We start from the raw sequence: 72,089 nt of genomic DNA, 5'->3' as shown, positions 1-72,089 counted from the left end.
GGTAAACAGAATTAGCCCTAGATGTCTGAACACCTTTTTTTGAAAAAATCCCTAAGCCGCGCGGTTACAATTTCAGCAAAAATCTGACGTTCTGCAATTCACTCAGAAATGGTGCCAAACATGTGCAAACGAGCCCCTGAAAGCTTTTTCGGTGGAAACAGATGGGTTTCTATCATGGGAAAGAGAATTAGCCCTCGACGTGTGAGCAACTTTTTTTGAAAAAATCCCTAAACCGCGCGGTCACAATTTCAGCAAAAATCTGACGTTCTACAATTCACTCAGAAATGGTGCCAAACTGTTGCAAACGAGCCCCTGAAAGCTTTTTCGGTGGAAACAGATGGGTTTCTAACATGGGAAACAGAATTAGCCCTCAACGTCGGAACCACTTTTTTTGAAAAAATCCCTAAGCCGCGCGGTCACAATTTCAGGAAAAATCTGACGTTCTGCAATTCACTCAGAAATGGTGCAAAACTGTTGCAAACGAGCCCCTGAAAGCTTTTTCGGTGGAAACAGATGGGTTTCTATCATGGGAAACAGAATTAGCCCTCAAAGTCGGAACCACTTTTTTTGAAAAAATCCCTAAGCCGCGCGGTCACAATTTCAGCAAAAATCTGACGTTCTGCAATTCACTCAGAAATCGTGCCAAACTCTTGCAAACGATCCCCTGAAAGCTTTTTCGGTGAAAACAGATGGGTTTTTATCATGGGAAACAGAATTAGTCCTAGATGTCTGAACACCTTTTTTTGAAAAAATCCCTAAGCCGCGCGGTCACAAATTCAGCAAAAACTGACGTTCTGCAATTCACTCAGAAATGGTGCCAAACTGTTGCAAACGATCCCCTGAAAGCTTTTTCGGTGGAAACAGATGGGTTTTTATCATGGGAAACAGAATTAGCCCTAGATGTCTGAACACCTTTTTTTGAAAAAATCCCTAAGCCGCGCGGTCACAATTTCAGCAAAAATCTGACGTTCTGCAATTCACTCAGAAATGTTGCCAAACATGTGCAAACGAGCCCCTGAAAGCTTCTTCGGTGGAAACAGATGGGTTTCTATCATGGGAAACAGAATTAGCCCTCAACGTCGGAACCACTTTTTTTGAAAAAATCCCTAAGCCGCGCGGTCACAATTTCAGCAAAAATCTGACGTTCTGCAATTCACTCAGAAATCGTGCCAAACTCTTGCAAACGATCCCCTGAAAGCTTTTTCGGTGAAAACAGATGGGTTTTTATCATGGGAAACAGAATTAGCCCTAGATGTCTGAACACCTTTTTTTGAAAAAATCCCTAAGCCGCGCGGTCACAATTTCAGCAAAAACTGACGTTCTGCAATTCACTCAGAAATGGTGCCAAACTGTTGCAAACGATTGACTGAAAGCTTTTTCGGTGAAAACAGATGGGTTTTTATCATGGGAAACAGAATTAGCCCTCGATGTCTGAACCACTTTTTTTGAAAAAATCCCTAAGCCGCACGGTCACAATATCAGCAAAAATCTGACGTTCTGCAATTCACTCAGAAATGGTGCCAAACATGTGCAAACGAGCCCCTGAAAGCTTTTTCGGTGGAAACAGATGGGTTTCTGTCATGGGAAACAGAATTAGCCCTCGACGTCTGAGCAACTTTTTTTGAAAAAATCCCTAAGCCGCGCGGTCACAATTTCAGCAAAAATCTGACGTTCTGCAATTCACTCAGAAATGGGGCCAAACTGTTGCAAACGATCCCCTGAAAGCTTTTTCGGTGGAAACAGATGGGTTTTTATCATGGTAAACAGAATTCGCCCTAGACGTCTGAACACCTTTTTTTGAAAAAATCCCTAAGCCGCGCGGTCACAATTTCAGCAAAAATCTGACGTTCTGCAATTCACTCAGAAATGTTGCCAAACTGTTGCAAACGATCCCCTGAAAGCTTTTTCGGTGAAAACAGATGGGTTTTTATCATGGTAAACAGAATTCGCCCTAGACGTCTGAACACCTTTTTTTGAAAAAATCCCTAAGCCGCGCGGTCACAAATTCAGCAAAAATCTGACGTTCTGCAATTCACTCAGAAATGTTGCCAAACTGTTGCAAACGATCCCCTGAAAGCTTTTTCGGTGAAAACAGATGGGTTTTTATCATGGGAAACAGAATTAGCCCTAGATGTCTGAACACCTTTTTTTGAAAAAATCCCTAAGCCGCGCGGTCACAATTTCAGCAAAAATCTGACGTTCTGCAATTCACTCAGAAATGTTGCCAAACATCTGCAAACGAGCCCCTGAAAGCTTTTTCGGTGGAAACAGATGGGTTTCTATCATGGGAAACAGAATTAGCCCTCAACGTCGGAACCACTTTTTTTGAAAAAATCCCTAAGCCGCGCGGTCACAATTTCAGCAAAAATCTGACGTTCTGCAATTCACTCAGAAATCGTGCCAAACTCTTGCAAACGATCCCCTGAAAGCTTTTTCGGTGAAAACAGATGGGTTTTTATCATGGGAAACAGAATTAGCCCTAGATGTCTGAACACCTTTTTTTGAAAAAATCCCTAAGCCGCGCGGTCACAATTTCAGCAAAAACTGACGTTCTGCAATTCACTCAGAAATCGTGCCAAACTGTTGCAAACGATTGACTGAAAGCTTTTTCGGTGAAAACAGATGGGTTTTTATCATGGGAAACAGAATTAGCCCTCGATGTCTGAACCACTTTTTTTGAAAAAATCCCTAAGCCGCGCGGTCACAATATCAGCAAAAATCTGACGTTCTCCAATTCACTCAGAAATGGTGCCAAACATGTGCAAACGATCCCCTGAAAGCTTTTTCGGTGGAAACAGATGGGTTTTTATCATGGGAAACAGAATTAGCCCTCGACGTCTGAGCAACTTTTTTTGAAAAAATCCCTAAGCCGCGCGGTCACAATTTCAGCAAAAATCTGACGTTCTGCAATTCACTCAGAAATGGTGCCAAACTGTTGCAAACGATCCTCTGAAAGCTTTTTCGGTGGAAACAGATGGGTTTCTGTCATGGGAAACAGAATTAGCCGTCGACGTCTGAACACCTTTTTTTGAAAAAATCCCTAAGCCGCGCGGTCACAATTTCAGCAAAAATCTGACGTTCTGCAATGCACTCAGAAATCGTGCCAAACTGTTGCAAACGATCCCCTGAAAGCTTTTTCGGTGGAAACAGATGGGTTTTTAACATGGTAAACAGAATTCGCCCTAGACGTCTGAACACCTTTTTTTGAAAAAATCCCTAAGCCGCGCGGTCACAATTTCAGCAAAAATCTGACGTTCTGCAATTCACTCAGAAATGTTGCCAAACTGTTGCAAACGATCCCCTGAAAGCTTTTTCGGTGAAAACAGATGGGTTTTTATCATGGGAAACAGAATTAGCCCTAGATGTCTGAACACCTTTTTTTGAAAAAATCCCTAAGCCGCGCGGTCACAATTTCAGCAAAAATCTGACGTTCTGCAATTCACTCAGAAATGTTGCCAAACATGTGCAAACGAGCCCCTGAAAGCTTCTTCGGTGGAAACAGATGGGTTTCTATCATGGGAAACAGAATTAGCCCTCAACGTCGGAACCACTTTTTTTGAAAAAATCCCTAAGCCGCGCGGTCACAATTTCAGCAAAAATCTGACGTTCTGCAATTCACTCAGAAATCGTGCCAAACTCTTGCAAACGATCCCCTGAAAGCTTTTTCGGTGAAAACAGATGGGTTTTTATCATGGGAAACAGAATTAGCCCTAGATGTCTGAACACCTTTTTTTGAAAAAATCCCTAAGCCGCGCGGTCACAATTTCAGCAAAAACTGACGTTCTGCAATTCACTCAGAAATGGTGCCAAACTGTTGCAAACGATTGACTGAAAGCTTTTTCGGTGAAAACAGATGGGTTTTTATCATGGGAAACAGAATTAGCCCTCGATGTCTGAACCACTTTTTTTGAAAAAATCCCTAAGCCGCGCGGTCACAATATCAGTAAAAATCTGACGTTCTGCAATTCACTCAGAAATGGTGCCAAACATGTGCAAACGATCCCCTGAAAGCTTTTTCGGTGGAAACAGATGGGTTTTTATCATGGGAAACAGAATTAGCCCTCGACGTCTGAGCAACTTTTTTTGAAAAAATCCCTAAGCCGCGCGGTCACAATATCAGCAAAAATCTGACGTTCTGCAATTCACTCAGAAATGGGGCCAAACATGTGCAAACGAGCCCCTGAAAGCTTTTTCGGTGGAAACAGATGGGTTTCTGTCATGGGAAACAGAATTAGCCCTCGACGTCGGAACCACTTTTTTTGAAAAAATCCCTAAGCCGCGCGGTCACAATTTCAGCAAAAATCTGACGTTCTGCAATTCACTCAGAAATGTTGCCAAACTGTTGCAAATGATCCCCTGAAAGCTTTTTCGGTGAAAACAGATGGGTTTTTATCATGGGAAACAGAATTAGCCCTAGATGTCTGAACACCTTTTTTTGAAAAAATCCCTAAGCCGCGCGGTCACAATTTCAGCAAAAATCTGACGTTCTGCAATTCACTCAGAAATGTTGCCAAACATGTGCAAACGAGCCCCTGAAAGCTTCTTCGGTGGAAACAGATGGGTTTCTATCATGGGAAACAGAATTAGCCCTCAACGTCGGAACCACTTTTTTTGAAAAAATCCCTAAGCCGCGCGGTCACAATTTCAGCAAAAATCTGACGTTCTGCAATTCACTCAGAAATCGTGCCAAACTCTTGCAAACGATCCCCTGAAAGCTTTTTCGGTGAAAACAGATGGGTTTTTATCATGGGAAACAGAATTAGCCCTAGATGTCTGAACACCTTTTTTTGAAAAAATCCCTAAGCCGCGCGGTCACAATTTCAGCAAAAACTGACGTTCTGCAATTCACTCAGAAATGGTGCCAAACTGTTGCAAACGATTGACTGAAAGCTTTTTCGGTGAAAACAGATGGGTTTTTATCATGGGAAACAGAATTAGCCCTCGATGTCTGAACCCCTTTTTTTGAAAAAATCCCTAAGCCGCGCGGTCACAATATCAGCAAAAATCTGACGTTCTGCAATTCACTCAGAAATGGTGCCAAACATGTGCAAACGATCCCCTGAAAGCTTTTTCGGTGGAAACAGATGGGTTTTTATCATGGGAAACAGAATTAGCCCTCGACGTCTGAGCAACTTTTTTTGAAAAAATCCCTAAGCCGCGCGGTCACAATATCAGCAAAAATCTGACGTTCTGCAATTCACTCAGAAATGGGGCCAAACATGTGCAAACGAGCCCCTGAAAGCTTTTTCGGTGGAAACAGATGGGTTTCTATCATGGGAAACAGAATTAGCCCTCAACGTCGGAACCACTTTTTTTGAAAAAATCCCTAAGCCGCGCGGTCACAATTTCAGCAAAAATCTGACGTTCTGCAATTCACTCAGAAATCGTGCCAAACTCTTGCAAACGATCCCCTGAAAGCTTTTTCGGTGAAAACAGATGGGTTTTTATCATGGGAAACAGAATTAGCCCTAGATGTCTGAACACCTTTTTTTGAAAAAATCCCTAAGCCGCGCGGTCACAATTTCAGCAAAAACTGACGTTCTGCAATTCACTCAGAAATGGTGCCAAACTGTTGCAAACGATTGACTGAAAGCTTTTTCGGTGAAAACAGATGGGTTTTTATCATGGGAAACAGAATTAGCCCTCGATGTCTGAACCACTTTTTTTGAAAAAATCCCTAAGCCGCGCGGTCACAATATCAGCAAAAATCTGACGTTCTCCAATTCACTCAGAAATGGTGCCAAACATGTGCAAACGATCCCCTGAAAGCTTTTTCGGTGGAAACAGATGGGTTTTTATCATGGGAAACAGAATTAGCCCTCGACGTCTGAGCAACTTTTTTTGAAAAAATCCCTAAGCCGCGCGGTCACAATTTCAGCAAAAATCTGACGTTCTGCAATTCACTCAGAAATGGTGCCAAACAGTTGCAAACGATCCTCTGAAAGCTTTTTCGGTGGAAACAGATGGGTTTCTGTCATGGGAAACAGAATTAGCCGTCGACGTCTGAACACCTTTTTTTGAAAAAATCCCTAAGCCGCGCGGTCACAATTTCAGCAAAAATCTGACGTTCTGCAATGCACTCAGAAATCGTGCCAAACTGTTGCAAACGATCCCCTGAAAGCTTTTTCGGTGGAAACAGATGGGTTTTTAACATGGTAAACAGAATTCGCCCTAGACGTCTGAACACCTTTTTTTGAAAAAATCCCTAAGCCGCGCGGTCACAATTTCAGCAAAAATCTGACGTTCTGCAATTCACTCAGAAATGTTGCCAAACTGTTGCAAACGATCCCCTGAAAGCTTTTTCGGTGAAAACAGATGGGTTTTTATCATGGGAAACAGAATTAGCCCTAGATGTCTGAACACCTTTTTTTGAAAAAATCCCTAAGCCGCGCGGTCACAATTTCAGCAAAAATCTGACGTTCTGCAATTCACTCAGAAATAGTGCCAAACTGTTGCAAACGATCGACTGAAAGCTTTTTCGGTTAAAACAGATGGGTTTTTATCATGGGAAACAGAATTAGCCCTCGATGTCTGAACACCTTTTTTTGAAAAAATCCCTAAGCCGCGCGGTCACAATTTCAGCAAAAATCTGATGTTCTGTAATTCACTCAGAAATGGTGCCAAACTGTTGCAAACGATCCCCTGAAAGCTTTTTCGGTGGAAACTGATGGGTTTTTATCATGGGAAATAGAATTAGCCCTCGACGTCTGAACACCTTTTTTTGAAAAAATCCCTAAGCCGCGCGGTCACAATTTCAGCAAAAATCTGACGTTCTGCAATTCACTCAGAAATGGAGCCAAACATGTGCAAACTATCCCCTGAAAGCTTTTTCGGTGAAAACAGATGGGTTTTTATTATGGGAAACAGAATTAGCCCTCGACGTCTGAGCAACTTTTTTTGAAAAAATCCCTAAGCCGCGCGGTCACAATATCAGCAAAAATCTGACGTTCTGCAATTCACTCAGAAATGGGGCCAAACATGTGCAAACGAGCCCCTGAAAGCTTTTTCGGTGGAAACAGATGGGTTTCTGTCATGGGAAACAGAATTAGCCCTCGACGTCGGAACCACTTTTTTTGAAAAAATCCCTAAGCCGCGCGGTCACAATTTCAGCAAAAATCTGACGTTCTGCAATTCACTCAGAAATCGTGCCAAACTCTTGCAAACGATCCCCTGAAAGCTTTTTCGGTGAAAACAGATGGGTTTTTATCATGGGAAACAGAATTAGCCCTAGATGTCTGAACACCTTTTTTTGAAAAAATCCCTAAGCCGCGCGGTCACAATTTCAGCAAAAACTGACGTTCTGCAATTCACTCAGAAATGGTGCCAAACTGTTGCAAATGATTGACTGAAAGCTTTTTCGGTGAAAACAGATGGGTTTTTATCATGGGAAACAGAATTAGCCCTCGATGTCTGAACCACTTTTTTTGAAAAAATCCCTAAGCCGCGCGGTCACAATATCAGCAAGAATCTGACGTTCTCCAATTCACTCAGAAATGGTGCCAAACATGTGCAAACGATCCCCTGAAAGCTTTTTCGGTGGAAACAGATGGGTTTTTATCATGGGAAACAGAATTAGCCCTCGACGTCTGAGCAACTTTTTTTGAAAAAATCCCTAAGCCGCGCGGTCACAATTTCAGCAAAAATCTGACGTTCTGCAATTCACTCAGAAATGGTGCCAAACTGTTGCAAACGATCCTCTGAAAGCTTTTTCGGTGGAAACAGATGGGTTTCTGTCATGGGAAACAGAATTAGCCGTCGACGTCTGAACACCTTTTTTTGAAAAAATCCCTAAGCCGCGCGGTCACAATTTCAGCAAAAATCTGACGTTCTGCAATGCACTCAGAAATCGTGCCAAACTGTTGCAAACGATCCCCTGAAAGCTTTTTCGGTGGAAACAGATGGGTTTTTAACATGGTAAACAGAATTCGCCCTAGACGTCTGAACACCTTTTTTTGAAAAAATCCCTAAGCCGCGCGGTCACAATTTCAGCAAAAATCTGACGTTCTGCAATTCACTCAGAAATGTTGCCAAACTGTTGCAAACGATCCCCTGAAAGCTTTTTCGGTGAAAACAGATGGGTTTTTATCATGGGAAACAGAATTAGCCCTAGATGTCTGAACACCTTTTTTTGAAAAAATCCCTAAGCCGCGCGGTCACAATTTCAGCAAAAATCTGACGTTCTGCAATTCACTCAGAAATAGTGCCAAACTGTTGCAAACGATCGACTGAAAGCTTTTTCGGTGAAAACAGATGGGTTTTTATCATGGGAAACAGAATTAGCCCTCGATGTCTGAACACCTTTTTTTGAAAAAATCCCTAAGCCGCGCGGTCACAATTTCAGCAAAAATCTGATGTTCTGTAATTCACTCAGAAATGGTGCCAAACTGTTGCAAACGATCCCCTGAAAGCTTTTTCGGTGGAAACTGATGGGTTTTTATCATGGGAAATAGAATTAGCCCTCGACGTCTGAACACCTTTTTTTGAAAAAATCCCTAAGCCGCGCGGTCACAATTTCAGCAAAAATCTGACGTTCTGCAATTCACTCAGAAATGGAGCCAAACATGTGCAAACGATCCCCTGAAAGCTTTTTCGGTGGAAACAGATGGGTTTTTATTATGGGAAACAGAATTAGCCCTCGACGTCTGAGCAACTTTTTTTGAAAAAATCCCTAAGCCGCGCGGTCACAATATCAGCAAAAATCTGACGTTCTGCAATTCACTCAGAAATGGGGCCAAACATGTGCAAACGAGCCCCTGAAAGCTTTTTCGGTGGAAACAGATGGGTTTCTGTCATGGGAAACAGAATTAGCCCTCGACGTCGGAACCACTTTTTTTGAAAAAATCCCTAAGCCGCGCGGTCACAATTTCAGCAAAAATCTGACGTTCTGCAATTCACTCAGAAATGGTGCCAAACTGTTGCAAACGATCCCCTGAAAGCTTTTTCGGTGGAAACAGATGGGTTTTTATCATGGTAAACAGAATTCGCCCTAGACGTCTGAACACCTTTTTTTGAAAAAATCCCTAAGCCGCGCGGTCACAATTTCAGCAAAAATCTGACGTTCTGCAATTCACTCAGAAATGTTGCCAAACTGTTGCAAACGATCCCCTGAAAGCTTTTTCGGTGAAAACAGATGGGTTTTTATCATGGGAAACAGAATTAGCCCTAGATGTCTGAACACCTTTTTTTGAAAAAATCCCTAAGCCGCGCGGTTACAATTTCAGCAAAAATCTGACGTTCTGCAATTCACTCAGAAATGGTGCCAAACATGTGCAAACGAGCCCCTGAAAGCTTTTTCGGTGGAAACAGATGGGTTTCTATCATGGGAAAGAGAATTAGCCCTCGACGTGTGAGCAACTTTTTTTGAAAAAATCCCTAAACCGCGCGGTCACAATTTCAGCAAAAATCTGACGTTCTACAATTCACTCAGAAATGGTGCCAAACTGTTGCAAACGAGCCCCTGAAAGCTTTTTCGGTGGAAACAGATGGGTTTCTATCATGGGAAACAGAATTAGCCCTCAAAGTCGGAACCACTTTTTTTGAAAAAATCCCTAAGCCGCGCGGTCACAATTTCAGCAAAAATCTGACGTTCTGCAATTCACTCAGAAATCGTGCCAAACTCTTGCAAACGATCCCCTGAAAGCTTTTTCGGTGAAAACAGATGGGTTTTTATCATGGGAAACAGAATTAGTCCTAGATGTCTGAACACCTTTTTTTGAAAAAATCCCTAAGCCGCGCGGTCACAAATTCAGCAAAAACTGACGTTCTGCAATTCACTCAGAAATGGTGCCAAACTGTTGCAAACGATCCCCTGAAAGCTTTTTCGGTGGAAACAGATGGGTTTTTATCATGGGAAACAGAATTAGCCCTAGATGTCTGAACACCTTTTTTTGAAAAAATCCCTAAGCCGCGCGGTCACAATTTCAGCAAAAATCTGACGTTCTGCAATTCACTCAGAAATGTTGCCAAACATGTGCAAACGAGCCCCTGAAAGCTTCTTCGGTGGAAACAGATGGGTTTCTATCATGGGAAACAGAATTAGCCCTCAACGTCGGAACCACTTTTTTTGAAAAAATCCCTAAGCCGCGCGGTCACAATTTCAGCAAAAATCTGACGTTCTGCAATTCACTCAGAAATCGTGCCAAACTCTTGCAAACGATCCCCTGAAAGCTTTTTCGGTGAAAACAGATGGGTTTTTATCATGGGAAACAGAATTAGCCCTAGATGTCTGAACACCTTTTTTTGAAAAAATCCCTAAGCCGCGCGGTCACAATTTCAGCAAAAACTGACGTTCTGCAATTCACTCAGAAATGGTGCCAAACTGTTGCAAACGATTGACTGAAAGCTTTTTCGGTGAAAACAGATCGGTTTTTATCATGGGAAACAGAATTAGCCCTCGATGTCTGAACCACTTTTTTTGAAAAAATCCCTAAGCCGCGCGGTCACAATATCAGCAAAAATCTGACGTTCTGCAATTCACTCAGAAATGGGGCCAAACATGTGCAAACGAGCCCCTGAAAGCTTTTTCGGTGGAAACAGATGGGTTTCTGTCATGGGAAACAGAATTAGCCCTCGACGTCGGAACCACTTTTTTTGAAAAAATCCCTAAGCCGCGCGGTCACAATTTCAGCAAAAATCTGACGTTCTGCAATTCACTCAGAAATCGTGCCAAACTGTTGCAAACGATCCCCTGAAAGCTTTTTCGGTGGAAACAGATGGGTTTTTAACATGGTAAACAGAATTCGCCCTAGACGTCTGAACACCTTTTTTTGAAAAAATCCCTAAGCCGCGCGGTCACAATTTCAGCAAAAATCTGACGTTCTGCAATTCACTCAGAAATGTTGCCAAACTGTTGCAAACGATCCCCTGAAAGCTTTTTCGGTGAAAACAGATGGGTTTTTATCATGGGAAACAGAATTAGCCCTAGATGTCTGAACACCTTTTTTTGAAAAAATCCCTAAGCCGCGCGGTCACAATTTCAGCAAAAATCTGACGTTCTGCAATTCACTCAGAAATAGTGCCAAACTGTTGCAAACGATCGACTGAAAGCTTTTTCGGTGAAAACAGATGGGTTTTTATCATGGGAAACAGAATTAGCCCTCGATGTCTGAACACCTTTTTTTGAAAAAATCCCAAAGCCGCGCGGTCACAATTTCAGCAAAAATCTGATGTTCTGTAATTCACTCAGAAATGGTGCCAAACATGTGCAAACGATCCCCTGAAAGCTTTTTCGGTGGAAACTGATGGGTTTTTATCATGGGAAATAGAATTAGCCCTCGACGTCTGAACACCTTTTTTTGAAAAAATCCCTAAGCCGCGCGGTCACAATTTCAGCAAAAATCTGTCGTTCTGCAATTCACTCAGAAATGGAGCCAAACATGTGCAAACGATCCCCTGAAAGCTTTTTCGGTGGAAACAGATGGGTTTTTATTATGGGAAACAGAATTAGCCCTCGACGTCTGAGCAACTTTTTTTGAAAAAATCCCTAAGCCGCGCGGTCACAATATCAGCAAAAATCTGACGTTCTGCAATTCACTCAGAAATGGGGCCAAACATGTGCAAACGAGCCCCTGAAAGCTTTTTCGGTGGAAACAGATGGGTTTCTGTCATGGGAAACAGAATTAGCCCTCGACGTCGGAACCACTTTTATTGAAAAAATCCCTAAGCCGCGCGGTCACAATTTCAGCAAAAATCTGACGTTCTGCAATTCACTCAGAAATGGTGCCAAACTGTTGCAAACGATCCCCTGAAAGCTTTTTCGGTGGAAACAGATGGGTTTTTATCATGGTAAACAGAATTCGCCCTAGACGTCTGAACACCTTTTTTTGAAAAAATCCCTAAGCCGCGCGGTCACAATTTCAGCAAAAATCTGACATTCTGCAATTCACTCAGAAATGTTGCCAAACTGTTGCAAACGATCCCCTGAAAGCTTTTTCGGTGAAAACAGATGGGTTTTTATCATGGTAAACAGAATTAGCCCTAGATGTCTGAACACCTTTTTTTGAAAAAATCCCTAAGCCGCGCGGTTACAATTTCAGCAAAAATCTGACGTTCTGCAATTCACTCAGAAATGGTGCCAAACATGTGCAAACGAGCCCCTGAAAGCTTTTTCGGTGGAAACAGATGGGTTTCTATCATGGGAAAGAGAATTAGCCCTCGACGTGTGAGCAACTTTTTTTGAAAAAATCCCTAAACCGCGCGGTCACAATTTCAGCAAAAATCTGACGTTCTACAATTCACTCAGAAATGGTGCCAAACTGTTGCAAACGAGCCCCTGAAAGCTTTTTCGGTGGAAACAGATGGGTTTCTATCATGGGAAACAGAATTAGCCCTCAACGTCGGAACCACTTTTTTTGAAAAAATCCCTAAGCTGCGCGGTCACAATTTCAGGAAAAATCTGACGTTCTGCAATTCACTCAGAAATGGTGCAAAACTGTTGCAAACGAGCCCCTGAAAGCTTTTTCGGTGGAAACAGATGGGTTTCTATCATGGGAAACAGAATTAGCCCTCAACGTCGGAACCACTTTTTTTGAAAAAATCCCTAAGCCGCGCGGTCACAATTTCAGCAAAAATCTGACGTTCTGCAATTCACTCAGAAATCGTGCCAAACTCTTGCAAACGATCCCCTGAAAGCTTTTTCGGTGAAAACAGATGGGTTTTTATCATGGGAAACAGAATTAGTCTTAGATGTCTGAACACCTTTTTTTGAAAAAATCCCTAAGCCGCGCGGTCACAAATTCAGCAAAAACTGACGTTCTGCAATTCACTCAGAAATGGTGCCAAACTGTTGCAAACGATCCCCTGAAAGCTTTTTCGGTGGAAACAGATGGGTTTTTATCATGGGAAACAGAATTAGCCCTCGACGTCTGAGCAACTTTTTTTGAAAAAATCCCTAAGCCGCGCGGTCACAATATCAGCAAAAATCTGACGTTCTGCAATTCACTCAGAAATGGGGCCAAACATGTGCAAACGAGCCCCTGAAAGCTTTTTCGGTGGAAACAGATGGGTTTCTGTCATGGGAAACAGAATTAGCCCTCGACGTCGGAACCACTTTTTTTGAAAAAATCCCTAAGCCGCGCGGTCACAATTTCAGCAAAAATCTGACGTTCTGCAATTCACTCAGAAATCGTGCCAAACTGTTGCAAACGATCCCCTGAAAGCTTTTTCGGTGGAAACAGATGGGTTTTTAACATGGTAAACAGAATTCGCCCTAGACGTCTGAACACCTTTTTTTGAAAAAATCCCTAAGCCGCGCGGTCACAATTTCAGCAAAAATCTGACGTTCTGCAATTCACTCAGAAATGGTGCCAAACTGTTGCAAACGATTGACTGAAAGCTTTTTCGGTGAAAACAGATGGGTTTTTATCATGGGAAACAGAATTAGCCCTCGATGTCTGAACCACTTTTTTTGAAAAAATCCCTAAGCCGCGCGGTCACAATATCAGCAAAAATCTGACGTTCTGCAATTCACTCAGAAATGGTGCCAAACATGTGCAAACGATCCCCTGAAAGCTTTTTCGGTGGAAACAGATGGGTTTTTATCATGGGAAACAGAATTAGCCCTCGACGTCTGAGCAACTTTTTTTGAAAAAATCCCTAAGCCGCGCGGTCACAATATCAGCAAAAATCTGACGTTCTGCAATTCACTCAGAAATGGGGCCAAACATGTGCAAACGAGCCCCTGAAAGCTTTTTCGGTGGAAACAGATGGGTTTCTGTCATGGGAAACAGAATTAGCCCTCGACGTCGGAACCACTTTTTTTGAAAAAATCCCTAAGCCGCGCGGTCACAATTTCAGCAAAAATCTGACGTTCTGCAATTCACTCAGAAATCGTGCCAAACTGTTGCAAACGATCCCCTGAAAGCTTTTTCGGTGGAAACAGATGGGTTTTTAACATGGTAAACAGAATTCGCCCTAGACGTCTGAACACCTTTTTTTGAAAAAATCCCTAAGCTGCGCGGTCACAATTTCAGCAAAAATCTGACGTTCTGCAATTCACTCAGAAATAGTGCCAAACTGTTGCAAACGATCGACTGAAAGCTTTTTCGGTGAAAACAGATGGGTTTTTATCATGGGAAACAGAATTAGCCCTCGATGTCTGAACACCTTTTTTTGAAAAAATCCCTAAGCCGCGCGGTCACAATATCAGCAAAAATCTGACGTTCTGCAATTCACTCAGAAATGGTGCCAAACATGTGCAAACGATCCCCTGAAAGCTTTTTCGGTGGAAACAGATGGGTTTTTATCATGGGAAACAGAATTAGCCCTCGACGTCTGAGCAACTTTTTTTGAAAAAATCCCTAAGCCGCGCGGTCACAATATCAGCAAAAATCTGACGTTCTGCAATTCACTCAGAAATGGGGCCAAACATGTGCAAACGAGCCCCTGAAAGCTTTTTCGGTTGAAACAGATGGGTTTCTGTCATGGGAAACAGAATTAGCCCTCGACGTCGGAACCACTTTTTTTGAAAAAATCCCTAAGCCGCGCGGTCACAATTTCAGCAAAAATCTGACGTTCTGCAATTCACTCAGAAATCGTGCCAAACTGTTGCAAACGATCCCCTGAAAGCTTTTTCGGTGGAAACAGATGGGTTTTTAACATGGTAAACAGAATTCGCCCTAGACGTCTGAACACCTTTTTTTGAAAAAATCCCTAAGCTGCGCGGTCACAATTTCAGCAAAAATCTGACGTTCTGCAATTCACTCAGAAATAGTGCCAAACTGTTGCAAACGATCGACTGAAAGCTTTTTCGGTGAAAACAGATGGGTTTTTATCATGGGAAACAGAATTAGCCCTCGATGTCTGAACACCTTTTTTTGAAAAAATCCCTAAGCCGCGCGGTCACAATTTCAGCAAAAATCTGATGTTCTGTAATTCACTCAGAAATGGTGCCAAACTGTTGCAAACGATCCCCTGAAAGCTTTTTCGGTGGAAACTGATGGGTTTTTATCATGGGAAATAGAATTAGCCCTCGACGTCTGAACACCTTTTTTTGAAAAAATCCCTAAGCCGCGCGGTCACAATTTCAGGAAAAATCTGACGTTCTGCAATTCACTCAGAAATGGAGCCAAACATGTGCAAACGAGCCCCTGAAAGCTTCTTCGGTGAAAACAGATGGGTTTTTATTATGGGAAACAGAATTAGCCCTCGACGTCTGAGCAACTTTTTTTGAAAAAATCCCTAAGCCGCGCGGTCACAATATCAGCAAAAATCTGACGTTCTGCAATTCACTCAGAAATGGGGCCAAACATGTGCAAACGAGCCCCTGAAAGCTTTTTCGGTGGAAACAGATGGGTTTCTGTCATGGGAAACAGAATTAGCCCTCGACGTCGGAACCACTTTTTTTGAAAAAATCCCTAAGCCGCGCGGTCACAATTTCAGCAAAAATCTGACGTTCTGCAATTCACTCAGAAATGGTGCCAAACTGTTGCAAACGATCCCCTGAAAGCTTTTTCGGTGGAAACAGATGGGTTTTTATCATGGTAAACAGAATTCGCCCTAGACGTCTGAACACCTTTTTTTGAAAAAATCCCTAAGCCGCGCGGTCACAATTTCAGCAAAAATCTGACATTCTGCAATTCACTCAGAAATGTTGCCAAACTGTTGCAAACGATCCCCTGAAAGCTTTTTCGGTGAAAACAGATGGGTTTTTATCATGGTAAACAGAATTAGCCCTAGATGTCTGAACACCTTTTTTTGAAAAAATCCCTAAGCCGCGCGGTTACAATTTCAGCAAAAATCTGACGTTCTGCAATTCACTCAGAAATGGTGCCAAACATGTGCAAACGAGCCCCTGAAAGCTTTTTCGGTGGAAACAGATGGGTTTCTATCATGGGAAAGAGAATTAGCCCTCGACGTGTGAGCAACTTTTTTTGAAAAAATCCCTAAACCGCGCGGTCACAATTTCAGCAAAAATCTGACGTTCTACAATTCACTCAGAAATGGTGCCAAACTGTTGCAAACGAGCCCCTGAAAGCTTTTTCGGTGGAAACAGATGGGTTTCTAACATGGGAAACAGAATTAGCCCTCAACGTCGGAACCACTTTTTTTGAAAAAATCCCTAAGCCGCGCGGTCACAATTTCAGGAAAAATCTGACGTTCTGCAATTCACTCAGAAATGGTGCAAAACTGTTGCAAACGAGCCCCTGAAAGCTTTTTCGGTGGAAACAGGTGGGTTTCTATCATGGGAAACAGAATTAGCCCTCAAAGTCGGAACCACTTTTTTTGAAAAAATCCCTAAGCCGCGCGGTCACAATTTCAGCAAAAATCTGACGTTCTGCAATTCACTCAGAAATCGTGCCAAACTCTTGCAAACGATCCCCTGAAAGCTTTTTCGGTGAAAACAGATGGGTTTTTATCATGGGAAACAGAATTAGTCCTAGATGTCTGAACACCTTTTTTTGAAAAAATCCCTAAGCCGCGCGGTCACAAATTCAGCAAAAACTGACGTTCTGCAATTCACTCAGAAATGGTGCCAAACTGTTGCAAACGATCCCCTGAAAGCTTTTTCGGTGGAAACAGATGGGTTTTTATCATGGGAAACAGAATTAGCCCTAGATGTCTGAACACCTTTTTTTGAAAAAATCCCTAAGCCGCGCGGTCACAATTTCAGCAAAAATCTGACGTTCTGCAATTCACTCAGAAATGTTGCCAAACATGTGCAAACGAGCCCCTGAAAGCTTCTTCGGTGGAAACAGATGGGTTTCTATCATGGGAAACAGAATTAGCCCTCAACGTCGGAACCACTTTTTTTGAAAAAATCCCTAAGCCGCGCGGTCACAATTTCAGCAAAAATCTGACGTTCTGCAATTCACTCAGAAATCGTGCCAAACTCTTGCAAACGATCCCCTGAAAGCTTTTTCGGTGAAAACAGATGGGTTTTTATCATGGGAAACAGAATTAGCCCTTAGATGTCTGAACACCTTTTTTTGAAAAAATCCCTAAGCCGCGCGGTCACAAATTCAGCAAAAACTGACGTTCTGCAATTCACTCAGAAATGGTGCCAAACTGTTGCAAACGATCCCCTGAAAGCTTTTTCGGTGGAAACAGATGGGTTTTTATCATGGGAAACAGAATTAGCCCTCGACGTCTGAGCAACTTTTTTTGAAAAAATCCCTAAGCCGCGCGGTCACAATATCAGCAAAAATCTGACGTTCTGCAATTCACTCAGAAATGGGGCCAAACATGTGCAAACGAGCCCCTGAAAGCTTTTTCGGTGGAAACAGATGGGTTTCTGTCATGGGAAACAGAATTAGCCCTCGACGTCGGAACCACTTTTTTTGAAAAAATCCCTAAGCCGCGCGGTCACAATTTCAGCAAAAATCTGACGTTCTGCAATTCACTCAGAAATCGTGCCAAACTGTTGCAAACGATCCCCTGAAAGCTTTTTCGGTGGAAACAGATGGGTTTTTAACATGGTAAACAGAATTCGCCCTAGACGTCTGAACACCTTTTTTTGAAAAAATCCCTAAGCCGCGCGGTCACAATTTCAGCAAAAATCTGACGTTCTGCAATTCACTCAGAAATGTTGCCAAACTGTTGCAAATGATCCCCTGAAAGCTTTTTCGGTGAAAACAGATGGGTTTTTATCATGGGAAACAGAATTAGCCCTAGATGTCTGAACACCTTTTTTTGAAAAAATCCCTAAGCCGCGCGGTCACAATTTCAGCAAAAATCTGACGTTCTGCAATTCACTCAGAAATGTTGCCAAACATGTGCAAACGATCCCCTGAAAGCTTCTTCGGTGGAAACAGATGGGTTTCTATCATGGGAAACAGAATTAGCCCTCAACGTCGGAACCACTTTTTTTGAAAAAATCCCTAAGCCGCGCGGTCACAATTTCAGCAAAAATCTGACGTTCTGCAATTCACTCAGAAATCGTGCCAAACTCTTGCAAACGATCCCCTGAAAGCTTTTTCGGTGAAAACAGATGGGTTTTTATCATGGGAAACAGAATTAGCCCTAGATGTCTGAACACCTTTTTTTGAAAAAATCCCTAAGCCGCGCGGTCACAATTTCAGCAAAAACTGACGTTCTGCAATTCACTCAGAAATGGTGCCAAACTGTTGCAAACGATTGACTGAAAGCTTTTTCGGTGAAAACAGATGGGTTTTTATCATGGGAAACAGAATTAGCCCTCGATGTCTGAACCACTTTTTTTGAAAAAATCCCTAAGCCGCGCGGTCACAATATCAGCAAAAATCTGACGTTCTGCAATTCACTCAGAAATGGTGCCAAACATGTGCAAACGATCCCCTGAAAGCTTTTTCGGTGGAAACAGATGGGTTTTTATCATGGGAAACAGAATTAGCCCTCGACGTCTGAGCAACTTTTTTTGAAAAAATCCCTAAGCCGCGCGGTCACAATATCAGCAAAAATCTGACGTTCTGCAATTCACTCAGAAATGGGGCCAAACATGTGCAAACGAGCCCCTGAAAGCTTTTTCGGTGGAAACAGATGGGTTTCTGTCATGGGAAACAGAATTAGCCCTCGACGTCGGAACCACTTTTTTTGAAAAAATCCCTAAGCCGCGCGGTCACAATTTCAGCAAAAATCTGACGTTCTGCAATTCACTCAGAAATCGTGCCAAACTGTTGCAAACGATCCCCTGAAAGCTTTTTCGGTGGAAACAGATGGGTTTTTAACATGGTAAACAGAATTCGCCCTAGACGTCTGAACACCTTTTTTTGAAAAAATCCCTAAGCTGCGCGGTCACAATTTCAGCAAAAATCTGACGTTCTGCAATTCACTCAGAAATGTTGCCAAACTGTTGCAAATCATCCCCTGAAAGCTTTTTCGGTGAAAACAGATGGGTTTTTATCATGGGAAACCGAATTAGCCCTAGATGTCTGAACACCTTTTTTTGAAAAAATCCCTAAGCCGCGCGGTCACAATTTCAGCAAAAATCTGACGTTCTGCAATTCACTCAGAAATGTTGCCAAACATGTGCAAACGAGCCCCTGAAAGCTTCTTCGGTGGAAACAGATGGGTTTCTATCATGGGAAACAGAATTAGCCCTCAACGTCGGAACCACTTTTTTTGAAAAAATCCCTAAGCCGCGCGGTCACAATTTCAGCAAAAATCTGACGTTCTGCAATTCACTCAGAAATCGTGCCAAACTCTTGCAAACGATCCCCTGAAAGCTTTTTCGGTGAAAACAGATGGGTTTTTATCATGGGAAACAGAATTAGCCCTAGATGTCTGAACACCTTTTTTTGAAAAAATCCCTAAGCCGCGCGGTCACAATTTCAGCAAAAACTGACGTTCTGCAATTCACTCAGAAATGGTGCCAAACTGTTGCAAACGATTGACTGAAAGCTTTTTCGGTGAAAACAGATGGGTTTTTATCATGGGAAACAGAATTAGCCCTCGATGTCTGAACCACTTTTTTTGAAAAAATCCCTAAGCCGCGCGGTCACAATATCAGCAAAAATCTGACGTTCTGCAATTCACTCAGAAATGGTGCCAAACATGTGCAAACGATCCCCTGAAAGCTTTTTCGGTGGAAACAGATGGGTTTTTATCATGGGAAACAGAATTAGCCCTCGACGTCTGAGCAACTTTTTTTGAAAAAATCCCTAAGCCGCGCGGTCACAATATCAGCAAAAATCTGACGTTCTGCAATTCACTCAGAAATGGGGCCAAACATGTGCAAACGAGCCCCTGAAAGCTTTTTCGGTGGAAACAGATGGGTTTCTGTCATGGGAAACAGAATTAGCCCTCGACGTCGGAACCACTTTTTTTGAAAAAATCCCTAAGCCGCGCGGTCACAATTTCAGCAAAAATCTGACGTTCTGCAATTCACTCAGAAATCGTGCCAAACTGTTGCAAACGATCCCCTGAAAGCTTTTTCGGTGGAAACAGATGGGTTTTTAACATGGTAAACAGAATTCGCCCTAGACGTCTGAACACCTTTTTTTGAAAAAATCCCTAAGCCGCGCGGTCACAATTTCAGCAAAAATCTGACGTTCTGCAATTCACTCAGAAATAGTGCCAAACTGTTGCAAACGATCCCCTGAAAGCTTTTTCGGTGAAAACAGATGGGTTTTTATCATGGGAAACAGAATTAGCCCTAGATGTCTGAACACCTTTTTTTGAAAAAATCCCTAAGCCGCGCGGTCACAATTTCAGCAAAAATCTGACGTTCTGCAATTCACTCAGAAATAGTGCCAAACTGTTGCAAACGATCGACTGAAAGCTTTTTCGGTGAAAACAGATGGGTTTTTATCATGGGAAACAGAATTAGCCCTCGATGTCTGAACACCTTTTTTTGAAAAAATCCCTAAGCCGCGCGGTCACAATTTCAGCAAAAATCTGATGTTCTGTAATTCACTCAGAAATGGTGCCAAACATGTGCAAACGATCCCCTGAAAGCTTTTTCGGTGGAAACTGATGGGTTTTTATCATGGGAAATAGAATTAACCCTCGACGTCTGAACACCTTTTTTTGAAAAAATCCCTAAGCCGCGCGGTCACAATTTCAGCAAAAATCTGACGTTCTGCAATTCACTCAGAAATGGAGCCAAACATGTGCAAACGATCCCCTGAAAGCTTTTTCGGTGGAAACAGATGGGTTTTTACTATGGGAAACAGAATTAGCCCTCGACGTCTGAGCAACTTTTTTTGAAAAAATCCCTAAGCCGCGCGGTCACAATATCAGCAAAAATCTGACGTTCTGCAATTCACTCAGAAATGGGGCCAAACATGTGCAAACGAGCCCCTGAAAGCTTTTTCGGTGGAAACAGATGGGTTTCTGTCATGGGAAACAGAATTAGCCCTCGACGTCGGAACCACTTTTATTGAAAAAATCCCTAAGCCGCGCGGTCACAATTTCAGCAAAAATCTGACGTTCTGCAATTCACTCAGAAATGGTGCCAAACTGTTGCAAACGATCCCCTGAAAGCTTTTTCGGTGGAAACAGATGGGTTTTTATCATGGTAAACAGAATTCGCCCTAGACGTCTGAACACCTTTTTTTGAAAAAATCCCTAAGCCGCGCGGTCACAATTTCAGCAAAAATCTGACGTTCTGCAATTCACTCAGAAATGGTGCCAAACTGTTGCAAACGATCCCCTGAAAGCTTTTTCGGTGGAAACAGATGGGTTTTTATCATGGTAAACAGAATTCGCCCTAGACGTCTGAACACCTTTTTTTGAAAAAATCCCTAAGCCGCGCGGTCACAATTTCAGCAAAAATCTGACGTTCTGCAATTCACTCAGAAATCGTGCCAAACTGTTGCAAACGATCCCCTGAAAGCTTTTTCGGTGAAAACAGATGGGTTTTTATCATGGGAAACAGAATTAGCCCTAGATGTCTGAACACCTTTTTTTGAAAAAATCCCTAAGCCGCGCGGTCACAATTTCAGCAAAAATCTGACGTTCTGCAATTCACTCAGAAATGTTGCCAAACATCTGCAAACGAGCCCCTGAAAGCTTTTTCGGTGGAAACAGATGGGTTTCTATCATGGGAAACAGAATTAGCCCTCAACGTCGGAACCACTTTTTTTGAAAAAATCCCTAAGCCGCGCGGTCACAATTTCAGCAAAAATCTGACGTTCTGCAATTCACTCAGAAATCATGCCAAACTCTTGCAAACGATCCCCTGAAAGCTTTTTCGGTGAAAACAGATGGGTTTTTATCATGGGAAACAGAATTAGCCCTAGACGTCTGAACACCTTTTTTTGAAAAAATCCCTAAGCCGCGCGGTCACAATTTCAGCAAAAATCTGACGTTCTGCAATTCACTCAGAAATAGTGCCAAACTGTTGCAAACGATCCCCTGAAAGCTTTTTCGGTGAAAACAGATGGGTTTCTAACATGGGAAACAGAATTAGCCCTCGACGTCAGAACCACTTTTTTTGAAAAAATCCCTAAGCCGCGCGGTCACAATTTCAGCAAAAATCTGACGTTCTGCAATTCACTCAGAAATAGTGCCAAACTGTTGCAAACGATCCCCTGAAAGCTTTTTCGGTGAAAACAGATGGGTTTTTATCATGGGAAACAGAATTAGCCCTAGATGTCTGAACACCTTTTTTTGAAAAAATCCCTAAGCCGCGCGGTCACAATTTCAGCAAAAATCTGACGTTCTGCAATTCACTCAGAAATAGTGCCAAACTGTTGCAAACGATCGACTGAAAGCTTTTTCGGTGAAAACAGATGGGTTTTTATCATGGGAAACAGAATTAGCCCTCGATGTCTGAACACCTTTTTTTGAAAAAATCCCTAAGCCGCGCGGTCACAATTTCAGCAAAAATCTGATGTTCTGTAATTCACTCAGAAATGGTGCCAAACATGTGCAAACGATCCCCTGAAAGCTTTTTCGGTGGAAACTGATGGGTTTTTATCATGGGAAATAGAATTAACCCTCGACGTCTGAACACCTTTTTTTGAAAAAATCCCTAAGCCGCGCGGTCACAATTTCAGCAAAAATCTGACGTTCTGCAATTCACTCAGAAATGGAGCCAAACATGTGCAAACGATCCCCTGAAAGCTTTTTCGGTGGAAACAGATGGGTTTTTATTATGGGAAACAGAATTAGCCCTCGACGTCTGAGCAACTTTTTTTGAAAAAATCCCTAAGCCGCGCGGTCACAATATCAGCAAAAATCTGACGTTCTGCAATTCACTCAGAAATGGGGCCAAACATGTGCAAACGAGCCCCTGAAAGCTTTTTCGGTGGAAACAGATGGGTTTCTGTCATGGGAAACAGAATTAGCCCTCGACGTCGGAACCACTTTTATTGAAAAAATCCCTAAGCCGCGCGGTCACAATTTCAGCAAAAATCTGACGTTCTGCAATTCACTCAGAAATGGTGCCAAACTGTTGCAAACGATCCCCTGAAAGCTTTTTCGGTGGAAACAGATGGGTTTTTATCATGGTAAACAGAATTCGCCCTAGACGTCTGAACACCTTTTTTTGAAAAAATCCCTAAGCCGCGCGGTCACAATTTCAGCAAAAATCTGACGTTCTGCAATTCACTCAGAAATGGTGCCAAACTGTTGCAAACGATCCCCTGAAAGCTTTTTCGGTGGAAACAGATGGGTTTTTATCATGGTAAACAGAATTCGCCCTAGACGTCTGAACACCTTTTTTTGAAAAAATCCCTAAGCCGCGCGGTCACAATTTCAGCAAAAATCTGACGTTCTGCAATTCACTCAGAAATCGTGCCAAACTGTTGCAAACGATCCCCTGAAAGCTTTTTCGGTGAAAACAGATGGGTTTTTATCATGGGAAACAGAATTAGCCCTAGATGTCTGAACACCTTTTTTTGAAAAAATCCCTAAGCCGCGCGGTCACAATTTCAGCAAAAATCTGACGTTCTGCAATTCACTCAGAAATGTTGCCAAACATCTGCAAACGAGCCCCTGAAAGCTTTTTCGGTGGAAACAGATGGGTTTCTATCATGGGAAACAGAATTAGCCCTCAACGTCGGAACCACTTTTTTTGAAAAAATCCCTAAGCCGCGCGGTCACAATTTCAGCAAAAATCTGACGTTCTGCAATTCACTCAGAAATCATGCCAAACTCTTGCAAACGATCCCCTGAAAGCTTTTTCGGTGAAAACAGATGGGTTTTTATCATGGGAAACAGAATTAGCCCTAGACGTCTGAACACCTTTTTTTGAAAAAATCCCTAAGCCGCGCGGTCACAATTTCAGCAAAAATCTGACGTTCTGCAATTCACTCAGAAATAGTGCCAAACTGTTGCAAACGATCCCCTGAAAGCTTTTTCGGTGAAAACAGATGGGTTTCTAACATGGGAAACAGAATTAGCCCTCGACGTCAGAACCACTTTTTTTGAAAAAATCCCTAAGCCGCGCGGTCACAATTTCAGCAAAAATCTGACGTTCTGCAATTCACTCAGAAATAGTGCCAAACTGTTGCAAACGATCCCCTGAAAGCTTTTTCGGTGAAAACAGATGGGTTTTTATCATGGGAAACAGAATTAGCCCTAGATGTCTGAACACCTTTTTTTGAAAAAATCCCTAAGCCGCGCGGTCACAATTTCAGCAAAAATCTGACGTTCTGCAATTCACTCAGAAATAGTGCCAAACTGTTGCAAACGATCGACTGAAAGCTTTTTCGGTGAAAACAGATGGGTTTTTATCATGGGAAACAGAATTAGCCCTCGATGTCTGAACACCTTTTTTTGAAAAAATCCCTAAGCCGCGCGGTCACAATTTCAGCAAAAATCTGATGTTCTGTAATTCACTCAGAAATGGTGCCAAACATGTGCAAACGATCCCCTGAAAGCTTTTTCGGTGGAAACTGATGGGTTTTTATCATGGGAAATAGAATTAACCCTCGACGTCTGAACACCTTTTTTTGAAAAAATCCCTAAGCCGCGCGGTCACAATTTCAGCAAAAATCTGACGTTCTGCAATTCACTCAGAAATGGAGCCAAACATGTGCAAACGATCCCCTGAAAGCTTTTTCGGTGGAAACAGATGGGTTTTTATTATGGGAAACAGAATTAGCCCTCGACGTCTGAGCAACTTTTTTTGAAAAAATCCCTAAGCCGCGCGGTCACAATATCAGCAAAAATCTGACGTTCTGCAATTCACTCAGAAATGGGGCCAAACATGTGCAAACGAGCCCCTGAAAGCTTTTTCGGTGGAAACAGATGGGTTTCTGTCATGGGAAACAGAATTAGCCCTCGACGTCGGAACCACTTTTATTGAAAAAATCCCTAAGCCGCGCGGTCACAATTTCAGCAAAAATCTGACGTTCTGCAATTCACTCAGAAATGGTGCCAAACTGTTGCAAACGATCCCCTGAAAGCTTTTTCGGTGGAAACAGATGGGTTTTTATCATGGTAAACAGAATTCGCCCTAGACGTCTGAACACCTTTTTTTGAAAAAATCCCTAAGCCGCGCGGTCACAATTTCAGCAAAAATCTGACGTTCTGCAATTCACTCAGAAATGGTGCCAAACTGTTGCAAACGATCCCCTGAAAGCTTTTTCGGTGGAAACAGATGGGTTTTTATCATGGTAAACAGAATTCGCCCTAGACGTCTGAACACCTTTTTTTGAAAAAATCCCTAAGCCGCGCGGTCACAATTTCAGCAAAAATCTGACGTTCTGCAATTCACTCAGAAATCGTGCCAAACTGTTGCAAACGATCCCCTGAAAGCTTTTTCGGTGAAAACAGATGGGTTTTTATCATGGGAAACAGAATTAGCCCTAGATGTCTGAACACCTTTTTTTGAAAAAATCCCTAAGCCGCGCGGTCACAATTTCAGCAAAAATCTGACGTTCTGCAATTCACTCAGAAATGTTGCCAAACATCTGCAAACGAGCCCCTGAAAGCTTTTTCGGTGGAAACAGATGGGTTTCTATCATGGGAAACAGAATTAGCCCTCAACGTCGGAACCACTTTTTTTGAAAAAATCCCTAAGCCGCGCGGTCACAATTTCAGCAAAAATCTGACGTTCTGCAATTCACTCAGAAATCATGCCAAACTCTTGCAAACGATCCCCTGAAAGCTTTTTCGGTGAAAACAGATGGGTTTTTATCATGGGAAACAGAATTAGCCCTAGACGTCTGAACACCTTTTTTTGAAAAAATCCCTAAGCCGCGCGGTCACAATTTCAGCAAAAATCTGACGTTCTGCAATTCACTCAGAAATAGTGCCAAACTGTTGCAAACGATCCCCTGAAAGCTTTTTCGGTGAAAACAGATGGGTTTTTATCATGGGAAACAGAATTAGCCCTAGATGTCTGAACACCTTTTTTTGAAAAAATCCCTAAGCCGCGCGGTCACAATTTCAGCAAAAATCTGACGTTCTGCAATTCACTCAGAAATAGTGCCAAACTGTTGCAAACGATCGACTGAAAGCGTTTTCGGTGAAAACAGATGGGTTTTTATCATGGGAAACAGAATTAGCCCTCGATGTCTGAACACCTTTTTTTGAAAAAATCCCTAAGCCGCGCGGTCACAATTTCAGCAAAAATCTGATGTTCTGTAATTCACTCAGAAATGGTGCCAAACATGTGCAAACGATCCCCTGAAAGCTTTTTCGGTGGAAACTGATGGGTTTTTATCATGGGAAATAGAATTAACCCTCGACGTCTGAACACCTTTTTTTGAAAAAATCCCTAAGCCGCGCGGTCACAATTTCAGCAAAAATCTGACGTTCTGCAATTCACTCAGAAATGGAGCCAAACATGTGCAAACGATCCCCTGAAAGCTTTTTCGGTGGAAACAGATGGGTTTTTATTATGGGAAACAGAATTAGCCCTCGACGTCTGAGCAACTTTTTTTGAAAAAATCCCTAAGCCGCGCGGTCACAATATCAGCAAAAATCTGACGTTCTGCAATTCACTCAGAAATGGGGCCAAACATGTGCAAACGAGCCCCTGAAAGCTTTTTCGGTGGAAACAGATGGGTTTCTGTCATGGGAAACAGAATTAGCCCTCGACGTCGGAACCACTTTTATTGAAAAAATCCCTAAGCCGCGCGGTCACAATTTCAGCAAAAATCTGACGTTCTGCAATTCACTCAGAAATGGTGCCAAACTGTTGCAAACGATCCCCTGAAAGCTTTTTCGGTGGAAACAGATGGGTTTTTATCATGGTAAACAGAATTCGCCCTAGACGTCTGAACACCTTTTTTTGAAAAAATCCCTAAGCCGCGCGGTCACAATTTCAGCAAAAATCTGACGTTCTGCAATTCACTCAGAAATGGTGCCAAACTGTTGCAAACGATCCCCTGAAAGCTTTTTCGGTGGAAACAGATGGGTTTTTATCATGGTAAACAGAATTCGCCCTAGACGTCTGAACACCTTTTTTTGAAAAAATCCCTAAGCCGCGCGGTCACAATTTCAGCAAAAATCTGACGTTCTGCAATTCACTCAGAAATCGTGCCAAACTGTTGCAAACGATCCCCTGAAAGCTTTTTCGGTGAAAACAGATGGGTTTTTATCATGGGAAACAGAATTAGCCCTAGATGTCTGAACACCTTTTTTTGAAAAAATCCCTAAGCCGCGCGGTCACAATTTCAGCAAAAATCTGACGTTCTGCAATTCACTCAGAAATGTTGCCAAACATCTGCAAACGAGCCCCTGAAAGCTTTTTCGGTGGAAACAGATGGGTTTCTATCATGGGAAACAGAATTAGCCCTCAACGTCGGAACCACTTTTTTTGAAAAAATCCCTAAGCCGCGCGGTCACAATTTCAGCAAAAATCTGACGTTCTGCAATTCACTCAGAAATCATGCCAAACTCTTGCAAACGATCCCCTGAAAGCTTTTTCGGTGAAAACAGATGGGTTTTTATCATGGGAAACAGAATTAGCCCTAGATGTCTGAACACCTTTTTTTGAAAAAATCCCTAAGCCGCGCGGTCACAATTTCAGCAAAAACTGACGTTCTGCAATTCACTCAGAAATGGTGCCAAACTGTTGCAAACGATTGACTGAAAGCTTTTTCGGTGAAAACAGATGGGTTTTTATCATGGGAAACAGAATTAGCCCTCGATGTCTGAACCACTTTTTTTGAAAAAATCCCTAAGCCGCGCGGTCACAATATCAGCAAAAATCTGACGTTCTGCAATTCACTCAGAAATGGTGCCAAACATGTGCAAACGATCCCCTGAAAGCTTTTTCGGTGGAAACAGATGAGTTTTTAACATGGTAAACAGAATTCGCCCTAGACGTCTGAACACCTTTTTTTGAAAAAATCCCTAAGCCGCGCGGTCACAATTTCAGCAAAAATCTGACGTTCTGCAATTCACTCAGAAATGTTGCCAAACTGTTGCAAACGATCCCCTGAAAGCTTTTTCGGTGAAAACAGATGGGTTTTTATCATGGGAAACAGAATTAGCCCTAGATGTCTGAACACCTTTTTTTGAAAAAATCCCTAAGCCGCGCGGTCACAATTTCAGCAAAAATCTGACGTTCTGCAATTCACTCAGAAATAGTGCCAAACTGTTGCAAACGATCGACTGAAAGCTTTTTCGGTGAAAACAGATGGGTTTTTATCATGGGAAACAGAATTAGCCCTCGATGTCTGAACACCTTTTTTTGAAAAAATCCCTAAGCCGCGCGGTCACAATTTCAGCAAAAATCTGATGTTCTGTAATTCACTCAGAAATGGTGCCAAACTGTTGCAAACGATCCCCTGAAAGCTTTTTCGGTGAAAACAGATGGGTTTTTATCATGGGAAACAGAATTAGCCCTCGACGTCTGAACACCTTTTTTTGAAAAAATCCCTAAGCCGCGCGGTCACAATTTCAGCAAAAATCTGACGTTCTGCAATTCACTCAGAAATGGAGCCAAACATGTGCAAACGATCCCCTGAAAGCTTTTTCGGTGAAAACAGATGGGTTTTTATTATGGGAAACAGAATTAGCCCTCGACGTCTGAGCAACTTTTTTTGAAAAAATCCCTAAGCCGCGCGGTCACAAGATCAGCAAAAATCTGACGTTCTGCAATTCACTCAGAAATGGGGCCAAACATGTGCAAACGAGCCCCTGAAAGCTTTTTCGGTGGAAACAGATGGGTTTCTGTCATGGGAAACAGAATTAGCCCTCGACGTCGGAACCACTTTTTTTGAAAAAATCCCTAAGCCGCGCGGTCACAATTTCAGCAAAAATCTGACGTTCTGCAATTCACTCAGAAATGGTGCCAAACATGTGCAAACGATCCCCTGTAAGCTTTTTCGGTGGAAACAGATGGGTTTGTATCATGGGAAACAGAATTAGCCCTCGACGTCTGAGCACCTTTTTTTGAAAAAATCCCTAAGCCGCGCGGTCAGAATTTCAGCAAAAATCTGATGTTCTGCAATTCACTCAGAAATGGTGCCAAACATGTGCAAACGAGCCCCTGAAAGCTTTTTCGATGAAAACAGATGGGTTTCTATCATGGGAAACAGAATTAGCCCTCGACGTCGGAACCACTTTTTTTGAAAAAATCCCTAAGCCGCGCGGTCACAATTTCAGCAAAAATCTGACGTTCTGCAATTTACTCAGAAATGGTGCCAAACTGTTGCAAACGATCCCCTGAAAGCTTTTTCGATGAAAACTGATGGGTTTTTATCAAGGGAAATAGAATTAGCCCTCGACGTCTGAACACCTTTTTTTGAAAAAATCCCTAAGCCGCGCGGTCACAATTTCAGCAAAAATCTGACGTTCTGCAATTCACTCAGAAATGGTGCCAAACTGTTGCAAACGATCCCCTGAAAGCTTTTTCAGTGGAAACTGATGGGTTTTTATCATGGTAAACAGAATTAGCCCTAGATGTCTGAACACCTTTTTTTGAAAAAATCCCTAAGCCGCGCGGTCAGAATTTCAGCAAAAATCTGACATTCTGCAATTCACTCAGAAATGGGGCCAAACTCTTGCAAACGATCCCCTGAAAGCTTTTTTGGTGAAAACAGATGGGTTTGTATCATGGGAAACAGAATTCGCCCTAGATGTCTGAACACCTTTTTTTGAAAAAATCCCTAAGCCGCGCGGTCAGAATTTCAGCAAAAATCTGACGTTCTGCAATTTACTCAGAAATGGTGCCAAACATGTGCAAACGAGCCCCTGAAAGCTTTTTCGATGAAAACAGATGGGTTTCTATCATGGGAAACAGAATTAGCCCTCGACGTCGGAACCACTTTTTTTGAAAAAATCCCTAAGCCGCGCGGTCACAATTTCAGCAAAAATCTGACGTTCTGCAATTTACTCAGAAATGGTGCCAAACTGTTGCAAACGATCCCCTGAAAGCTTTTTCGATGAAAACTGATGGGTTTTTATCAAGGGAAATAGAATTAGCCCTCGACGTCTGAACACCTTTTTTTGAAAAAATCCCTAAGCCGCGCGGTCACAATTTCAGCAAAAATCTGACGTTCTGCAATTCATGCAGAAATCGTGCCAAACTGTTGCAAACGATCCCCTGAAAGCTTTTTCGGTGAAAACAGATGGGTTTTTATCATGGGAAACAGAATTAGCCCTAGATGTCTGAACACCTTTTTTTGAAAAAATCCCTAAGCCGCGCGGTCACAATTTCAGCAAAAACTGACGTTCTGCAATTCACTCAGAAATGGTGCCAAACTGTTGGAAACGATTGACTGAAAGCTTTTTCGGTGAAAACAGATGGGTTTTTATCATGGGAAACAGAATTAGCCCTCGATGTCTGAACCACTTTTTTTGAAAAAATCCCTAAGCCGCGCGGTCACAATATCAGCAAAAATCTGACGTTCTGCAATTCACTCAGAAATGGTGCCAAACATGTGCAAACGATCCCCTGAAAGCTTTTTCGGTGGAAACAGATGGGTTTGTATCATGGGAAACAGAATTAGCCCTCGACGTCTGAGCACCTTTTTTTGAAAAAATCCCTAAGCCGCGCGGTCAGAATTTCAGCAAAAATCTGATGTTCTGCAATTCACTCAGAAATGGTGCCAAACATGTGCAAACGAGCCCCTGAAAGCTTTTTCGATGAAAACAGATGGGTTTCTATCATGGGAAACAGAATTAGCCCTCGACGTCGGAACCACTTTTTTTGAAAAAATCCCTAAGCCGCGCGGTCACAATTTCAGCAAAAATCTGACGTTCTGCAATTTACTCAGAAATGGTGCCAAACTGTTGCAAACGATCCCCTGAAAGCTTTTTCAGTGGAAACTGATGGGTTTTTATCATGGTAAACAGAATTAGCCCTAGATGTCTGAACACCTTTTTTTGAAAAAATCCCTAAGCCGCGCGGTCAGAATTTCAGCAAAAATCTGACATTCTGCAATTCACTCAGAAATGGGGCCAAACTCTTGCAAACGATCCCCTGAAAGCTTTTTTGGTGAAAACAGATGGGTTTGTATCATGGGAAACAGAATTCGCCCTAGATGTCTGAACACCTTTTTTTGAAAAAATCCCTAAGCCGCGCGGTCAGAATTTCAGCAAAAATCTGACGTTCTGCAATTTACTCAGAAATGGTGCCAAACATGTGCAAACGAGCCCCTGAAAGCTTTTTCGATGAAAACAGATGGGTTTCTATCATGGGAAACAGAATTAGCCCTCGACGTCGGAACCACTTTTTTTGAAAAAATCCCTAAGCCGCGCGGTCACAATTTCAGCAAAAATCTGACGTTCTGCAATTTACTCAGAAATGGTGCCAAACTGTTGCAAACGATCCCCTGAAAGCTTTTTCGGTGAAAACAGATGGGTTTTTAACATGGGAAACAGAATTAGCCCTAGATGTCTGAACACCTTTTTTGAAAAAATCCCTAAGCCGCGCGGTCACAATTTCAGCAAAAATCTGACGTTCTGCAATTCACTCAGAAATGGGGCCAAACATGTGCAAACGAGCCCCTGAACGCTTTTTCGGTGGAAACAGATGGGTTTCTGTCATGGGAAACAGAATTAGCCCTCGACGTCGGAACCACTTTTTCTGAAAAAATCCCTAAGCCGCGCGGTCACAATTTCAGCAAAAATCTGACGTTCTAAAATTCATGTAGAAATCGTGCCAAACTGTTGCAAACGATCCCCTGAAAGCTTTTTCGGTGAAAACAGATGGGTTTTTAACATGGGAAACAGAATTAGCCCTAGATGTCTGAACACCTTTTTTTGAAAAAATCCCTAAGCCGCGCGGTCAGAATTTCAGCAAAAATCTGACATTCTGCAATTCACTCAGAAATGGGGCCAAACATGTGCAAACGAGCCCCTGAAAGCTTTTTCGGTGGAAACAGATGGGTTTCTAACATGGGAAACAGAATTAGCCCTCGACGTCAGAACCACTTTTTTTGAAAAAATCCCTAAGCCGCGCGGTCACAATTTCAGCAAAAATCTGACGTTCTGCAATTTACTCAGAAATGGTGCCAAACTGTTGCAAACGATCCCCTGAAAGCTTTTTCAGTGAAAACAGACGGGTTTTTATCATGGGAAATAGAATTAGCCCTCGACGTCTGAACACCTTTTTTTGAAAAAATCCCTAAGCCGCGCGGTCACAATTTCAGCAAAAATCTGACGTTCTGCAATTCACTCAGAAATGGTGCCAAACATGTGCAAACGATCCCTTGAAAGCTTTTTCGGTGGAAACAGATGGGTTTTTATCATGGGAAACAGAATTAGCCCTCGACGTCTGAGCAACTTTTTTTGAAAAAATCCCTAAGCCGCGCGGTCACAATTTCAGCAAAAATCTGACGTTCTGCAATTCACTCAGAAATGGTGCCAAACTGTTGCAAACGATCCCCTGAAAGCTTTTTCGGTGGAAACTGATGGGTTTTTATCATGGGAAACAGAATTAGCCCTCGACGTCTGAACACCTTTTTTTGAAAAAATCCCTAAGCCGCGCGGTCACAATTTCAGCAAAAATCTGACGTTCTGCAATTCACTCAGAAATGGAGCCAAACATGTGCAAACGATCCCCTGAAAGCTTTTTCGGTGGAAACAGATGGGTTTTTATTATGGGAAACAGAATTAGCCCTCGACGTCTGAGCAACTTTTTTTGAAAAAATCCCTAAGCCGCGCGGTCACAATATCAGCAAAAATCTGACGTTCTGCAATTCACTCAGAAATGGGGCCAAACATGTGCAAACGAGCCCCTGAAAGCTTTTTCGGTGGAAACAGATGGGTTTCTGTCATGGGAAACAGAATTAGCCCTCGTCGTCGGAACCACTTTTTTTGAAAAAATCCCTAAGCCGCGCGGTCACAATTTCAGCAAAAATCTGACGTTCTGCAATTCACTCAGAAATGGTGCCAAACTGTTGCAAACGATCCCCTGAAAGCTTTTTCGGTGGAAACAGATGGGTTTTTATCATGGTAAACAGAATTCGCCCTAGACGTCTGAACACCTTTTTTTGAAAAAATCCCTAAGCCGCGCGGTCACAATTTCAGCAAAAATCTGACGTTCTGCAATTCACTCAGAAATGTTGCCAAACTGTTGCAAACGATCCCCTGAAAGCTTTTTCGGTGGAAACAGATGGGTTTTTATCATGGGAAACAGAATTAGCCCTAGATGTCTGAACACCTTTTTTTGAAAAAATCCCTAAGCCGCGCGGTCACAATTTCAGCAAAAATCTGACGTTCTGCAATTCACTCAGAAATGGTGCCAAACTGTTGCAAACGATTGACTGAAAGCTTTTTCGGTGGAAACAGATGGGTTTTTATCATGGGAAACAGAATTAACCCTCGACGTCTGAGCAACTTTTTTTTTAAAAAATCCCAAAGCCGCGCGGTCACAATTTCAGCAAAAATCTGACGTTCTGCAATTCACTCAGAAATGGTGCCAAACATGTGCAAACGATCCCCTGAAAGCTTTTTCGGTGGAAACAGATGGGTTTTTATCATGGGAAACAGAATTAACCCTCGACGTCTGAGCAACTTTTTTTGAAAAAATCCCTAAGCCGCGCGGTCACAATATCAGCAAAAATCTGACGTTCTGCAATTCACTCAGAAATGGGGCCAAACATGTGCAAACGAGCCCCTGAAAGCTTTTTCGGTGGAAACAGATGGGTTTCTCACATGGGAAACAGAATTAGCCCTCGACGTCAGAACCACTTTTTTTGAAAAAATCCCTAAGCCGCGCGGTCACAATTTCAGCAAAAATCTGACGTTCTGCAATTCATGCAGAAATCGTGCCAAACTGTTGCAAACGATCCCCTGAAAGCTTTTTCGGTGGAAACAGATGGGTTTTTATCATGGTAAACAGAATTCGCCCTAGATGTCTGAACATCTTTTTTTGAAAAAATCCCTAAGGCGCGCGGTCACAATTTCAGCAAAAATCTGACGTTCTGCAATTCACTCAGAAATGGTGCCAAACTGTTGCAAACGATTGACTGAAAGCTTTTTCGGTGAAAACAGATGGGTTTTTATCATGGGAAACAGAATTAGCCCTCGATGTCTGAACAACTTTTTTTGAAAAAATCCCTAAGCCGCGCGGTCACAATTTCAGCAAAAATCTGACGTTCTGCAATTCACTCAGAAATGTTGCCAAACTGTTGCAAACGATCCCCTGAAAGCTTTTTCGGTGAAAACAGATGGGTTTTTAACATGGGAAACAGAATTAGCTCTAGATGTCTGAACACCTTTTTTTGAAAAAATCCCTAAGCCGCGCGGTCACAATTTCAGCAAAAATCTGACGTTCTGCAATTCACTCAGAAATGGTGCCAAACATGTGCAAACGATCCCCTGAAAGCTTTTTCGGTGGAAACAGATGGGTTTTTATCATGGGAAACAGAATTAACCCTCGACGTCTGAGCAACTTTTTTTGAAAAAATCCCTAAGCCGCGCGGTCACAATTTCAGTAAAAATCTGACGTTCTGCAATTCACTCAGAAATGGTGCCAAACTGTTGCAAACGATTGACTGAAAGCTTTTTCGGTGAAAACAGATGGGTTTTTATCATGGGAAACAGAATTAGCCCTCGATGTCTGAACAACTTTTTTTGAAAAAATCCCTAAGCCGCGCGGTCACAATTTCAGCAAAAATCTGACGTTCTGCAATTCACTCAGAAATGTTGCCAAACTGTTGCAAACGATCCCCTGAAAGCTTTTTCGGTGAAAACAGATGGGTTTTTAACATGGGAAACAGAATTAGCCCTAGATGTCTGAACACCTTTTTTTGAAAAAATCCCTAAGCCGCGCGGTCACAATTTCAGCAAAAATCTGACGTTCTGCAATTCACTCAGAAATGGTGCCAAACATGTGCAAACGATCCCTTGAAAGCTTTTTCGGTGGAAACAGATGGGTTTTTATCATGGGAAACAGAATTAGCCCTCGACGTCTGAGCAACTTTTTTTGAAAAAATCCCTAAGCCGCGCGGTCACAATATCAGCAAAAATCTGACGTTCTGCAATTCACTCAGAAATGGGGCCAAACATGTGCAAACGAGCCCCTGAAAGCTTTTTCGGTGGAAACAGATGGGTTTCTAACATGGGAAACAGAATTAGCCCTCGACGTCAGAACCACTTTTTTTGAAAAAATCCCTAAGCCGCGCGGTCACAATTTCAGCAAAAATCTGACGTTCTGCAATTTACTCAGAAATGGTGCCAAACTGTTGCAAACGATCCCCTGAAAGCTTTTTCAGTGAAAACAGACGGGTTTTTATCATGGGAAATAGAATTAGCCCTCGACGTCTGAACACCTTTTTTTGAAAAAATCCCTAAGCCGCGCGGTCACAATTTCAGCAAAAATCTGACGTTCTGCAATTCACTCAGAAATGGTGCCAAACATGTGCAAACGATCCCTTGAAAGCTTTTTCGGTGGAAACAGATGGGTTTTTATCATGGGAAACAGAATTAGCCCTCGACGTCTGAGCAACTTTTTTTGAAAAAATCCCTAAGCCGCGCGGTCACAATATCAGCAAAAATCTGACGTTCTGCAATTCACTCAGAAATGGGGCCAAACATGTGCAAACGAGCCCCTGAAAGCTTTTTCGGTGGAAACAGATGGGTTTCTAACATGGGAAACAGAATTAGCCCTCGACGTCAGAACCACTTTTTTTGAAAAAATCCCTAAGCCGCGCGGTCACAATTTCAGCAAAAATCTGACGTTCTGCAATTTACTCAGAAATGGTGCCAAACTGTTGCAAACGATCCCCTGAAAGCTTTTTCAGTGAAAACAGACGGGTTTTTATCATGGGAAATAGAATTAGCCCTCGACGTCTGAACACCTTTTTTTGAAAAAATCCCTAAGCCGCGCGGTCACAATTTCAGCAAAAATCTGACGTTCTGCAATTCATGCAGAAATCGTGCCAAACTGTTGCAAACGATCCCCTGAAAGCTTTTTCGGTGGAAACAGATGGGTTTTTATCATGGTAAACAGAATTCGCCCTAGATGTCTGAACACCTTTTTTTGAAAAAATCCCTAAGCCGCGCGGTCACAATTTCAGCAAAAATCTGACGTTCTGCAATTCACTCAGAAATGGTGCCAAACTGTTGCAAACGATTGACTGAAAGCTTTTTCGGTGAAAACAGATGGGTTTTTATCATGGGAAACAGAATTAGCCCTCGATGTATGAACAACTTTTTTTGAAAAAATCCCTAAGCCGCGCGGTCACAATTTCAGCAAAAATCTGACGTTCTGCAATTCACTCAGAAATGTTGCCAAACTGTTGCAAACGATCCCCTGAAAGCTTTTTCGGTGAAAACAGATGGGTTTTTAACATGGGAAACAGAATTAGCCCTAGATGTCTGAACACCTTTTTTTGAAAAAATCCCTAAGCCGCGCGGTCACAATTTCAGCAAAAATCTGACGTTCTGCAATTCACTCAGAAATGGTGCCAAACATGTGCAAACGATCCCCTGAAAGCTTTTTCGGTGAAAACAGATGGGTTTTTATCATGGGAAACAGAATTAGCCCTAGATGTCTGAACACCTTTTTTTGAAAAAATCCCTAAGCCGCGCGGTCACAATTTCAGCAAAAATCTGACGTTCTGCAAATCACTCAGAAATGTTGCCAAACATGTGCAAACGAGCCCCTGAAAGCTTCTTCGGTGGAAACAGATGGGTTTCTATCATGGGAAACAGAATTAGCCCTCAACGTCGGAACCACTTTTTTTGAAAAAATCCCTAAGCCGCGCGGTCACAATTTCAGCAAAAATCTGACGTTCTGCAATTCACTCAGAAATCGTGCCAAACTCTTGCAAACGATCCCCTGAAAGCTTTTTCGGTGAAAACAGATGGGTTTTTATCATGGGAAACAGAATTAGCCCTAGATGTCTGAACACCTTTTTTTGAAAAAATCCCTAAGCCGCGCGGTCACAATTTCAGCAAAAATCTGACGTTCTGCAATTCACTCAGAAATGGTGCCAAACTGTTGCAAACGATCCCCTGAAAGCTTTTTCAGTGGAAACTGATGGGTTTTTATCATGGTAAACAGAATTTGCCCTAGATGTCTGAACACCTTTTTTTGAAAAAATCCCTAAGCCGCGCGGTCACAATTTCAGCAAAAATCTGACATTCTGCAATTCACTCAGAAATGGGGCCAAACATGTGCAAACGAGCCCCTGAAAGCTTTTTCGGTGGAAACTGATGGGTTTTTATCATGGGAAATAGAATTAGCCCTCGACGTCTGAACACCTTTTTTTGAAAAAATCCCTAAGCCGCGCGGTCACAATTTCAGCAAAAATCTGACGTTCTGCAATTCACTCAGAAATGGTGCCAAACTGTTGCAAACGATCCCCTGAAAGCTTTTTCGGTGGAAACAGATGGGTTTTTATCATGGTAAACAGAATTCGCCCTAGATGTCTGAACACCTTTTTTTGAAAAAATCCCTAAGCCGCGCGGTCACAATTTCAGCAAAAATCTGACGTTCTGCAATTCACTCAGAAATGGTGCCAAACTGTTGCAAACGATTGACTGAAAGCTTTTTCGGTGGAAACAGATGGGTTTTTATCATGGGAAACAGAATTAGCCCTCGATGTCTGAACAACTTTTTTTGAAAAAATCCCTAAGCCGCGCGGTCACAATTTCAGCAAAAATCTGACGTTCTGCAATTCACTCAGAAATGTTGCCAAACTGTTGCAAACGATCCCCTGAAAGCTTTTTCGGTGAAAACAGATGGGTTTTTAACATGGGAAACAGAATTAGCCCTAGATGTCTGAACACCTTTTTTTGAAAAAATCCCTAAGCCGCGCGGTCACAATTTCAGCAAAAATCTGACGTTCTGCAATTCACTCAGAAATGGTGCCAAACATGTGCAAACGATCCCCTGAAAGCTTTTTCGGTGAAAACAGATGGGTTTTTATCATGGGAAACAGAATTAGCCCTAGATGTCTGAACACCTTTTTTTGAAAAAATCCCTAAGCCGCGCGGTCACAATTTCAGCAAAAATCTGACGTTCTGCAATTCACTCAGAAATGTTGCCAAACATGTGCAAACGAGCCCCTGAAAGCTTCTTCGGTGGAAACAGATGGGTTTCTATCATGGGAAACAGAATTAGCCCTCAACGTCGGAACCACTTTTTTTGAAAAAATCCCTAAGCCGCGCGGTCACAATTTCAGCAAAAATCTGACGTTCTGCAATTCACTCAGAAATCGTGCCAAACTCTTGCAAACGATCCCCTGAAAGCTTTTTCGGTGAAAACAGATGGGTTTTTATCATGGGAAACAGAATTAGCCCTAGATGTCTGAACACCTTTTTTTGAAAAAATCCCTAAGCCGCGCGGTCACAATTTCAGCAAAAACTGACGTTCTGCAATTCACTCAGAAATGGTGCCAAACTGTTGCAAACGATTGACTGAAAGCTTTTTCGGTGAAAACAGATGGGTTTTTATCATGGGAAACAGAATTAGCCCTCGATGTCTGAACCACTTTTTTTGAAAAAATCCCTAAGCCGCGCGGTCACAATATCAGCAAAAATCTGACGTTCTGCAATTCACTCAGAAATGGTGCCAAACATGTGCAAACGATCCCCTGAAAGCTTTTTCGGTGGAAACAGATGGGTTTTTATCATGGGAAACAGAATTAGCCCTCGACGTCTGAGCAACTTTTTTTGAAAAAATCCCTAAGCCGCGCGGTCACAATATCAGCAAAAATCTGACGTTCTGCAATTCACTCAGAAATGGGGCCAAACATGTGCAAACGAGCCCCTGAAAGCTTTTTCGGTGGAAACAGATGGGTTTCTGTCATGGGAAACAGAATTAGCCCTCGACGTCGGAACCACTTTTTTTGAAAAAATCCCTAAGCCGCGCGGTCACAATTTCAGCAAAAATCTGACGTTCTGCAATTCACTCAGAAATCGTGCCAAACTGTTGCAAACGATCCCCTGAAAGCTTTTTCGGTGGAAACAGATGGGTTTTTAACATGGTAAACAGAATTCGCCCTAGACGTCTGAACACCTTTTTTTGAAAAAATCCCTAAGCCGCGCGGTCACAATTTCAGCAAAAATCTGACGTTCTGCAATTCACTCAGAAATGTTGCCAAACTGTTGCAAACGATCCCCTGAAAGCTTTTTCGGTGAAAACAGATGGGTTTTTATCATGGGAAACAGAATTAGCCCTAGATGTCTGAACACCTTTTTTTGAAAAAATCCCTAAGCCGCGCGGTCACAATTTCAGCAAAAATCTGACGTTCTGCAATTCACTCAGAAATAGTGCCAAACTGTTGCAAACGATCGACTGAAAGCTTTTTCGGTGAAAACAGATGGGTTTTTATCATGGGAAACAGAATTAGCCCTCGATGTCTGAACACCTTTTTTTGAAAAAATCCCTAAGCCGCGAGGTCCCAATTTCAGCAAAAATCTGATGTTCTGTAATTCACTCAGAAATGGTGCCAAACTGTTGCAAACGATCCCCTGAAAGCTTTTTCGGTGGAAACTGATGGGTTTTTATCATGGGAAATAGAATTAGCCCTCGACGTCTGAACACCTTTTTTTGAAAAAATCCCTAAGCCGCGCGGTCACAATTTCAGCAAAAATCTGACGTTCTGCAATTCACTCAGAAATGGAGCCAAACATGTGCAAACGATCCCCTGAAAGCTTTTTCGGTGGAAACAGATGGGTTTTTATTATGGGAAACAGAATTAGCCCTCGACGTCTGAGCAACTTTTTTTGAAAAAATCCCTAAGCCGCGCGGTCACAATATCAGCAAAAATCTGACGTTCTGCAATTCACTCAGAAATGGGGCCAAACATGTGCAAACGAGCCCCTGAAAGCTTTTTCGGTGGAAACAGATGGGTTTTTATCATGGGAAACAGAATTAGCCCTCGACGTCTGAGCAACTTTTTTTGAAAAAATCCCTAAGCCGCGCGGTCACAATATCAGCAAAAATCTGACGTTCTGCAATTCACTCAGAAATGGGGCCAAACATGTGCAAACGAGCCCCTGAAAGCTTTTTCGGTGGAAACAGATGGGTTTCTGTCATGGGAAACAGAATTAGCCCTCGACGTCGGAACCACTTTTTTTGATAAAATCCCTAAGCCGCGCGGTCACAATTTCAGCAAAAATCTGACGTTCTGCAATTCACTCAGAAATCGTGCCAAACTGTTGCAAACGATCCCCTGAAAGCTTTTTCAGTGGAAACAGATGGGTTTTTAACATGGTAAACAGAATTCGCCCTAGACGTCTGAACACCTTTTTTTGAAAAAATCCCTAAGCCGCGCGGTCACAATTTCAGCAAAAATCTGACGTTCTGCAATTCACTCAGAAATGTTGCCAAACTGTTGCAAACGATCCCCTGAAAGCTTTTTCGGTGAAAACAGATGGGTTTTTATCATGGGAAACAGAATTAGCCCTAGATGTCTGAACACCTTTTTTTGAAAAAATCCCTAAGCCGCGCGGTCACAATTTCAGCAAAAAGCTGACGTTCTGCAATTCACTCAGAAATAGTGCCAAACTGTTGCAAACGATCGACTGAAAGCTTTTTCGGTGAAAACAGATGGGTTTTTATCATGGGAAACAGAATTAGCCCTCGACGTCTGAACACCTTTTTTTGAAAAAATCCCTAAGCCGCGCGGTCACAATTTCAGCAAAAATCTGACGTTCTGCAATTCACTCAGAAATGGAGCCAAACATGTGCAAACGATCCCCTGAAAGCTTTTTCGGTGGAAACAGATGGGTTTTTATTATGGGAAACAGAATTAGCCCTCGACGTCTGAGCAACTTTTTTTGAAAAAATCCCTAAGCCGCGCGGTCACAATATCAGCAAAAATCTGACGTTCTGCAATTCACTCAGAAATGGGGCCAAACATGTGCAAACGAGCCCCTGAAAGCTTTTTCGGTGGAAACAGATGGGTTTCTGTCATGGGAAACAGAATTAGCCCTCGACGTCGGAACCACTTTTTTTGAAAAAATCCCTAAGCCGCGCGGTCACAATTTCAGCAAAAATCTGACGTTCTGCAATTCACTCAGAAATGGTGCCAAACTGTTGCAAACGATCCCCTGAAAGCTTTTTCGGTGGAAACAGATGGGTTTTTATCATGGTAAACAGAATTCGCCCTCGACGTCTGAACACCTTTTTTTGAAAAAATCCCTAAGCCGCGCGGTCACAATTTCAGCAAAAATCTGACGTTCTGCAATTCACTCAGAAATGGTGCCAAACTGTTGCAAACGATCCCCTGAAAGCTTTTTCGGTGGAAACAGATGGGTTTTTATCATGGTAAACAGAATTCGCCCTAGACGTCTGAACACCTTTTTTTGAAAAAATCCCTAAGCCGCGCAGTCACAATTTCAGCAAAAATCTGACGTTCTGCAATTCACTCAGAAATGTTGCCAAACTGTTGCAAACGATCCCCTGAAAGCTTTTTCGGTGAAAACAGATGGGTTTTTATCATGGGAAACAGAATTAGCCCTAGATGTCTGAACACCTTTTTTTGAAAAAATCCCTAAGCCGCGCGGTCACAATTTCAGCAAAAATCTGACGTTCTGCAATTCACTCAGAAATGTTGCCAAACATGTGCAAACGAGCCCCTGAAAGCTTTTTCGGTGGAAACAGATGGGTTTCTATCATGGGAAACAGAATTAGCCCTCAACGTCGGAACCACTTTTTTTGAAAAAATCCCTAAGCCGCGCGGTCACAATTTCAGCAAAAATCTGACGTTCTGCAATTCACTCAGAAATCGTGCCAAACTCTTGCAAACGATCCCCTGAAAGCTTTTTCGGTGAAAACAGATGGGTTTTTATCATGGGAAACAGAATTAGCCCTAGATGTCTGAACACCTTTTTTTGAAAAAATCCCTAAGCCGCGCGGTCACAATTTCAGCAAAAATCTGACGTTCTGCAATTCACTCAGAAATGGTGCCAAACTGTTGCAAACGATTGACTGAAAGCTTTTTCGGTGAAAACAGATGGGTTTTTATCATGGGAAACAGAATTAGCCCTCGACGTCTGAGCAACTTTTTTTGAAAAAATCCCTAAACCGCGCGGTCACAATATCAGCAAAAATCTGACGTTCTGCAATTCACTCAGAAATGGGGCCAAAAATGTGCAAACGAGCCCCTGAAAGCTTTTTCGGTGGAAACAGATGGGTTTCTGTCATGGGAAACAGAATTAGCCCTCGACGTCGGAACCACTTTTTTTGAAAAAATCCCTAAGCCACGCGGTCACAATTTCAGCAAAAATCTGACGTTCTGCAATTCACTCAGAAATCGTGCCAAACTGTTGCAAACGATCCCCTGAAAGCTTTTTCGGTGGAAACAGATGGGTTTTTAACATGGTAAACAGAATTCGCCCTAGACGTCTGAACACCTTTTTTTGAAAAAATCCCTAAGCCGCGCGGTCACAATTTCAGCAAAAATCTGACGTTCTGCAATTCACTCAGAAATGTTGCCAAACTGTTGCAAACGATCCCCTGAAAGCTTTTTCGGTGAAAACAGATGGGTTTTTATCATGGGAAACAGAATTAGCCCTAGATGTCTGAACACCTTTTTTTGAAAAAATCCCTAAGCCGCGCGGTCACAATTTCAGCAAAAAGCTGACGTTCTGCAATTCACTCAGAAATAGTGCCAAACTGTTGCAAACGATCGACTGAAAGCTTTTTCGGTGAAAACAGATGGGTTTTTATCATGGGAAACAGAATTAGCCCTCGACGTCTGAACACCTTTTTTTGAAAAAATCCCTAAGCCGCGCGGTCACAATTTCAGCAAAAATCTGACGTTCTGCAATTCACTCAGAAATGGAGCCAAACATGTGCAAACGATCCCCTGAAAGCTTTTTCGGTGGAAACAGATGGGTTTTTATTATGGGAAACAGAATTAGCCCTCGACGTCTGAGCAACTTTTTTTGAAAAAATCCCTAAGCCGCGCGGTCACAATATCAGCAAAAATCTGACGTTCTGCAATTCACTCAGAAATGGGGCCAAACATGTGCAAACGAGCCCCTGAAAGCTTTTTCGGTGGAAACAGATGGGTTTCTGTCATGGGAAACAGAATTAGCCCTCGACGTCGGAACCACTTTTTTTGAAAAAATCCCTAAGCCGCGCGGTCACAATTTCAGCAAAAATCTGACGTTCTGCAATTCACTCAGAAATGGTGCCAAACTGTTGCAAACGATCCCCTGAAAGCTTTTTCGGTGGAAACAGATGGGTTTTTATCATGGTAAACAGAATTCGCCCTCGACGTCTGAACACCTTTTTTTGATAAAATCCCTAAGCCGCGCGGTCACAATTTCAGCAAAAATCTGACGTTCTGCAATTCACTCAGAAATGGTGCCAAACTGTTGCAAACGATCCCCTGAAAGCTTTTTCGGTGGAAACAGATGGGTTTTTATCATGGTAAACAGAATTCGCCCTAGACGTCTGAACACCTTTTTTTGAAAAAATCCCTAAGCCGCGCGGTCACAATTTCAGCAAAAATCTGACGTTCTGCAATTCACTCAGAAATGTTGCCAAACTGTTGCAAACGATCCCCTGAAAGCTTTTTCGGTGAAAACAGATGGGTTTTTATCATGGGAAACAGAATTAGCCCTAGATGTCTGAACACCTTTTTTTGAAAAAATCCCTAAGCCGCGCGGTCACAATTTCAGCAAAAATCTGACGTTCTGCAATTCACTCAGAAATGTTGCCAAACATGTGCAAACGAGCCCCTGAAAGCTTTTTCGGTGGAAACAGATGGGTTTCTATCATGGGAAACAGAATTAGCCCTCAACGTCGGAACCACTTTTTTTGAAAAAATCCCTAAGCCGCGCGGTCACAATTTCAGCAAAAATCTGACGTTCTGCAATTCACTCAGAAATCGTGCCAAACTCTTGCAAACGATCCCCTGAAAGCTTTTTCGGTGAAAACAGATGGGTTTTTATCATGGGAAACAGAATTAGCCCTAGATGTCTGAACACCTTTTTTTGAAAAAATCCCTAAGCCGCGCGGTCACAATTTCAGCAAAAATCTGACGTTCTGCAATTCACTCAGAAATGGTGCCAAACTGTTGCAAACGATTGACTGAAAGCTTTTTCGGTGAAAACAGATGGGTTTTTATCATGGGAAACAGAAATAGCCCTCGACGTCTGAGCAACTTTTTTTGAAAAAATCCCTAAACCGCGCGGTCACAATATCAGCAAAAATCTGACGTTCTGCAATTCACTCAGAAATGGGGCCAAAAATGTGCAAACGAGCCCCTGAAAGCTTTTTCGGTGGAAACAGATGGGTTTCTGTCATGGGAAACAGAATTAGCCCTCGACGTCGGAACCACTTTTTTTGAAAAAATCCCTAAGCCACGCGGTCACAATTTCAGCAAAAATCTGACGTTCTGCAATTCACTCAGAAATCGTGCCAAACTGTTGCAAACGATCCCCTGAAAGCTTTTTCGGTGGAAACAGATGGGTTTTTAACATGGTAAACAGAATTCGCCCTAGACGTCTGAACACCTTTTTTTGAAAAAATCCCTAAGCCGCGCGGTCACAATTTCAGCAAAAATCTGACGTTCTGCAATTCACTCAGAAATGTTGCCAAACTGTTGCAAACGATCCCCTGAAAGCTTTTTCGGTGAAAACAGATGGGTTTCTATCATGGGAAACAGAATTAGCCCTAGATGTCTGAACACCTTTTTTTGAAAAAATCCCTAAGCCGCGCGGTCACAATTTCAGCAAAAATCTGACGTTCTGCAATTCACTTAGAAATAGTGCCAAACTGTTGCAAACGATCGACTGAAAGCTTTTTCGGTGAAAACAGATGGGTTTTTATCATGGGAAACAGAATTAGCCCTCGATGTCTGAACACCTTTTTTTGAAAAAATCCCTAAGCCGCGCGGTCACAATTTCAGCAAAAATCTGACGTTCTGCAATTCACTCAGAAATGGTGCCAAACTGTTGCAAACGATCCCCTGAAAGCTTTTTCGGTGGAAACTGATGGGTTTTTATCATGCGAAATAGAATTAGCCCTCGACGTCTGAACACCTTTTTTTGAAAAAATCCCTAAGCCGCGCGGTCACAATTTCAGCAAAAATCTGACGTTCTGCAATTCACTCAGAAATGGAGCCAAACATGTGCAAACGATCCCCTGAAAGCTTTTTCGGTGGAAACAGATGGGTTTTTATTATGGGAAACAGAATTAGCCCTCGACGTCTGAGCAACTTTTTTTGAAAAAATCCCTAAGCCGCGCGGTCACAATATCAGCAAAAATCTGACGTTCTGCAATTCACTCAGAAATGGGGCCAAACATGTGCAAACGAGCCCCTGAAAGCTTTTTCGGTGGAAACAGATGGGTTTCTGTCATGGGAAACAGAATTAGCCCTCGTCGTCGGAACCACTTTTTTTGAAAAAATCCCTAAGCCGCGCGGTCACAATTTCAGCAAAAATCTGACGTTCTGCAATTCACTCAGAAATGGTGCCAAACTGTTGCAAACGATCCCCTGAAAGCTTTTTCGGTGGAAACAGATGGGTTTTTATCATGGGAAACAGAATTCGCCCTAGACGTCTGAACACCTTTTTTTGAAAAAATCCCTAAGCCGCGCGGTCACAATTTCAGCAAAAATCTGACGTTCTGCAATTCACTCAGAAATGGAGCCAAACATGTGCAAACGATCCCCTGAAAGCTTTTTCGGTGGAAACAGATGGGTTTTTATTATGGGAAACAGAATTAGCCCTCGACGTCTGAGCAACTTTTTTTGAAAAAATCCCTAAGCCGCGCGGTCACAATATCAGCAAAAATCTGACGTTCTGCAATTCACTCAGAAATGGGGCCAAACATGTGCAAACGAGCCCCTGAAAGCTTTTTCGGTGGAAACAGATGGGTTTCTGTCATGGGAAACAGAATTAGCCCTCGTCGTCGGAACCACTTTTTTTGAAAAAATCCCTAAGCCGCGCGGTCACAATTTCAGCAAAAATCTGACGTTCTGCAATTCACTCAGAAATGGTGCCAAACTGTTGCAAACGATCCCCTGAAAGCTTTTTCGGTGGAAACAGATGGGTTTTTATCATGGGAAACAGAATTCGCCCTAGACGTCTGAACACCTTTTTTTGAAAAAATCCCTAAGCCGCGCGGTCAGAATTTCAGCAAAAATCTGACGTTCTGCAATTCACTCAGAAATGGTGCCAAACATGTGCAAACGAGCCCCTGAAAGCTTTTTCGATGAAAACAGATGGGTTTCTATCATGGGAAACAGAATTAGCCCTCGACGTCGGAACCACTTTTTTTGAAAAAATCCCTAAGCCGCGCGGTCACAATTTCAGCAAAAATCTGACGTTCTGCAATTCACTCAGAAATGGTGCCAAACTGTTGCAAACGATCCCCTGAAAGCTTTTTCAGTGGAAACTGATGGGTTTTTATCATGGTAAACAGAATTAGCCCTAGATGTCTGAACACCTTTTTTTGAAAAAATCCCTAAGCCGCGCGGTCAGAATTTCAGCAAAAATCTGACATTCTGCAATTCACTCAGAAATGGGGCCAAACTGTTGCAAACGGTCCCCTGAAAGCTTTTTCGGTGGAAACAGATGGGTTTGTATCATGGGAAACAGAATTAGCCCTCGACGTCTGAGCACCTTTTTTTGAAAAAATCCCTAAGCCGCGCGGTCACAATTTCAGCAAAAATCTGACGTTCTGCAATTCACTCAGAAATGGTGCCAAACTGTTGCAAACGATCCCCTGAAAGCTTTTTTGGTGAAAACAGATGGGTTTGTATCATGGGAAACAGAATTCGCCCTAGATGTCTGAACACCTTTTTTTGAAAAAATCCCTAAGCCGCGCGGTCAGAATTTCAGCAAAAATCTGACGTTCTGCAATTCACTCAGAAATGGTGCCCAACTGTTGCAAACGATTGACTGAAAGCTTTTTCGGTGAAAACAGATGGGTTTTTATCATGGGAAACAGAATTAGCCCTCGATGTCTGAACAACTTTTTTTGAAAAAACCCCTAAGCCGCGCGGTCACAATTTCAGCAAAAATCTGACGTTCTGCAATTCATGCAGAAATCGTGCCAAACTGTTGCAAACGAGCCCCTGAAAGCTTTTTCGGTGGAAACAGATGGGTTTCTCACATGGGAAACAGAATTAGCCCTCGACGTCAGAACCACTTTTTTTGAAAAAATCCCTAAGCCGCGCGGTCACAATTTCAGCAAAAATCTGACGTTCTGCAATTCATGCAGAAATCGTGCCAAACTGTTGCAAACGATCCCCTGAAAGCTTTTTCGGTGGAAACAGATGGGTTTTTATCATGGTAAACAGAATTCGCCCGAGATGTCTGAACACCTTTTTTTGAAAAAACCCCTAAGCCGCGCGGTCACAATTTCAGCAAAAATCTGACGTTCTGCAATTCATGCAGAAATCGTGCCAAACTGTTGCAAACGAGCCCCTGAAAGCTTTTTCGGTGGAAACAGATGGGTTTCTCACATGGGAAACAGAATTAGCCCTCGATGTCTGAACAACTTTTTTTGAAAAAATCCCTAAGCCGCGCGGTCACAATTTCAGCAAAAATCTGACGTTCTAAAATTCATGTAGAAATCGTGCCAAACTGTTGCAAACGATCCCCTGAAAGCTTTTTCGGTGAAAACAGATGGGTTTTTAACATGGGAAACAGAATTAGCCCTAGATGTCTGAACACCTTTTTTTGAAAAAATCCCTAAGCCGCGCGGTCAGAATTTCAGCAAAAATCTGACATTCTGCAATTCACTCAGAAATGGGGCCAAACATGTGCAAACGAGCCCCTGAAAGCTTTTTCGGTGGAAACAGATGGGTTTCTAACATGGGAAACAGAATTAGCCCTCGACGTCAGAACCACTTTTTTTGAAAAAATCCCTAAGCCGCGCGGTCACAATTTCAGCAAAAATCTGACGTTCTGCAATTTACTCAGAAATGGTGCCAAACTGTTGCAAACGATCCCCTGAAAGCTTTTTCAGTGAAAACAGACGGGTTTTTATCATGGGAAATAGAATTAGCCCTCGACGTCTGAACACCTTTTTTTGAAAAAATCCCTAAGCCGCGCGGTCACAATTTCAGCAAAAATCTGACGTTCTGCAATTCACTCAGAAATGGTGCCAAACATGTGCAAACGATCCCTTGAAAGCTTTTTCGGTGGAAACAGATGGGTTTTTATCATGGGAAACAGAATTAGCCCTCGACGTCTGAGCAACTTTTTTTGAAAAAATCCCTAAGCCGCGCGGTCACAATTTCAGCAAAAATCTGACGTTCTGCAATTCACTCAGAAATGGTGCCAAACTGTTGCAAACGATCCCCTGAAAGCTTTTTCGGTGGAAACTGATGGGTTTTTATCATGGGAAACAGAATTAGCCCTCGACGTCTGAACACCTTTTTTTGAAAAAATCCCTAAGCCGCGCGGTCACAATTTCAGCAAAAATCTGACGTTCTGCAATTCACTCAGAAATGGAGCCAAACATGTGCAAACGATCCCCTGAAAGCTTTTTCGGTGGAAACAGATGGGTTTTTATTATGGGAAACAGAATTAGCCCTCGACGTCTGAGCAACTTTTTTTGAAAAAATCCCTAAGCCGCGCGGTCACAATATCAGCAAAAATCTGACGTTCTGCAATTCACTCAGAAATGGGGCCAAACATGTGCAAACGAGCCCCTGAAAGCTTTTTCGGTGGAAACAGATGGGTTTCTGTCATGGGAAACAGAATTAGCCCTCGTCGTCGGAACCACTTTTTTTGAAAAAATCCCTAAGCCGCGCGGTCACAATTTCAGCAAAAATCTGACGTTCTGCAATTCACTCAGAAATGGTGCCAAACTGTTGCAAACGATCCCCTGAAAGCTTTTTCGGTGGAAACAGATGGGTTTTTATCATGGTAAACAGAATTCGCCCTAGACGTCTGAACACCTTTTTTTGAAAAAATCCCTAAGCCGCGCGGTCACAATTTCAGCAAAAATCTGACGTTCTGCAATTCACTCAGAAATGTTGCCAAACTGTTGCAAACGATCCCCTGAAAGCTTTTTCGGTGAAAACAGATGGGTTTTTATCATGGGAAACAGAATTAGCCCTAGATGTCTGAACACCTTTTTTTGAAAAAATCCCTAAGCCGCGCGGTCAGAATTTCAGCAAAAATCTGACGTTCTGCAATTCACTCAGAAATGGTGCCAAACATGTGCAAACGAGCCCCTGAAAGCTTTTTCGATGAAAACAGATGGGTTTCTATCATGGGAAACAGAATTAGCCCTCGACGTCGGAACCACTTTTTTTGAAAAAATCCCTAAGCCGCGCGGTCACAATTTCAGCAAAAATCTGACGTTCTGCAATTTACTCAGAAATGGTGCCAAACTGTTGCAAATGATCCCCTGAAAGCTTTTTCGATGAAAACTGATGGGTTTTTATCATGGGAAATAGAATTAGCCCTCGACGTCTGAACACCTTTTTTTGAAAAAATCCCTAAGCCGCGCGGTCACAATTTCAGCAAAAATCTGACGTTCTGCAATTCACTCAGAAATGGTGCCAAACTGTTGCAAACGATCCCCTGAAAGCTTTTTCAGTGGAAACTGATGGGTTTTTATCATGGTAAACAGAATTAGCCCTAGATGTCTGAACACCTTTTTTTGAAAAAATCCCTAAGCCGCGCGGTCAGAATTTCAGCAAAAATCTGACATTCTGCAATTCACTCAGAAATGGGGCCAAACTGTTGCAAACGGTCCCCTGAAAGCTTTTTCGGTGGAAACAGATGGGTTTGTATCATGGGAAACAGAATTAGCCCTCGACGTCTGAGCACCTTTTTTTGAAAAAATCCCTAAGCCGCGCGGTCACAATTTCAGCAAAAATCTGACGTTCTGCAATTCACTCACAAATGGTGCCAAACTGTTGCAAACGATCCCCTGAAAGCTTTTTTGGTGAAAACAGATGGGTTTGTATCATGGGAAACAGAATTCGCCCTAGATGTCTGAACACCTTTTTTTGAAAAAATCCCTAAGCCGCGCGGTCAGAATTTCAGCAAAAATCTGACGTTCTGCAATTCACTCAGAAATGGTGCCCAACTGTTGCAAACGATTGACTGAAAGCTTTTTCGGTGAAAACAGATGGGTTTTTATCATGGGAAACAGAATTAGCCCTCGATGTCTGAACAACTTTTTTTGAAAAAACCCCTAAGCCGCGCGGTCACAATTTCAGCAAAAATCTGACGTTCTGCAATTCATGCAGAAATCGTGCCAAACTGTTGCAAACGAGCCCCTGAAATCTTTTTCGGTGGAAACAGATGGGTTTCTCACATGGGAAACAGAATTAGCCCTCGACGTCAGAACCACTTTTTTTGAAAAAATCCCTAAGCCGCGCGGTCACAATTTCAGCAAAAATCTGACGTTCTGCAATTCATGCAGAAATCGTGCCAAACTGTTGCAAACGATCCCCTGAAAGCTTTTTCGGTGGAAACAGATGGGTTTTTATCATGGTAAACAGAATTCGCCCTAGATGTCTGAACACCTTTTTTTGAAAAAATCCCTAAGCCGCGCGGTCACAATTTCAGCAAAAATCTGACGTTCTGCAATTCACTCAGAAATGGTGCCAAACTGTTGCAAACGATTGACTGAAAGCTTTTTCGGTGAAAACAGATGGGTTTTTATCATGGGAAACAGAATTAGCCCTCGATGTCTGAACAACTTTTTTTGAAAAAATCCCTAAGCCGCGCGGTCACAATTTCAGCAAAAATCTGACGTTCTAAAATTCATGTAGAAATCGTGCCAAACTGTTGCAAACGATCCCCTGAAAGCTTTTTCGGTGAAAACAGATGGGTTTTTAACATGGGAAACAGAATTAGCCCTAGATGTCTGAACACCTTTTTTTGAAAAAATCCCTAAGCCGCGCGGTCAGAATTTCAGCAAAAATCTGACATTCTGCAATTCACTCAGAAATGGGGCCAAACATGTGCAAACGAGCCCCTGAAAGCTTTTTCGGTGGAAACAGATGGGTTTCTAACATGGGAAACAGAATTAGCCCTCGACGTCAGAACCACTTTTTTTGAAAAAATCCCTAAGCCGCGCGGTCACAATTTCAGCAAAAATCTGACGTTCTGCAATTCACTCAGAAATGGTGCCAAACTGTTGCAAACGATTGACTGAAAGCTTTTTCGGTGAAAACAGATGGGTTTTTATCATGGGAAACAGAATTAGCCCTCGATGTCTGAACAACTTTTTTTGAAAAAACCCCTAAGCCGCGCGGTCACAATTTCAGCAAAAATCTGACGTTCTGCAATTCACTCAGAAATGTTGCCAAACTGTTGCAAACGATCCCCTGAAAGCTTTTTCGGTGAAAACAGATGGGTTTTTAACATGGGAAACAGAATTAGCCCTAGATGTCTGAACACCTTTTTTTGAAAAAATCCCTAAGCCGCACGGTCACAATTTCAGCAAAAATCTGACGTTCTGCAATTCACTCAGAAATGGTGCCAAACTGTTGCAAACGATCCCCTGAAAGCTTTTTCAGTGAAAACAGACGGGTTTTTATCATGGGAAATAGAATTAGCCCTCGACGTCTGAACACCTTTTTTTGAAAAAATCCCTAAGCCGCGCGGTCACAATTTCAGCAAAAATCTGACGTTCTGCAATTCACTCAGAAATGGTGCCAAACATGTGCAAACGATCCCTTGAAAGCTTTTTCGGTGGAAACAGATGGGTTTTTATCATGGGAAACAGAATTAGCCCTCGACGTCTGAGCAACTTTTTTTGAAAAAATCCCTAAGCCGCGCGGTCACAATTTCAGCAAAAATCTGACGTTCTGCAATTCACTCAGAAATGGTGCCAAACTGTTGCAAACGATCCCCTGAAAGCTTTTTCAGTGGAAACTGATGGGTTTTTATCATGGTAAACAGAATTTGCCCTAGATGTCTGAACACCTTTTTTTGAAAAAATCCCTAAGCCGCGCAGTCAGAATTTCAGCAAAAATCTGACATTCTGCAATTCACTCAGAAATGGGGCCAAACATGTGCAAACGAGCCCCTGAAAGCTTTTTCGGTGGAAACAGATGGGTTTCTAACATGGGAAACAGAATTAGCCCTCGACGTCAGAACCACTTTTTTTGAAAAAATCCCTAAGCCGCGCGGTCACAATTTCAGCAAAAATCTGACGTTCTGCAATTCATGCAGAAATCGTGCCAAACTGTTGCAAATGATCCCCTGAAAGCTTTTTCGGTGGAAACAGATGGGTTTTTATCATGGTAAACAGAACTCGCCCTAGATGTCTGAACACCTTTTTTTGAAAAAATCCCTAAGCCGCGCGGTCACAATTTCAGCAAAAATCTGACGTTCTGCAATTCACTCAGAAATGGTGCCAAACTGTTGCAAACGATTGACTGAAAGCTTTTTCGGTGAAAACAGATGGGTTTTTATCATGGGAAACAGAATTAGCCCTCGATGTCTGAACAACTTTTTTTGAAAAAATCCCTAAGCCGCGCGGTCACAATTTCAGCAAAAATCTGACGTTCTGCAATTCACTCAGAAATGTTGCCAAACTGTTGCAAACGATCCCCTGAAAGCTTTTTCGGTGAAAACAGATGGGTTTTTAACATGGGAAACAGAATTAGCCCTAGATGTCTGAACACCTTTTTTTGAAAAAATCCCTAAGCCGCGCGGTCACAATTTCAGCAAAAATCTGACGTTCTGCAATTCACTCAGAAATGGTGCCAAACATGTGCAAACGATCCCCTGAAAGCTTTTTCGGTGAAAACAGATGGGTTTTTATCATGGGAAACAGAATTAGCCCTAGATGTCTGAACACCTTTTTTTGAAAAAATCCCTAAGCCGCGCAGTCACAATTTCAGCAAAAATCTGACGTTCTGCAATTCACTCAGAAATGTTGCCAAACATGTGCAAACAAGCCCCTGAAAGCTTCTTCGGTGGAAACAGATGGGTTTCTATGATGGGAAACAGAATTAGCCCTCAACGTCGGAACCACTTTTTTTGAAAAAATCCCTAAGCCGCGCGGTCACAATATCAGCAAAAATCTGACGTTCTGCAATTCACTCAGAAATGGTGCCAAACATGTGCAAACGATCCCCTGAAAGCTTTTTCGGTGGAAACAGATGGGTTTTTATCATGGGAAACAGAATTAGCCCTCGACGTCTGAGCAACTTTTTTTGAAAAAATCCCTAAGCCGCGCGGTCACAATATCAGCAAAAATCTGACGTTCTGCAATTCACTCAGAAATGGGGCCAAACATGTGCAAACGAGCCCCTGAAAGCTTTTTCGGTGGCAACAGATGGGTTTCTGTCATGGGAAACAGAATTAGCCCTCGACGTCGGAACCACTTTTTTTGAAAAAATCCCTAAGCCGCGCGGTCACAATTTCAGCAAAAATCTGACGTTCTGCAATTCACTCAGAAATCGTGCCAAACTGTTGCAAACGATCCCCTGAAAGCTTTTTCGGTGGAAACAGATGTGTTTTTAACATGGTAAACAGAATTCGCCCTAGACGTCTGAACACCTTTTTTTGAAAAAATCCCTAAGCCGCGCGGTCACAATTTCAGCAAAAATCTGACGTTCTGCAATTCATGCAGAAATCGTGCCAAACTGTTGCAAACGAGCCCCTGAAAGCTTTTTCGGTGGAAACAGATGGGTTTCTCACATGGGAAACAGAATTAGCCCTCGATGTCTGAACAACTTTTTTTGAAAAAATCCCTAAGCCGCGCGGTCACAATTTCAGCAAAAATCTGACGTTCTAAAATTCATGTAGAAATCGTGCCAAACTGTTGCAAACGATCCCCTGAAAGCTTTTTCGGTGAAAACAGATGGGTTTTTAACATGGGAAACAGAATTAGCCCTAGATGTCTGAACACCTTTTTTTGAAAAAATCCCTAAGCCGCGCGGTCAGAATTTCAGCAAAAATCTGACATTCTGCAATTCACTCAGAAATGGGGCCAAACATGTGCAAACGAGCCCCTGAAAGCTTTTTCGGTGGAAACAGATGGGTTTCTAACATGGGAAACAGAATTAGCCCTCGACGTCAGAACCACTTTTTTTGAAAAAATCCCTAAGCCGCGCGGTCACAATTTCAGCAAAAATCTGACGTTCTGCAATTTACTCAGAAATGGTGCCAAACTGTTGCAAACGATCCCCTGAAAGCTTTTTCAGTGAAAACAGACGGGTTTTTATCATGGGAAATAGAATTAGCCCTCGACGTCTGAACACCTTTTTTTGAAAAAATCCCTAAGCCGCGCGGTCACAATTTCAGCAAAAATCTGACGTTCTGCAATTCACTCAGAAATGGTGCCAAACATGTGCAAACGATCCCTTGAAAGCTTTTTCGGTGGAAACAGATGGGTTTTTATCATGGGAAACAGAATTAGCCCTCGACGTCTGAGCAACTTTTTTTGAAAAAATCCCTAAGCCGCGCGGTCACAATTTCAGCAAAAATCTGACGTTCTGCAATTCACTCAGAAATGGTGCCAAACTGTTGCAAACGATCCCCTGAAAGCTTTTTCGGTGGAAACTGATGGGTTTTTATCATGGGAAACAGAATTAGCCCTCGACGTCTGAACACCTTTTTTTGAAAAAATCCCTAAGCCGCGCGGTCACAATTTCAGCAAAAATCTGACGTTCTGCAATTCACTCAGAAATGGAGCCAAACATGTGCAAACGATCCCCTGAAAGCTTTTTCGGTGGAAACAGATGGGTTTTTATTATGGGAAACAGAATTAGCCCTCGACGTCTGAGCAACTTTTTTTGAAAAAATCCCTAAGCCGCGCGGTCACAATATCAGCAAAAATCTGACGTTCTGCAATTCACTCAGAAATGGGGCCAAACATGTGCAAACGAGCCCCTGAAAGCTTTTTCGGTGGAAACAGATGGGTTTCTGTCATGGGAAACAGAATTAGCCCTCGTCGTCGGAACCACTTTTTTTGAAAAAATCCCTAAGCCGCGCGGTCACAATTTCAGCAAAAATCTGACGTTCTGCAATTCACTCAGAAATGGTGCCAAACTGTTGCAAACGATCCCCTGAAAGCTTTTTCGGTGGAAACAGATGGGTTTTTATCATGGTAAACAGAATTCGCCCTAGACGTCTGAACACCTTTTTTTGAAAAAATCCCTAAGCCGCGCGGTCACAATTTCAGCAAAAATCTGACGTTCTGCAATTCACTCAGAAATGTTGCCAAACTGTTGCAAACGATCCCCTGAAAGCTTTTTCGGTGAAAACAGATGGGTTTTTATCATGGGAAACAGAATTAGCCCTAGATGTCTGAACACCTTTTTTTGAAAAAATCCCTAAGCCGCGCGGTCAGAATTTCAGCAAAAATCTGACGTTCTGCAATTCACTCAGAAATGGTGCCAAACATGTGCAAACGAGCCCCTGAAAGCTTTTTCGATGAAAACAGATGGGTTTCTATCATGGGAAACAGAATTAGCCCTCGACGTCGGAACCACTTTTTTTGAAAAAATCCCTAAGCCGCGCGGTCACAATTTCAGCAAAAATCTGACGTTCTGCAATTTACTCAGAAATGGTGCCAAACTGTTGCAAATGATCCCCTGAAAGCTTTTTCGATGAAAACTGATGGGTTTTTATCATGGGAAATAGAATTAGCCCTCGACGTCTGAACACCTTTTTTTGAAAAAATCCCTAAGCCGCGCGGTCACAATTTCAGCAAAAATCTGACGTTCTGCAATTCACTCAGAAATGGTGCCAAACTGTTGCAAACGATCCCCTGAAAGCTTTTTCAGTGGAAACTGATGGGTTTTTATCATGGTAAACAGAATTAGCCCTAGATGTCTGAACACCTTTTTTTGAAAAAATCCCTAAGCCGCGCGGTCAGAATTTCAGCAAAAATCTGACATTCTGCAATTCACTCAGAAATGGGGCCAAACTGTTGCAAACGGTCCCCTGAAAGCTTTTTCGGTGGAAACAGATGGGTTTGTATCATGGGAAACAGAATTAGCCCTCGACGTCTGAGCACCTTTTTTTGAAAAAATCCCTAAGCCGCGCGGTCACAATTTCAGCAAAAATCTGACGTTCTGCAATTCACTCACAAATGGTGCCAAACTGTTGCAAACGATCCCCTGAAAGCTTTTTTGGTGAAAACAGATGGGTTTGTATCATGGGAAACAGAATTCGCCCTAGATGTCTGAACACCTTTTTTTGAAAAAATCCCTAAGCCGCGCGGTCAGAATTTCAGCAAAAATCTGACGTTCTGCAATTCACTCAGAAATGGTGCCCAACTGTTGCAAACGATTGACTGAAAGCTTTTTCGGTGAAAACAGATGGGTTTTTATCATGGGAAACAGAATTAGCCCTCGATGTCTGAACAACTTTTTTTGAAAAAACCCCTAAGCCGCGCGGTCACAATTTCAGCAAAAATCTGACGTTCTGCAATTCATGCAGAAATCGTGCCAAACTGTTGCAAACGAGCCCCTGAAATCTTTTTCGGTGGAAACAGATGGGTTTCTCACATGGGTAACAGAATTAGCCCTCGACGTCAGAACCACTTTTTTTGAAAAAATCCCTAAGCCGCGCGGTCACAATTTCAGCAAAAATCTGACGTTCTGCAATTCATGCAGAAATCGTGCCAAACTGTTGCAAACGATCCCCTGAAAGCTTTTTCGGTGGAAACAGATGGGTTTTTATCATGGTAAACAGAATTCGCCCTAGATGTCTGAACACCTTTTTTTGAAAAAATCCCTAAGCCGCGCGGTCACAATTTCAGCAAAAATCTGACGTTCTGCAATTCACTCAGAAATGGTGCCAAACTGTTGCAAACGATTGACTGAAAGCTTTTTCGGTGAAAACAGATGGGTTTTTATCATGGGAAACAGAATTAGCCCTCGATGTCTGAACAACTTTTTTTGAAAAAATCCCTAAGCCGCGCGGTCACAATTTCAGCAAAAATCTGACGTTCTAAAATTCATGTAGAAATCGTGCCAAACTGTTGCAAACGATCCCCTGAAAGCTTTTTCGGTGAAAACAGATGGGTTTTTAACATGGGAAACAGAATTAGCCCTAGATGTCTGAACACCTTTTTTTGAAAAAATCCCTAAGCCGCGCGGTCAGAATTTCAGCAAAAATCTGACATTCTGCAATTCACTCAGAAATGGGGCCAAACATGTGCAAACGAGCCCCTGAAAGCTTTTTCGGTGGAAACAGATGGGTTTCTAACATGGGAAACAGAATTAGCCCTCGACGTCAGAACCACTTTTTTTGAAAAAATCCCTAAGCCGCGCGGTCACAATTTCAGCAAAAATCTGACGTTCTGCAATTCACTCAGAAATGGTGCCAAACTGTTGCAAACGATTGACTGAAAGCTTTTTCGGTGAAAACAGATGGGTTTTTATCATGGGAAACAGAATTAGCCCTCGATGTCTGAACAACTTTTTTTGAAAAAACCCCTAAGCCGCGCGGTCACAATTTCAGCAAAAATCTGACGTTCTGCAATTCACTCAGAAATGTTGCCAAACTGTTGCAAACGATCCCCTGAAAGCTTTTTCGGTGAAAACAGATGGGTTTTTAACATGGGAAACAGAATTAGCCCTAGATGTCTGAACACCTTTTTTTGAAAAAATCCCTAAGCCGCACGGTCACAATTTCAGCAAAAATCTGACGTTCTGCAATTCACTCAGAAATGGTGCCAAACTGTTGCAAACGATCCCCTGAAAGCTTTTTCAGTGAAAACAGACGGGTTTTTATCATGGGAAATAGAATTAGCCCTCGACGTCTGAACACCTTTTTTTGAAAAAATCCCTAAGCCGCGCGGTCACAATTTCAGCAAAAATCTGACGTTCTGCAATTCACTCAGAAATGGTGCCAAACATGTGCAAACGATCCCTTGAAAGCTTTTTCGGTGGAAACAGATGGGTTTTTATCATGGGAAACAGAATTAGCCCTCGACGTCTGAGCAACTTTTTTTGAAAAAATCCCTAAGCCGCGCGGTCACAATTTCAGCAAAAATCTGACGTTCTGCAATTCACTCAGAAATGGTGCCAAACTGTTGCAAACGATCCCCTGAAAGCTTTTTCAGTGGAAACTGATGGGTTTTTATCATGGTAAACAGAATTTGCCCTAGATGTCTGAACACCTTTTTTTGAAAAAATCCCTAAGCCGCGCAGTCAGAATTTCAGCAAAAATCTGACATTCTGCAATTCACTCAGAAATGGGGCCAAACATGTGCAAACGAGCCCCTGAAAGCTTTTTCGGTGGAAACAGATGGGTTTCTAACATGGGAAACAGAATTAGCCCTCGACGTCAGAACCACTTTTTTTGAAAAAATCCCTAAGCCGCGCGGTCACAATTTCAGCAAAAATCTGACGTTCTGCAATTCATGCAGAAATCGTGCCAAACTGTTGCAAATGATCCCCTGAAAGCTTTTTCGGTGGAAACAGATGGGTTTTTATCATGGTAAACAGAATTCGCCCTAGATGTCTGAACACCTTTTTTTGAAAAAATCCCTAAGCCGCGCGGTCACAATTTCAGCAAAAATCTGACGTTCTGCAATTCACTCAGAAATGGTGCCAAACTGTTGCAAACGATTGACTGAAAGCTTTTTCGGTGAAAACAGATGGGTTTTTATCATGGGAAACAGAATTAGCCCTCGATGTCTGAACAACTTTTTTTGAAAAAATCCCTAAGCCGCGCGGTCACAATTTCAGCAAAAATCTGACGTTCTGCAATTCACTCAGAAATGTTGCCAAACTGTTGCAAACGATCCCCTGAAAGCTTTTTCGGTGAAAACAGATGGGTTTTTAACATGGGAAACAGAATTAGCCCTAGATGTCTGAACACCTTTTTTTGAAAAAATCCCTAAGCCGCGCGGTCACAATTTCAGCAAAAATCTGACGTTCTGCAATTCACTCAGAAATGGTGCCAAACATGTGCAAACGATCCCCTGAAAGCTTTTTCGGTGAAAACAGATGGGTTTTTATCATGGGAAACAGAATTAGCCCTAGATGTCTGAACACCTTTTTTTGAAAAAATCCCTAAGCCGCGCAGTCACAATTTCAGCAAAAATCTGACGTTCTGCAATTCACTCAGAAATGTTGCCAAACATGTGCAAACAAGCCCCTGAAAGCTTCTTCGGTGGAAACAGATGGGTTTCTATGATGGGAAACAGAATTAGCCCTCAACGTCGGAACCACTTTTTTTGAAAAAATCCCTAAGCCGCGCGGTCACAATATCAGCAAAAATCTGACGTTCTGCAATTCACTCAGAAATGGTGCCAAACATGTGCAAACGATCCCCTGAAAGCTTTTTCGGTGGAAACAGATGGGTTTTTATCATGGGAAACAGAATTAGCCCTCGACGTCTGAGCAACTTTTTTTGAAAAAATCCCTAAGCCGCGCGGTCACAATATCAGCAAAAATCTGACGTTCTGCAATTCACTCAGAAATGGGGCCAAACATGTGCAAACGAGCCCCTGAAAGCTTTTTCGGTGGCAACAGATGGGTTTCTGTCATGGGAAACAGAATTAGCCCTCGACGTCGGAACCACTTTTTTTGAAAAAATCCCTAAGCCGCGCGGTCACAATTTCAGCAAAAATCTGACGTTCTGCAATTCACTCAGAAATCGTGCCAAACTGTTGCAAACGATCCCCTGAAAGCTTTTTCGGTGGAAACAGATGTGTTTTTAACATGGTAAACAGAATTCGCCCTAGACGTCTGAACACCTTTTTTTGAAAAAATCCCTAAGCCGCGCGGTCACAATTTCAGCAAAAATCTGACGTTCTAAAATTCACTCAGAAATGTTGCCAAACTGTTGCAAACGATCCCCTGAAAGCTTTTTCGGTGAAAACAGATGGGTTTTTATCATGGGAAACAGAATTAGCCCTCGATGTCTGAACACCTTTTTTTGAAAAAATCCCTAAGCCGCGCGGTCACAATTTCAGCAAAAATCTGATGTTCTGTAATTCACTCAGAAATGGTGCCAAACTGTTGCAAACGATCCCCTGAAAGCTTTTTCGGTGGAAACTGATGGGTTTTTATCATGGGAAATAGAATTAGCCCTCGACGTCTGAACACCTTTTTTTGAAAAAATCCCTAAGCCGCGCGGTCACAATTTCAGCAAAAATCTGACGTTCTGCAATTCACTCAGAAATGGTGCCAAACTGTTGCAAACGATCCCCTGAAAGCTTTTTCGGTGGAAACAGATGGGTTTCTGTCATGGGAAACAGAATTAGCCCTCGACGTCGGAACCACTTTTTTTGAAAAAATCCCTAAGCCGCGCGGTCACAATTTCAGCAAAAATCTGACGTTCTGCAATTCACTCAGAAATGGTGCCAAACTGTTGCAAACGATCCCCTGAAAGCTTTTTCGGTGAAAACAGATGGGTTTTTAACATGGGAAACAGAATTAGCTCTAGATGTCTGCGCAACTTTTTTTGAAAAAATCCCTAAGCCGCGCGGTCACAATTTCAGCAAAAATCTGACGTTCTGCAATTCACTCAGAAATGGTGCCAAACATGTGCAAACGATCCCCTGAAAGCTTTTTCGGTGGAAACAGATGGGTTTTTATCATGGGAAACAGAATTAGCCCTCGACGTCTGAGCAACTTTTTTTGAAAAAATCCCTAAGCCGCGCGGTCACAATTTCAGCAAAAATCTGACGTTCTGCAATTCACTCAGAAATGGTGCCAAACATGTGCAAACGATCCCCTGAAAGCTTTTTCGGTGGAAACAGATGGGTTTTTATCATGGGAAACAGAATTAGCCCTCGACGTCTGAGCAACTTTTTTTGAAAAAACCCCTAAGCCGCGCGGTCACAATTTCAGCAAAAATCTGACGTTCTGCAATTCACTCAGAAATGGTGCCAAATTGTTGCAAACGAGCCCCTGAAAGCTTTTTCGGTGGAAACAGATGGGTTTCTGTCATGGGAAACAGAATTAGCCCTTGACGTCGGAACCACTTTTTTTGAAAAAATCCCTAAGCCGCGCGGTCACAATTTCAGCAAAAATCTGACGTTCTGCAATTCACTCAGAAATGGTGCCAAACTGTTGCAAACGATCCCCTGAAAGCTTTTTCGGTGGAAACAGATGGGTTTTTATCATGGTAAACAGAATTCGCCCTAGATGTCTGAACACCTTTTTTTGAAAAAATCCCTAAGCCGCGCGGTCACAATTTCAGCAAAAATCTGACGTTCTGCAATTCACTCAGAAATGGTGCCAAACATGTGCAAACGATCCCCTGAAAGCTTTTTCGGTGGAAACAGATGGGTTTTTATCATGGGAAACAGAATTAACCCTCGACGTCTGAGCAACTTTTTTTGAAAAAATCCCTAAGCCGCGCGGTCACAATTTCAGCAAAAATCTGACGTTCTGCAATTCACTCAGAAATGTTGCCAAACTGTTGCAAACGATCCCCTGAAAGCTTTTTCGGTGAAAACAGATGGGTTTTTATCATGGGAAACAGAATTAGCCCTAGATGTCTGAACACCTTTTTTTGAAAAAATCCCTAAGCCGCGCGGTCACAATTTCAGCAAAAATCTGACGTTCTGCAATTCACTCAGAAATGTTGCCAAACATGTGCAAACGAGCCCCTGAAAGCTTTTTCGGTGGAAACAGATGGGTTTCTATCATGGGAAACAGAATTAGCCCTCAACGTCGGAACCACTTTTTTTGAAAAAATCCCTAAGCCGCGCGGTCACAATTTCAGTAAAAATCTGACGTTCTGCAATTCACTCAGAAATCGTGCCAAACTCTTGCAAACGATCCCCTGAAAGCTTTTTCGGTGAAAACAGATGGGTTTTTATCATGGGAAACAGAATTAGCCCTAGATGTCTGAACACCTTTTTTTGAAAAAATCCCTAAGCCGCGCGGTCACAATTTCAGCAAAAACTGACGTTCTGCAATTCACTCAGAAATGGTGCCAAACTGTTGCAAACGATTGACTGAAAGCTTTTTCGGTGAAAACAGATGGGTTTTTATCATGGGAAACAGAATTAGCCCTCGATGTCTGAACCACTTTTTTTGAAAAAATCCCTAAGCCGCGCGGTCACAATATCAGCAAAAATCTGACGTTCTGCAATTCACTCAGAAATGGTGCCAAATATGTGCAAACGATCCCCTGAAAGCTTTTTCGGTGGAAACAGATGGGTTTTTATCATGGGAAACAGAATTAGCCCTCGACGTCTGAGCAACTTTTTTTGAAAAAATCCCTAAGCCGCGCGGTCACAATATCAGCAAAAATCTGACGTTCTGCAATTCACTCAGAAATGGGGCCAAACATGTGCAAACGAGCCCCTGAAAGCTTTTTCGGTGGAAACAGATGGGTTTCTGTCATGGGAAACAGAATTAGCCCTCGACGTCGGAACCACTTTTTTTGAAAAAATCCCTAAGCCGCGCGGTCACAATTTCAGCAAAAATCTGACGTTCTGCAATTCACTCAGAAATCGTGCCAAACTGTTGCAAACGATCCCCTGAAAGCTTTTTCGGTGGAAACAGATGGGTTTTTATCATGGTAAACAGAATTCGCCCTAGACGTCTGAACACCTTTTTTTGAAAAAATCCCTAAGCCGCGCGGTCACAATTTCAGCAAAAATCTGACGTTCTGCAATTCACTCAGAAATGTTGCCAAACTGTTGCAAACGATCCCCTGAAAGCTTTTTCGGTGAAAACAGATGGGTTTTTAACATGGGAAACAGAATTAGCCCTAGATGTCTGAGCAACTTTTTTTGAAAAATTCCCTAAGCCGCGCGGTCACAATTTCAGCAAAAATCTGACGTTCTGCAATTCACTCAGAAATGGTGCCAAACATGTGCAAACGATCCCCTGAAAGCTTTTTCGGTGGAAACAGATGGGTTTTTATCATGGGAAACAGAATTAGCCCTCGACGTCTGAGCAACTTTTTTTGAAAAAATCCCTAAGCCGCGCGGTCACAATTTCAGCAAAAATCTGACGTTCTGCAATTCACTCAGAAATGGTGCCAAATTGTTGCAAACGAGCCCCTGAAAGCTTTTTCGGTGGAAACAGATGGGTTTCTATCATGGGAAACAGAATTAGCCCTCAACGTCGGAACCACTTTTTTTGAAAAAACCCCTAAGCCGCGCGGTCACAATTTCAGCAAAAATCTGACGTTCTGCAATTCACTCAGAAATCGTGCCAAACTCTTGCAAACGATCCCCTGAAAGCTTTTTCGGTGAAAACAGATGGGTTTGTATCATGGGACACAGAATTCGCCCTAGATGTCTGAACACCTTTTTTTGAAAAAATCCCTAAGCCGCGCGGTCACAATTTCAGCAAAAACTGACGTTCTGCAATTCACTCAGAAATGGTGCCAAACTGTTGCAAACGATTGACTGAAAGCTTTTTCGGTGAAAACAGATGGGTTTTTATCATGGGAAACAGAATTAGCCCTCGATGTCTGAACACCTTTTTTTGAAAAAATCCCTAAGCCGCGCGGTCACAATTTCAGCAAAAATCTGACGTTCTGCAATTCACTCAGAAATGTTGCCAAACTGTTGCAAACGATCCCCTGAAAGCTTTTTCGGTGAAAACAGATGGGTTTTTAACATGGGAAACAGAATTAGCTCTAGATGTCTGAGCAACTTTTTCTGAAAAAATCCCTAAGCCGCGCGGTCACAATTTCAGCAAAAATCTGACGTTCTGCAATTCACTCAGAAATGGTGCCAAACATGTGCAAACGATCCCCTGAAAGCTTTTTCGGTGGAAACAGATGGGTTTTTATCATGGGAAACAGAATTAGCCCTAGATGTCTGAACACCTTTTTTTGAAAAAATCCCTAAGCCGCGCGGTCAGAATTTCAGCAAAAATCTGACATTCTGCAATTCACTCAGAAATGGGGCCAAACTGTTGCAAACGGTCCCCTGAAAGCTTTTTCGGTGGAAACAGATGGGTTTGTATCATGGGAAACAGAATTAGCCCTCGACGTCTGAGCACCTTTTTTTGAAAAAATCCCTAAGCCGCGCGGTCACAATTTCAGCAAAAATCTGACGTTCTGCAATTCACTCAGAAATGGTGCCAAACTGTTGCAAACGATTGACTGAAAGCTTTTTCGGTGAAAACAGATGGGTTTTTATCATGGGAAACAGAATTAGCCCTCGATGTCTGAACAACTTTTTTTGAAAAAACCCCTAAGCCGCGCGGTCACAATTTCAGCAAAAATCTGACGTTCTGCAATTCACTCAGAAATGGTGCCAAACTGTTGCAAACGATCCCCTGAAAGCTTTTTCGGTGAAAACAGATGGGTTTTTAACATGGGAAACAGAATTAGCCCTAGATGTCTGAACACCTTTTTTTGAAAAAATCCCTAAGCCGCACGGTCACAATTTCAGCAAAAATCTGACGTTCTGCAATTCACTCAGAAATGGTGCCAAACATGTGCAAACGATCCCCTGAAAGCTTTTTCGGTGGAAACAGATGGGTTTTTATCATGGGAAACAGAATTAACCCTCGACGTCTCAGCAACTTTTTTTGAAAAAATCCCTAAGCCGCGCGGTCACAATATCAGCAAAAATCTGACGTTCTGCAATTCATGCAGAAATCGTGCCAAACTGTTGCAAACGATCCCCTGAAAGCTTTTTCGGTGGAAACAGATGGGTTTTTATCATGGTAAACAGAATTCGCCCTAGATGTCTGAACACCTTTTTTTGAAAAAATCCCTAAGCCGCGCGGTCACAATTTCAGCAAAAATCTGACGTTCTGCAATTCACTCAGAAATGGTGCCAAACTGTTGCAAACGAGCCCCTGAAAGCTTTTTCGGTGGAAACAGATGGGTTTTTATCATGGGAAACAGAATTAACCCTCGACGTCTGAGCAACTTTTTTTTGAAAAAATCCCAAAGCCGCGCGGTCACAATTTCAGCAAAAATCTGACGTTCTGCAATTCACTCAGAAATGGTGCCAAACATGTGCAAACGATCCCCTGAAAGCTTTTTCGGTGGAAACAGATGGGTTTTTATCATGGGAAACAGAATTAACCCTCGACGTCTGAGCAACTTTTTTTGAAAAAATCCCTAAGCCGCGCGGTCACAATATCAGCAAAAATCTGACGTTCTGCAATTCACTCAGAAATGGGGCCAAACATGTGCAAACGAGCCCCTGAAAGCTTTTTCGGTGGGAACAGATGGGTTTCTAACATGGGAAACAGAATTAGCCCTCGACGTCAGAACCACTTTTTTTGAAAAAATCCCTAAGCCGCGCGGTCACAATTTCAGCAAAAATCTGACGTTCTGCAATTCATGCAGAAATCGTGCCAAACTGTTGCAAACGATCCCCTGAAAGCTTTTTCGGTGGAAACAGATGGGTTTTTATCATGGTAAACAGAATTCGCCCTAGATGTCTGAACACCTTTTTTTGAAAAAATCCCTAAGCCGCACGGTCACAATTTCAGCAAAAATCTGACGTTCTGCAATTCACTCAGAAATGGTGCCAAACTGTTGCAAACGATTGACTGAAAGCTTTTTCGGTGAAAACAGATGGGTTTTTATCATGGGAAACAGAATTAGCCCTCGATGTCTGAACAACTTTTTTTGAAAAAATCCCGAAGCCGCGCAGTCACAATTTCAGCAAAAATCTGACGTTCTGCAATTCACTCAGAAATGTTGCCAAACTGTTGCAAACGATCCCCTGAAAGCTTTTTCGGTGAAAACCGATGGGTTTTTAACATGGGAAACAGAATTAGCCCTAGATGTCTGAACACCTTTTTTTGAAAAAATCCCTAAGCCGCGCGGTCACAATTTCAGCAAAAATCTGACGTTCTGCAATTCACTCAGAAATGGTGCCAAACATGTGCAAACGATCCCCTGAAAGCTTTTTCGGTGGAAACAGATGGGTTTTTATCATGGGAAACAGAATTAACCCTCGACGTCTGAGCAACTTTTTTTGAAAAAATCCCTAAGCCGCGCGGTCACAATTTCAGTAAAAATCTGACGTTCTGCAATTCACTCAGAAATGGTGCCAAACTGTTGCAAACGATTGACTGAAAGCTTTTTCGGTGAAAACAGATGGGTTTTTATCATGGGAAACAGAATTAGCCCTCGATGTCTGAACAACTTTTTTTGAAAAAACCCCTAAGCCGCGCGGTCACAATTTCAGCAAAAATCTGACGTTCTGCAATTCACTCAGAAATGTTGCCAAACTGTTGCAAACGATCCCCTGAAAGCTTTTTCGGTGAAAACAGATGGGTTTTTAACATGGGAAACAGAATTAGCCCTAGATGTCTGAACACCTTTTTTTGAAAAAATCCCTAAGCCGCACGGTCACAATTTCAGCAAAAATCTGACGTTCTGCAATTCACTCAGAAATGGTGCCAAACATGTGCAAACGATCCCCTGAAAGCTTTTTCGGTGGAAACAGATGGGTTTTTATCATGGGAAACAGAATTAACCCTCGACGTCTCAGCAACTTTTTTTGAAAAAATCCCTAAGCCGCGCGGTCACAATATCAGCAAAAATCTGACGTTCTGCAATTCATGCAGAAATCGTGCCAAACTGTTGCAAACGATCCCCTGAAATCTTTTTCGGTGGAAACAGATGGGTTTTTATCATGGTAAACAGAATTCGCCCTAGATGTCTGAACACCTTTTTTTGAAAAAATCCCTAAGCCGCGCGGTCACAATTTCAGCAAAAATCTGACGTTCTGCAATTCACTCAGAAATGGGGCCAAACATGTGCAAACGAGCCCCTGAAAGCTTTTTCGGTGGAAACAGATGGGTTTCTGTCATGGGAAACAGAATTAGCCCTCGACGTCGGAACCACTTTTTCTGAAAAAATCCCTAAGCCGCGCGGTCACAATTTCAGCAAAAATCTGACGTTCTGCAATTCATGCAGAAATCGTGCCAAACTGTTGCAAACGATCCCCTGAAAGCTTTTTCGGTGGAAACAGATGGGTTTTTATCATGGTAAACAGAATTCGCCCTAGATGTCTGAACACCTTTTTTTGAAAAAATCCCTAAGCCGCGCGGTCACAATTTCAGCAAAAATCTGACGTTCTGCAATTCACTCAGAAATGGTGCCAAACTGTTGCAAACGATTGACTGAAAGCTTTTTCGGTGGAAACAGATGGGTTTTTATCATGGGAAACAGAATTAACCCTCGACGTCTGAGCAACTTTTTTTTGAAAAAATCCCAAAGCCGCGCGGTCACAATTTCAGCAAAAATCTGACGTTCTGCAATTCACTCAGAAATGGTGCCAAACATGTGCAAACGATCCCCTGAAAGCTTTTTCGGTGGAAACAGATGGGTTTTTATCATGGGAAACAGAATTAACCCTCGACGTCTGAGCAACTTTTTTTGAAAAAATCCCTAAGCCGCGCGGTCACAATATCAGCAAAAATCTGACGTTCTGCAATTCACTCAGAAATGGGGCCAAACATGTGCAAACGAGCCCCTGAAAGCTTTTTCGGTGGGAACAGATGGGTTTCTAACATGGGAAACAGAATTAGCCCTCGACGTCAGAACCACTTTTTTTGAAAAAATCCCTAAGCCGCGCGGTCACAATTTCAGCAAAAATCTGACGTTCTGCAATTCATGCAGAAATCGTGCCAAACTGTTGCAAACGATCCCCTGAAAGCTTTTTCGGTGGAAACAGATGGGTTTTTATCATGGTAAACAGAATTCGCCCTAGATGTCTGAACACCTTTTTTTGAAAAAATCCCTAAGCCGCGCGGTCACAATTTCAGCAAAAATCTGACGTTCTGCAATTCACTCAGAAATGGTGCCAAACTGTTGCAAACGATTGACTGAAAGCTTTTTCGGTGAAAACAGATGGGTTTTTATCATGGGAAACAGAATTAGCCCTCGATGTCTGAACAACTTTTTTTGAAAAAATCCCTAAGCCGCGCGGTCACAATTTCAGCAAAAATCTGACGTTCTGCAATTCACTCAGAAATGTTGCCAAACTGTTGCAAACGATCCCCTGAAAGCTTTTTCGGTGAAAACCGATGGGTTTTTAACATGGGAAACAGAATTAGCCCTAGATGTCTGAACACCTTTTTTTGAAAAAATCCCTAAGCCGCGCGGTCACAATTTCAGCAAAAATCTGACGTTCTGCAATTCACTCAGAAATGGTGCCAAACATGTGCAAACGATCCCCTGAAAGCTTTTTCGGTGGAAACAGATGGGTTTTTAACATGGGAAACAGAATTAGCCCTAGATGTCTGAACACCTTTTTTTGAAAAAATCCCTAAGCCGCGCGGTCACAATTTCAGTAAAAATCTGACGTTCTGCAATTCACTCAGAAATGGTGCCAAACTGTTGCAAACGATTGACTGAAAGCTTTTTCGGTGAAAACAGATGGGTTTTTATCATGGGAAACAGAATTAGCCCTCGATGTCTGAACAACTTTTTTTGAAAAAATCCCTAAGCCGCGCGGTCACAATTTCAGCAAAAATCTGACGTTCTGCAATTCACTCAGAAATGTTGCCAAACTGTTGCAAACGATCCCCTGAAAGCTTTTTCGGTGAAAACAGATGGGTTTTTATCATGGGAAACAGAATTAACCCTCGACGTCTCAGCAACTTTTTTTGAAAAAATCCCTAAGCCGCGCGGTCACAATATCAGCAAAAATCTGACGTTCTGCAATTCATGCAGAAATCGTGCCAAACTGTTGCAAACGATCCCCTGAAAGCTTTTTCGGTGGAAACAGATGGGTTTTTATCATGGTAAACAGAATTCGCCCTAGATGTCTGAACACCTTTTTTTGAAAAAATCCCTAAGCCGCGCGGTCACAATTTCAGCAAAAATCTGACGTTCTGCAATTCACTCAGAAATGGTGCCAAACTGTTGCAAACGAGCCCCTGAAAGCTTTTTCGGTGGAAACAGATGGGTTTTTATCATGGGAAACAGAATTAACCCTCGACGTCTGAGCAACTTTTTTTTGAAAAAATCCCAAAGCCGCGCGGTCACAATTTCAGCAAAAATCTGACGTTCTGCAATTCACTCAGAAATGGTGCCAAACATGTGCAAACGATCCCCTGAAAGCTTTTTCGGTGGAAACAGATGGGTTTTTATCATGGGAAACAGAATTAACCCTCGACGTCTGAGCAACTTTTTTTGAAAAAATCCCTAAGCCGCGCGGTCACAATATCAGCAAAAATCTGACGTTCTGCAATTCACTCAGAAATGGGGCCAAACATGTGCAAACGAGCCCCTGAAAGCTTTTTCGGTGGGAACAGATGGGTTTCTAACATGGGAAACAGAATTAGCCCTCGACGTCAGAACCACTTTTTTTGAAAAAATCCCTAAGCCGCGCGGTCACAATTTCAGCAAAAATCTGACGTTCTGCAATTCATGCAGAAATCGTGCCAAACTGTTGCAAACGATCCCCTGAAAGCTTTTTCGGTGGAAACAGATGGGTTTTTATCATGGTAAACAGAATTCGCCCTAGATGTCTGAACACCTTTTTTTGAAAAAATCCCTAAGCCGCGCGGTCACAATTTCATCAAAAATCTGACGTTCTGCAATTCACTCAGAAATGGTGCCAAACTGTTGCAAACGATTGACTGAAAGCTTTTTCGGTGAAAACAGATGGGTTTTTATCATGGGAAACAGAATTAGCCCTCGATGTCTGAACAACTTTTTTTGAAAAAATCCCTAAGCCGCGCGGTCACAATTTCAGCAAAAATCTGACGTTCTGCAATTCACTCAGAAATGTTGCCAAACTGTTGCAAACGATCCCCTGAAAGCTTTTTCGGTGAAAACCGATGGGTTTTTAACATGGGAAACAGAATTAGCCCTAGATGTCTGAACACCTTTTTTTGAAAAAATCCCTAAGCCGCGCGGTCACAATTTCAGCAAAAATCTGACGTTCTGCAATTCACTCAGAAATGGTGCCAAACATGTGCAAACGATCCCCTGAAAGCTTTTTCGGTGGAAACAGATGGGTTTGTATCATGGGAAACAGAATTAGCCCTCGATGTCTGAACAACTTTTTTTGAAAAAACCCCTAAGCCGCGCGGTCACAATTTCAGCAAAAATCTGACGTTCTGCAATTCACTCAGAAATGTTGCCAAACTGTTGCAAACGATCCCCTGAAAGCTTTTTCGGTGAAAACAGATGGGTTTTTAACATGGGAAACAGAATTAGCCCTAGATGTCTGAACACCTTTTTTTGAAAAAATCCCTAAGCCGCACGGTCACAATTTCAGCAAAAATCTGACGTTCTGCAATTCACTCAGAAATGGTGCCAAACATGTGCAAACGATCCCCTGAAAGCTTTTTCGGTGGAAACAGATGGGTTTTTATCATGGGAAACAGAATTAACCCTCGACGTCTCAGCAACTTTTTTTGAAAAAATCCCTAAGCCGCGCGGTCACAATATCAGCAAAAATCTGACGTTCTGCAATTCATGCAGAAATCGTGCCAAACTGTTGCAAACGATCCCCTGAAAGCTTTTTCGGTGGAAACAGATGGGTTTTTATCATGGTAAACAGAATTCGCCCTAGATGTCTGAACACCTTTTTTTGAAAAAATCCCTAAGCCGCGCGGTCACAATTTCAGCAAAAATCTGACGTTCTGCAATTCACTCAGAAATGGGGCCAAACATGTGCAAACGAGCCCCTGAAAGCTTTTTCGGTGGAAACAGATGGGTTTCTGTCATGGGAAACAGAATTAGCCCTCGACGTCGGAACCACTTTTTCTGAAAAAATCCCTAAGCCGCGCGGTCACAATTTCAGCAAAAATCTGACGTTCTGCAATTCATGCAGAAATCGTGCCAAACTGTTGCAAACGATCCCCTGAAAGCTTTTTCGGTGGAAACAGATGGGTTTTTATCATGGTAAACAGAATTCGCCCTAGATGTCTGAACACCTTTTTTTGAAAAAATCCCTAAGCCGCGCGGTCACAATTTCAGCAAAAATCTGACGTTCTGCAATTCACTCAGAAATGGTGCCAAACTGTTGCAAACGATTGACTGAAAGCTTTTTCGGTGGAAACAGATGGGTTTTTATCATGGGAAACAGAATTAACCCTCGACGTCTGAGCAACTTTTTTTTGAAAAAATCCCAAAGCCGCGCGGTCACAATTTCAGCAAAAATCTGACGTTCTGCAATTCACTCAGAAATGGTGCCAAACATGTGCAAACGATCCCCTGAAAGCTTTTTCGGTGGAAACAGATGGGTTTTTATCATGGGAAACAGAATTAACCCTCGACGTCTGAGCAACTTTTTTTGAAAAAATCCCTAAGCCGCGCGGTCACAATATCAGCAAAAATCTGACGTTCTGCAATTCACTCAGAAATGGGGCCAAACATGTGCAAACGAGCCCCTGAAAGCTTTTTCGGTGGGAACAGATGGGTTTCTAACATGGGAAACAGAATTAGCCCTCGACGTCAGAACCACTTTTTTTGAAAAAATCCCTAAGCCGCGCGGTCACAATTTCAGCAAAAATCTGACGTTCTGCAATTCATGCAGAAATCGTGCCAAACTGTTGCAAACGATCCCCTGAAAGCTTTTTCGGTGGAAACAGATGGGTTTTTATCATGGTAAACAGAATTCGCCCTAGATGTCTGAACACCTTTTTTTGAAAAAATCCCTAAGCCGCGCGGTCACAATTTCAGCAAAAATCTGACGTTCTGCAATTCACTCAGAAATGGTGCCAAACTGTTGCAAACGATTGACTGAAAGCTTTTTCGGTGAAAACAGATGGGTTTTTATCATGGGAAACAGAATTAGCCCTCGATGTCTGAACAACTTTTTTTGAAAAAATCCCTAAGCCGCGCGGTCACAATTTCAGCAAAAATCTGACGTTCTGCAATTCACTCAGAAATGTTGCCAAACTGTTGCAAACGATCCCCTGAAAGCTTTTTCGGTGAAAACCGATGGGTTTTTAACATGGGAAACAGAATTAGCCCTAGATGTCTGAACACCTTTTTTTGAAAAAATCCCTAAGCCGCGCGGTCACAATTTCAGCAAAAATCTGACGTTCTGCAATTCACTCAGAAATGGTGCCATACATGTGCAAACGATCCCCTGAAAGCTTTTTCGGTGGAAACAGATGGGTTTTTAACATGGGAAACAGAATTAGCCCTAGATGTCTGAACACCTTTTTTTGAAAAAATCCCTAAGCCGCGCGGTCACAATTTCAGTAAAAATCTGACGTTCTGCAATTCACTCAGAAATGGTGCCAAACTGTTGCAAACGATTGACTGAAAGCTTTTTCGGTGAAAACAGATGGGTTTTTATCATGGGAAACAGAATTAGCCCTCGATGTCTGAACAACTTTTTTTGAAAAAATCCCTAAGCCGCGCGGTCACAATTTCAGCAAAAATCTGACGTTCTGCAATTCACTCAGAAATGTTGCCAAACTGTTGCAAACGATCCCCTGAAAGCTTTTTCGGTGAAAACAGATGGGTTTTTAACATGGGAAACAGAATTAGCCCTAGATGTCTGAACACCTTTTTTTGAAAAAATCCCTAAGCCGCGCGGTCACAATTTCAGCAAAAATCTGACGTTCTGCAATTCACTCAGAAATGGTGCCAAA

Source organism: Podarcis tiliguerta, assembly GCF_965153285.1.
Source record: "Podarcis tiliguerta genome assembly, chromosome: 10".
Lineage (NCBI taxonomy): Eukaryota > Metazoa > Chordata > Lepidosauria > Squamata > Lacertidae > Podarcis > Podarcis tiliguerta.
This window is presented reverse-complemented; position numbering follows the sequence as displayed.